Raw genomic sequence first — 72,089 nt, 5'->3', positions numbered from 1 at the left:
TCAACCAGAAATGGAAAGTTTCTGCAGTCCCTTCTGTTGACTAAACTGTCTAATTCCATCCAGCACACTAACTCTCTGTTAACACAAGCTCTGGAATGACAATACCGTTTCCTGATAATATTGTGATACACGTGTCGGCCAGATTTACAATCAGGAAAATTAGAATAGGTTTTACCCGGGTTACTTCTCTCCAAACTGTGTACCGGAAGGGACCATTGCACTTTCCACTACTCAGGGCTCCATCTACTGCTGACAGTGTTCGATTATCATCGCTAAACTTGCAAATATTACAGTTAGTGTTAACAAATTCCATTTTATTAGAATACGTAACAAATTATTCATGTACTTAAGCTTTCAGCATTTTGTGTCTTTCAGCAAATGTGGGAGAATATTAAATGTAACATCTGTTTCTATGACCAAACAAATTATAACTTGGAAATACAAGGGTACAGGGTTGAAAACCACACCATGTAAAGACAAAAACCCATGTCCTCATAAGAGATTAATTACCAAGACATTTCACAGCACAGGAAATGTTAAAAGTTCACTTGCTGTAACATAAATAGAGCTGGTGAAACAAAGGAAAAAGCTGAAAACATGTAAACGTCTAATAAAAACCAAAAGAGCTGCGGATGCTGTAAATCAGGAACAAAAACAAAGTTGCTAGAAAAGCCCAGCAGGTCTGGCAGCATCTGTGGAGGAGAAAACAGACTTAACGTTTCCAGTCCGGTGACCCTTCCTCAGAACCTCCGAAAGCCTAACGTCCAACAGTGTAATTCACGGGTCCCACAAAGCTGTCAGAATCCTGCTCCCGTACTTCTGGCCTCTTGAACATCTCTGATTTTAGTTTATCCCCACATTGGAAGTTGGATCTTCAGCTGCTGAGACCATCAGATCTGAAATTCGCTCCTTGAGTTCCTCGATTTCACTTTTCTCCTTTAAATGCTCTAAAACCTACACCAATCATCTGTATTTATAGCTTAGTGTCACTTTTTCCTTTCTAGTTCTCTTGTGAAAATGACTTGAGTCCTCATATTACAGTAAAGGTGCAATGTAAATCCAGAATTTTCCTGTTGTACGTCACAAAGTGTGGAAGAAAAAAAGTACGACTCATATCCCACTGAAAGTATGACTAGATCAGGACAGCCAACGTCCATACAAGCAATTTTTTAAAATTAAAATTTACTATGGGACATGGACATCCTGGCTGGGCCTGTATTTAACGTCTATCATCAGCTGCCTCTGAGAAGCTGTTGGTGACCTGCCCTCTTGAACTGCTGCAGTCCATGTGCTGTGGGTAGACCCACAATTCTGTTTGTAGGTTCCAGGATTTTGACTCAGTGACAGTGAAGGAATAACAACGTACTTAGCCGTAAGACAGGACTCCGTATTCGACGGATCCTTCATACTGACACTGCCTCAGAAAGAATGAAAATTAGCTGATCGTAAAAAGCCTCATAATGCCGTCTTACAAATATCTGTATTGGGGTCTCAACTATTCATAGTGCTATAGAGTCATAAAGCATGGAAACAGAACCTTCGATCCAACAAATCCATGTCAAACATAATCCCAAACTAAACTAGTACCAGCTGCCTGCTTCTGGCCCATGTCCCTCCAAATCTTTCCTATTCATTTACTTATCCAACTGTCTTTTAAATGTTGTAATTGTGCCCACATCTACCACTTCCTCAGGAAATTCATTCCACTCGCGAACACCTGTGTAAAACATTTGACCCTCCTGTCTTTTGTGTTCTAATCTTCACTGATCACAAGAAAAAAACACATCAGTTTTACAGTAGAAAAAAGATTGAAATAGCAGCTGGTATTACAATCAAACCTACGGATGGCAGATGTGGACTGAGATTCTCTTCTGGAAACATAAAAGTTTTGAACCGAGATTGGTAAAAATATGCTCAACAGACCTTCAACCAGGTCTACATAGTATACAACACAATTACATCTGCACTTTCCTCTTCCCTATCGATTCAACCAAACAAACATTGCGTTGGTGCTTTTGTCTACGGGCAGCTAAGAGTCAAGCACATTACAGTGAGTCTGGAGTCGCGTGTTGGCTATAGCGAGATAAAGACAGCAGTTGGGCAGACTTCAGCTATCTCTGAAGGGAAGAGTTGTGTAAACTGGATGACATTTCCCCGCCAATGGTCATTTCAATTCATTTTTTTAAAAATTGAATTCAAATTCCACCATCTGCCAGGGCAGGATTTGAACCTAGATATCCAGAGTGTTACTTTGGATCTTTGAATTCGTAGTCAACTATTCATAGTGCTACAGAGTCGTAAAGCATGACAGTAGGCCATCATTTTCCTAAATGCACGGAGTCATTTATTATTAAGATTTATGTCCCTGCAATGCCACTCAACCTTGCGCCCAGGAAAGGTCAAACTGGAACTCATGTGAATCGTCTTTCTGGATGTCTTTCTGAAGATTAAACCTAATTTTCTTTCTCTCTGCTCTTTCTTTTCCTCTGCAAATTCAATATCTCTTCTCCTGCGTTTTCCCCTCATTTTCCAATGTCACACTAATTCCTTAGATCCGCATCAGTCCTTAAATCTCTTCACGTTAAGGAGATAAACTGTTGGTTCTGTCTTTCACCAAGACTCCAGATGCCCCAAGACCCTCAGTGAACTGCCTGCTGCAGCAGTTATCGTGCTTCACGTAGCAAACAATTTATTTTTGAGTCACAAAGGCGAGGCAAGGAGATGTCGGACGAACAGGGCAGGCGACGAGATGAGCTCCGGCAGCCACATCCAGAATGGTAACAGACTGGCTTGAATGTGAAATTCCACCACATGCCTGATCTCAAATTGACTGGCAAAGCAGCCCGCTGGCATCTGGGAGGATGGAATTACAGGGACTGGCTCTCCTTCAAGTGTGGCTACTCACCCGATGCAGTCTGTGCCCATCGGCTGGCCCCGGCTACCCCACAGCCAATCCCAGGTGTGACAGAACGGACGAGGAGAGGGCTAGGATTCCGTGCAAGCCTGTAGTAAATAAATAGGCCATCCGTCCCATCAACCTCATACTGGTGTTTGTACGCAACAGCATCCTCCTCGCCCTTTTTACCCCATCCCGTTCGCATCTCTCATTTGCTTCCGCCCTCGAGTGTGCAGTGAGACTCCGCCTAAAACAAATCTCTGCTTTTCATTTCATGTCAAGTTCCACATTTTCCAGGTATCGTGGTCTCTCCTGCATTGCCCAGCAGATTTATTCATGCTATCTTAAATTCATTTAAATTTATTTTCTCATAAGCATCGCTGGCAAGAATGAACTGATCGTGTTTCAGACGCTGACAAACTGCAGTTCATTTCTTTTCATCATCGGTTCCTTTTACTTTTAATTAGTTTCGTTATCGTTTTCTGATCATAATACCTTCTCACTACTTATATCTCGAGCAGTCAAAAAATTTACACTGCGTACATTTTACAGCTGCTTATTTGCTCATTTTTAATCATCCCATCATTTGTTTGTATGATCCGCTCACCACCCCATTTTATTGATCTTTCTAACATCTTATTTATTAACAACTCAGATAATATGGTTTGAAAAAAGCCGTAGCAACTCAGATAATACGATTTGTAAAAAAAAGTTTCAATTTCAACAACACAGCAATAGGGGGCATTGTAAGCAGTGTTGCGCGAAAAATCACAAAGAAATGTGGAGAGGTTAATTGAATGTCAAAGCAGTGTGAAATTGTTCACAGCTTTGCAAGTGTGAGATCATCCAAAGAAATTGGCGCTTCCTAAACAATGAAAAAACTCCAACAGTAATGGTCTACACCAGCTTGGGAATCAAGAGATAACAAAGTGCGGAGCTGGATGAAGAGCAGAGGTTATCTTTTAGCACCAAAATGAAACAGCCTCATGGAATCCTGGCATTCTATTTAGAGAACTCCAGTACACTGGGTTTAGACGTCCTGCTTCAAAAACGACTGACAATCCCACACCTGCAGTACTGCGATCGGTGGAGACCCTGATTGGTTCCATCGGCCAAATCTGCCCAAGAACCTTTTCACCACCAGCTGGAGCTGGGGGAATGTTGAATTCTCGCTGCTGCTGCTTTTCAAGACACCGGCCCCTCGGAGGAGTAGACTGGCGCTGGACAGAGGATAGCGTCGACATCCAAACCGGACTCCAGGGGTTAAATTACATAGAAAGACTGGAAAGCTGTAATGCAGAAGATTGGGAGGAAATTTAATTGTGGCCATCGAAAGGGAAACGTGCCAGTGCTAGTGAAGTCGTGGAGAATTTCAGCAGGTCTGGCAACATTTTTTGTCAAAACATGTCAACGAGATCTGTTGCCGGAGATCTATAGGACATTTTAAAAATTAGTCACGTGTACGTTCTGTATTGTCAGGAAATATTAGTACAGGTGCAAGACGTTTGGAATTCCCGAAGGACAATTGACGTTATCTTTTACTTTATATCTGATATCGATAGACTTGTTTACAGAAAGTTCGAAGGAAATAAGTACGAGACGACCGTATGAAGTTTGGCCGTATGCATGATCTCATTAAATGGCAGCGATAGTAAGGTGGAGAGCTGGATGAGCACAGCAGGCCAAGCAGCATCGGAGGAGTAGGAAGGCTGACGTTTTGGGCCTAGACCCTTCTTCAGACCAAAGAAGTTGGCGCTTCCTAAACAGTGAAAAACTCCACCAGTAATGATCTAAATCAGCTTGGAACTCAAGAGCAGAGGTTATCCTTTAGCACCAAAATGAAAAGCCTACTCGAATCCTGGCATCCTATTTAGAGAACTACAGTACACGAGGTTTAGATGTCCTGCTTCAAATACGACTGACAGACCCACACCTGCAGTACTATGATCAGTGGAGACCCTGATCGGTTTCCTCGGTCAAGAAGAAGGGTTTAGGCCCAAAACGCCAGCTTTCCTGCTCCCCTGATGCTGCTTGGCCTGCTGTGTTCATCCAGCTCTGCACCTTGTTATCTCAGATTCTCCAGCATCTGCAGTTCCTATTATCTCATTAAATGGCAGAACAGGTTTTACGAGTTGATTTGCCATTTCTTGTTTCCCTGCTCCAGGAGAGGTAAGTGTACCTTTGATATTCCATTTCGAGCTCAATGGAATTTGCCACAAATAATCTCAATGAAGAGAACATTTAAGAAGTTTCTGTTATCGGCAGCAATCCTCCACCTTGGACAAAATTCTTTTCAATTTTGGAACCTCCTCTCCACCATCTTCAGCCCGGAGGTGTGGGGTGGGATGGGGGGGCATTTTTTGTCACCTTTAGAAATAAAGTGTGGTTAAAAAAAAATCAGAAGTGAAATGTTTCATCACCAAATGAAACTAACAAATGAAACAAATGAAAAAGTACAGCACAGTTTTCAACTGTAATTAATCTAAAAACAAACTTGTCATTTTTTGAACCATATCCCTTTATTCTCTCCCTATTCGTGTACTTATCCAGCTGCCTCTTAAATGACTTCAATGTGCCCACTTTCACTACCACTTCTGGTCGTGAATTCCAGGTTACTACCACTCTCTGCACGAAAAACTTCTCTCACACATCTCCCTTGAACTTTCCCCCTCCGACCTTGAACCAGTGCCCCCTTGTAATTGAAACTTCAACCTTGGGGGAATGTCTCTGACTATCCGCCCTATCTATGCCTCTCATAATTTTGTAGTCCTCTATCAGTTCTGCTCTCAGCTGCCGTCTTTCCAGTGAAAACAGTCCGAGCCTTTTTAACCTTTCCTCATAGTCAATGCCCTGGAGACCAAGCAACATCATGGTGAACCTTCTCTGTACTATCTCCAAAGCTTCCACGCCCTTCTGGTGTGTGCTGACCAAAACTGCATACAATACTCCAGATGCGGCCTAACAAGGTTTTACATAGCTGCAACTCTTGTACTTCATACCTTGAGTGATAAAGGCAAGCATACCATATGCCTTCTTAATCACCTTGGCTACCTGTGTTGCCACTTTCAGGGAACTGTGGACCTGCATGTTCAGATCCATCTGAATGTTAGTGTTCCTAAGGGTTCTGCTATTTGCGATATAATTCAAACCCAAATTTGATCTTCCCAAATCACCCTGCACTTGTCTGTATTAAACTCCCTCAGCCATTTCCATGCCCAAGTTGCCAATCTATCCTGTTGTACATTTTGAAAATTATTGGCACTATCAGCAACTCCACCATTCTTAGTGTCACCAGCAAACTTGCTTATCAGGCCACCCAAATTTTCCTCCAGATCATTTATATATACTACAAACAACAAAGGACGTAAGACTGACCCCTGTGGAACACCACTAGTTACTGGACTCCATTTTGAAAAAAACATCCTTCTATCACTAGCCTCTGTCTTCTATGACCAAGCCAGTTTTCTATCCATCTAGCCAGGCCACACTGAATCCTTTGTGATTTTTTTTGTACCAACCTGCCATGTAGCACTTCATAAAAAATCCATTAAAAAACTACATTCACAGCCCTTTCCTCATCAATTATCCTTGTTATCTCTTCAATAAATTCAATCAGGATCTTGGGACATGACCTTCCCAGCCAAAACCATACTGATTGTTATGAACTAATCCATTTTCCTCCAAATGCGCATATATCTTGTCCCTCAGTATCTTCTCCAAGAATTTACGCATCACAGAATCAAACTCCCCCACCCATAGTTTCCTGATTATCCCTGCATCCTTTATCCATCCAGTCCTAATTCTGCCTCCTGTATCTGTTTCTGCTCTCTCCTCCTTTGTCTCCTTAATTTTTTTCCCTTGCTCTGTATAACTTGCCCACTGTCACTCACAGTGTTATTTCAATGTTTTTCCAGCTCCAGCTTCTCTGACTGTTGATCCAAACACTGCAAAATCCCTGTCTCACTCTAAAAGGGACCTAAAAGACAAACTGAGGGTAGAGTCAGAAGATATAGGTGAAGTTTTAACAGTGAACTTTGAATCTGTCTTCCAGTTAAAGAAGAACTATGTAGATATCGAAACCAGTGAAGAGAACTGTGATACATTTGAATTATATTTGAGAACTAAGAGGCGTTGGGAGTTTAACAGGCAATGAATTGGATAAACTTGAAGCTGCTGTGAGAGGCAAGGGAGGAGACTTCAGGGGCACTTTCTATGTCTACTTGGTCAATCCACCTTTTGCATCTTACAAATATCAATTGGATCTCTTCCCATTCCTCCAAAGGAGAGAATAGGCCTGAACTGCTCAATCCTTTTTGAAAAGATAATCCCCTCACCTCTGGAATCAATCTCATGAATGCCTCTCAATGTTCCTCAACTAAATATGACCAAAATTGTATGCAATGTTTCAGATGTGGCCTTATAAATGCATTGTGAAATTGCATGAATGATTGCACACCAATCTCCCACTCAATCTTGTTGCTAACCTCCACTTCTCAGCAATGTCTACCTGATGTGAATCCTTACGATCCAGTACCAGTAACAAATCTCTCCAAGGTGGATGGAAGCTCCTGATCTTTGTCTGTGAATCTCACACTGGTCCGGTCCTCAGATACGATGAGCCATGGATTTTGCAGTGTTTGGATCAACAGTCAGAGAAACTGAAGCTGGAAAAAACATTGAAATATCACTGTGAGTGACAGTGGGCAATTTATAGAGACCAAGGGAAAAAAATTGAGGGGACAAAGGAAGAGAGAGCAGAAACGGATGCAGAAGAGGGAATTACAACTGGATAGAGAAAGGAGGGTCAGAATTAAGATAAATCTGGAAGCAGTAAGAGACATGATAAGTAAAGTGATTAATTGCATTGATAGGCAAGCAGAATAAAGACCATTGGAAGGAATTGGATACAGATGAATCAAGATTAAGCAGGTAAGGTGATCAGCTGATTTTAGTTGGCTGAATGAGTAGAGGAAGTTGGCTTTTGGGGCACAGTAGGTGCTTCCAGACCATTGAAACAGTAGGCCCTGGTTCAAGCCTCACTTGCTCCAGATGTGTGCAAAGCATGTCCGAACAGGTTGGGTAAAAATATGTGGAGGCAGAACTGGCAAGGAGGGCAAGAATTACGTGCAATCTGAAAGGTTGTGATTGGGTATTGAGAGAGGAGAGACAACAAGCAGGATGACCGGAGGAAAACAAAAGGTGGGTGTGAAGTGGAAAGAGAGACAGAGCAGGTTTGTGAGAGTGCAGGTGCAAAGAGGGGCAGCACGAAGAAAACTAAGGAGGTTGGAGTGTAGGATGGGAGGGGTGAGAGAAATAGAGCGTACAAGGCTGGATGTTCAAACGTTTGTGAGATTGTGAGGACGAGGGATAGTGGTAGAAGAAAGTTTGGGACAAAAATGAGGATTATGGGGCCGTGGGCAAAAGACCAGGATCAAATGATGGTGAAGTGAGAAATAATAAGGGTGACACGTAGAGTGACAGAATTGGAGGAAGAGGCAAAGGAAGAGCATGAAATCACAAAGAAGAAAGACGTGGAGGGGAAGCAAAGAGGAGTTGCAAAATGAAAAGATGCAAAGGAAGAGAGAGAGAGGAGAGGAGGGTGAGTGAGAGGGATAAAAGAAAGGGAAATTGGGTGGGAGAGACAGCAAGTTGGGGAAAAGAGAACAAGTGTGATTTGAAGAGAGGTAGGGTACTGTTTAGACATTGAGTAGGCACAAGGAAGATAGAAGTAGAACAGATCATGAGAAGGTACACAGGGCATTGAGGTGAGGTCTGCGTTGGATAGTAAAGTGAACAGAAAGTATATTGGATTAGGGAATATCCAAAGCAGATACAGGAAAGAATGAGCATATGAAAAGTCAGAGAAATGGATAGATATACGCAGGGAAAAAAAGAATCAGTCAGGGTGAAGATTGTGAAAGGGTGTTGCCGGGATAGTGGGACATAAAGTGGTGCGACTCAATAGAAAAGGCAAGAGTATGTGTGTGAAGAGGTGAGAAGATGAAAATGGATTGTAAGGAAGGAGAAAATGAGAGGTGGAGTCCTAGATTATACAACATGGAAACAGACCCTTCGTCCAACTCATCCATGTTGATCAGATATCCTAAATAAATCTAGTCCCATTTGCAAACATTTGGCCTACATGCCTCTAAAGCTTCTCATTCATATACTCATGTTTTTTTTTTAAGTTGTAATTGTGCCAGTCTCCATTGCTTCCTCTGGCAGCTCATTCTTTCAACACACTATCTTCTGCATGAAAATGTTGCCCTTCAGGCTCCTTTTAAATATTTCCCCTCTCAGCTTAAACTGATGCCCTCTAGTTTCAAACTTTACTGTCTTGGAAAAAAAGACCTTGGTTATTCACCCAATCTATGCTCCTCATGATTTTATAAACCTGTATAAGGTCAACCACAGCCACCAATGCAGCAGGAAAAATAGCCCCAGTCTATCCCTATTGCTCAAACTCTCCAACCTTACAACATTCTTGTAAATCTTTACTGATCTTATAATCTTGGTGTCTGATATCTGTTATGAACAAAGTCTTATTAGGCACAGGTGGGCAATTTTGAGTACTATTGAATATTTTAATTTCCACTGTGTTGGGATATCAAGGGTTAACAATTTTGATTTGGTCTGACTTTATATCCCTGTGTTATAACATGCAGAAAGAAGAGGGGGTCGATGGGGAGGGCAACAGCGAGGGAGGAAGAAGGTGGACTGAAATGAAAGCATTTTAGGGAAGGACAGCAAAGAAGGAATAATAAGAGATGTTATCAGTGGCCAGAAGTTGGCAAGAAGGGAGCATTGTTTTTGGAAAAGGGATACTTCATGTTTTGAAGAGCAAGTGAACTGACAATTATGATAAAGATCTTTCAACGGCTGCTTGAACATGTAGCAATTGAAGTTTAAGTGGCAGAAGAGCTGGAGTATAGGGTTTCCGTCTACACATGGAGTTCTGGTTGGCGGAAAGATTTTGATAATTGATTGATAATCTGGTAAATGGAGGCATCTTCTCTACTTACTTTAAAATCCTTAAGTTTTGTGATGTCTAGGAAAAGCAAATTTGTTTTCAAATGTGCTATCCCAGTAGCTCATAATAGTTAGATTGGAGAAGTGAATGTACTACCTCCTGCCTTTAGGATGACAAAAACAAAACTAGGACGGGAATGAGGAAGTCAAAACCTGTCTACAGAGAGGCGTAGGTTTTTGAAGTGAATAGCTAAAATCTGACCTGTTTGAATATAATGTGAGAAACTGTGAATTTATGCACTTTGGCAAGATGTGGAGATGAGTTACAAAACATTTAAATGGAGAAACGCTGAAAAATTCAACTCTACCACTGAATTTGAGTGATTATGTGCATGAATTGTAAAAAATCTAGCATACAGGTGAATATAGATCATAGGAAAGAAAACATGGAATGTTGACTTTTATCTCAAAGATAATGCAGTTTATTTTATCGATATTCATTCATGGGATGTCAAAATTTGTTGTCCATTCCAAGTTGGTTGAAGGGCAGTTAAGAGGCACATTGCTCTGGATCTGCTGTCACATGTAGGCCACAACAAGTAACGAGGGCAGATTTCTCTACCTAAAGAACATGAGTGAACAGTGAAGGTTTTAAGGACAGGTCCACAAACGTCCTTACTTGTGATATGTGGGAGTCCAACACACTAGGGCAAAGGACAAGGCTGAAACATTTACAATTATCTTCAGTGTCACTGAGTCAAAGTTATGGAGCTCATGACATCATGTTTCTACCTAAACTAAATGACATGCAGTGATTCAAGGGGGCAGTTGACAGCTTAGGTAGTTTGGAATGGGTGTTGTAGAAATTTTTATTTCAACTTAACAAATAATGAGTCTTGACTCCGGCACCCGTTCAAAGCAGTTTATTTTATGATTTGGTACTAAGGACAGTGAGTGTCGATCTTCACGGGCACTCAACTATGCTAATACAGAGTATAACAATATCCTTTTGCCATTAACTTCAGGGCAGGGTGTTCCTTGTGTTTGTCGATTCATTCATTGTAAGTTTAAAGAAAACAGCTGCTGATCAAGGTAATAGGAATGCTGTCTTACAGAAACCTTAATAGTTACTTCTTCAAATGGCCTTTGGCATGCAGCTAGCACAGGGAGTGATTTACAGTTTGATTGAAGCTCTAGATTGTCATTAGCTAGGCTGCACAGGGATATAGTGGACTTCTCTAATTGAGCCTAAAACTTTGGTATAGTGACAATATATCAAATGATCCTTCTCTAACTCCAGCTAAGAATAACACGCACATAGTGATAACAGTCTGAGTAACTACCTCCCGACTTCTGCTAAGCTCATTAAAATCCCGCATGCTAACTAATTAAACTCCTTTCTCTATGCCATCAGTTTCTCCCAAGGCTGCCTTTTCCGTCTTGGCCTAAATTCCCATCTACCCTTGCGATGTAAAATATTTCTTCCACAGTCCCCTTCTTGTTGATCTTTTCAGATCAACACTTAAAATTTTGCATCTATCTCTTGGTGAAAAGGAGGTTCATATCCCTCTGGGTAAGGACACATTTTTAAACATTTCTCTCCATCATAACTATAAAAATTCTTGATCACTGTTCTAGGGTATATTGGCATCATAGGTCGGTGTGTTCCGACCATGGGTAACAGGGTTCAAATAAATCTAGCAGCTACTGTGCAAATTACCATCGTGATAAATATTACAACATGAACCCACTATAATGCATCATGGTATCTGCTATGCCAACTGATCTCATTTAATCTGGTGACCTCCCCCTCCCTCCATTGCTTCCACGCTAATAATCCCCCAGCTTGCTTCAACCTCCTTCTGAAAATACACAAAAAAGACTGTCTGGGTAGACCCATTATATCAGCCTGCTCCTGCCCCACAGAACTCATTTCTTCCTACCTTGAATCAGTCTTCTGTCCCCTGGTCCAATCCTGCCCATGTACACCTGTAATTCCTTTGACACTTTACACCAGTTTCAAAACTTCCAGTATGCAGTTTCCAGCTGCCTCCTTTTTACTATGCACGTGCAATCCCTTTACACATCGATTCCTCAACAGGCGGGTCTTAGGGCTCTCTGCTTCTTCCTGGAGCAAAGACATGAACCAGCCGCACCCACCACCATACACCTCCACTTGGCCGAGCTCTCCCTCACGTGCAACACATTCTCTTTAACTCCTGATCATTTTCTTCAGATCAGAGGGATGGCCATGGATACCATACGAACCCCAGTTACGCCTGTCTCTTCATGAGGTACGTGGAACATTCCTTGTTACAGTCCTATTCCGGCCCCCACCCACAACAATTTCTCTGATACATGAATGATATACCACCAGTGCTGCTTCTTTCTCTCATCCAGAATTGGAAATGTTTATCAATTTTGCTTACAATTTCCACCCTGCCATCACTTTCACCTGGTCTATCTCTGACTTCTCCCTTCCCTTCGTTGACATCTCTGTTTCCACTTCTGGGGATAGACTGGCCATTAATACCCACTATATAAACAGTGACTCCCACAACTTACATGGACTATGCATCCTCATATCCTGCTTCCTGTGAAGACTACATCCCATTCTCTCAGTTCCTCCATCTCCATTGCATAAGTTCAGATAAATCTGACTTCTACAAGGGATCCTCCAAAATGTCCACTTTCTTCCTCAACCAAGGATTCACCAGCACCATAATTGACAGAGACCTCAACCAGGTCTGACCCATCTTTCACTCCTTTTCTTCCTTCCCACAACAGCGATAGGGATCCCCTTGTCCTTATTTAGCATCCCACTAGCATCCAGAAGATCATCAAACACCATTTCTGCTACCTCCAGTTAGATGCCACCACTAGACATTTATTCCCCTTCCGTCTCTTGTCGGGCTTCAACAGAGACCCTTTCCTCTGGGACAAACTGGTCCACTCTTCCTTCACTCACAACATACAGTCTCACAGCATCTTTCCCTTCAACCAGCGATGGTGCAAACCTGCCCATTTACCTCCTCCCACCTCCCTCCTCACCATTTACGAGCACATAAACATACCTTCCAGGTGAAGCAACAATTCGTAGAATCATTAAACCCCTACAGTGTGGGTACAGGTCATTCAGCCCAACTAGTCCATACCGCCCCTCAGAGCATCCCACCCAGACCCATACCCCTGTAAACCACCTAATCTACGCATCGTTGAACACTACAGGCAGATTAGAATGGCCATTCCACCTAACCTGCACATCTTTGGACTGTTGGAGGAAACCGCAGTACCCGAAGGAAACCCAGGCAGACACAGGGGCATGTGCAAGCTCCACACATGCAGTTGCCCAAGGGTGGAATTAACCCCGGGTCCTGGGCACCACACTGAACCACTGTGCCACCCATTTATTTTCACTTCCCGAAATCTAGTCTACTGCATTCGGTCTCCCCTACATTGTGGAAAGCAAGCGTACACAGGATGAAGGCTTAGCAGAACATCTATGTTCTTCTCACAAAAAAGACCCTGAAATACCTGTTGCCTGCTAAGTTAACACACTACTCTGTGTGGCCAACATCTCTGTTTCTGGATTGTTGTGGTGTTCTAGCAAAGCTGAATACAAGCTGGAAGAACAAAACCTCATTTTCCACTTGGGGACCATGCAACCCTCTGGACTCAATACTGAGTTAAATAATTTTAAGTTCTAAACTCTTCCCATTTGTTCGTCCCCTACCCCACACACCAGGCCTTATAACCACATAGCCTGCCATTACACGCTACTTATTGTTAGTCACTAAGAGTCCCAGTTAACAACTACTCACCCTCCTAGCCAGATCCTTATCAGCTCCTTTGTGCAACTGCTCTTCTCTCTCTTCAGGCTCTATCCTATCATGTATTCCCTACCCCTTCCACCTCCCTATTGCTTGCATATAAACTTTTTCCCAGCTATCATCAGTTCTGAGGAAGGGCCACCAGGCCTGAAATGTTAACTCTGATTTTCTTCTCCATAGATGCTGGCAGACCTACTGATCTTTTGCAGCAACTTCTGTTTCTGTTCCTGATTCACAATGTCCACATTTTTTTCAGTTTTTATGACAGCAAAGATCTTAGCAAAACTGGAATCAATGGCAATTAGGGGGAAAACACTCTGCTAATTGTACTAACATCTGACACAGAGGAAGCTGGTTGTGGCTGTTGGAGGTTAGTCATCTCAGCTCCAAATCACCTTTGCAGGAGTTCCTAAGGCCAGTGTCTTCAGCCCAAACATCTTCAGCTTATTCAGTGGCCTTCCATGCATCGTGAAGTCAGATGTGGGAATATTTGCCAATGGTTGCATAACGTTTAACACCATTCACGACTCCTCAGATATTGAATTAGTCCATATTGAAATGCAGCAAAATCAGGACCACATCCAGGCTTGGGCTGATAAGTGGTAACTAACCTTTATGCCATACAAATAACAACGAAGGACCATCTCTAGTAGGAGACAATCCAAACACCACCTCTTATCATTCAATTTGCTGATGACACCACCGGGGTAGGATGGATATCAAACAATGATGAGTCAGAATATAGAAAGGAGATAGAGAGCATGGTGACATGGTGCAATGAGAACAACCTCTCTCGCAACACTGGCAAAATTGAAAAAAAGACTGATCATTGACTTCAGAAAGAAAGGAGTCGAACAAGCTCCCATCCTTATTAGTGGAGCTGAGGTTGCGTGGGCTGAGACAGTCAAGTTCCTTGGAGTGACAATAACCAAAAACCTGTCCTGGACTTCCCAAGTAGTTGCAATGGTCAAGAAGGCACAACAAATCCCCTTCTTCCTTAGGTAGCTCAGGAAATTTGGCATGTCCAAAAAATCCTGCACCCACTTCTATGCAGCAGTGAAAGCATATTTATGCTTTCAGGGTGTGTCATGACCTAGCATGGTAACCACTTCATTTTGGGCTGCAAAGGGCAACAGAAGGTTGTGTGCACAGCCTAGTCCATCTCAGAAGACAACCTTTCATCCATGGGCTCCATTTACTTGGCCCATTGCCGTGGAAAGGCTGCGAACATCATCAAAGACCCATACTACACCAGTAATGCTATCCTCCAATCTAAAGTAGAAGATACAGAATCTTGAACACAAGCACCAGCAGCTTCAAGAACAGCTTCTTCCTTGTCATCATTAGACTAATGAATAGACTCTCAAACTTGAAATAATGCTGATCTTGCTAATGTTGATATTGCCTTGTGTGTGCACTGTGCGACACAACCTGTACGCTTGTATGCCTCTTCCTCAGTTTTTCACTCGGTGATCTGAATGTCCTTGCTTACTTTGATCTACCTGCACTGCCCATAAACAGAGACTTTCATAATTCTAAGGTACATGTGACAATAAATACATCAATCAACAACGTCACTAAACTCCTCATTATCAACATTCGAGGGGGTGGCTATTGAAATTCAGCTGGAATTGTCATATAAATACAAAGGCTACACAACAAGTCAGAGGCTAGAATTACTGAAGCAAGTAACTTATATCCTGACACCCCAAGGTTGGTTTACAATCTACAAGACATAAGTCAGAAGTATGATTGAATACTCCCCACTTGCCTGGATGAGTAAGGCTACAACAACGCACAAGATACTTGACACAGTCCAGGGCAAAACAAGCCACTTGCTTGGCACAAATATCTACTCCCTCCACTACCAACCCTCAGTAACAGCAATGTTTACTGTCCCCAAAATTCACGGCAGAAATTCACCAAAGATAGCACCTTCCAAACATATGAGCACTTCCATCTGGAAGGATAAGATCAGCTATTACATGGGAATACCACCAGCAACAAGTTCCCTTGCAATTCAGTAACCATCTGACTTGGAAATATATCGCTGTTTAGCCACTATAGCTGAACCAAAATCTTGGAACTCCCTCCCTAAGTCATTGCAGGACTGCGTATAGGACATGGAATGCAACGGTTCAAGAAGGCAGTTCACCGCCATCTTCCCAAAAGCAACTAAGGAGAAGCTGTAAATACTGCCCAAATCCCATGAATGAGCAAAACAAAACATGAAAAGAAAAACACACAGATTGATCATCGAGATTTTGCACGCTGTTTCACCAGTGAATTTATCATCTGCAGCGAGTTCATACTGCGATAAAATCTGCATCCTGGCCCGTTTTCTGATTCTTCAGCACATTCACCACCCCAATCTCATTCTGCTCCATTATCTCGGTCCAAAGGATTTATTTATTTCTCTTTGCGCTCCCACTCCATTCGTCCTTCATGAAAGGGATGGTTACTGTCGCAATTTCGTTACCGACATTTTCGTTTTGTTATATAGCTCCAGAGAAATCCTTCAGGGACTTAAGGTTCGATGGAAATGCAAGCATCACGCAAAAATGAAAATCAGTTACCAAAAAGTATCCATCTGCATTAAATTTAAGCAAAATAACACAGCACGTCTTTCATGATGTAGACGTCATTGGCCAGACCAGTATTTTATTTCCCATCCCTAATTGAGCGTCAGCAACATTGCTATGGGCCTGGAGTCACATGTTGGCCAGACCCAGTAAAGGTACAGATTTCCTTCCCTAAAGGACATTAGTGAAAGAAATGGGTTTTCCTGGCAATCAACAATAGTTTCACCGTCATCACAGACTCTTAATTATAGGGTATTTTTTAAAAATTGCATTCAAATTCCAAACCCTGCCATGGTCGGAATTGAACTCAGATCTCAGTACATTACCAGTGTCTCAGGGTTAATAATCTAGTGATAATATTTAACTCTTAAAGACTTCTTAAGTCATAAAATTAAAATACCGAGCAGCTTTAAATAAAATATAGGATATACTGTAATATAGAAGGCCAGTACAAAATAAAGGTTCCCGAACAGGACTCAGCAGGTTAGAAAACTTCCAAATTTTATTCTGACGTGAAGTTGGCTCGTTGACAAAGATCTCGCTCGTTTCTCAGAGTTGTACATAGGCCATTCAGAGTGAAACTGGTTTAAAATGTGAAGAAAGATTGACAGTTAAAATTGACAGTTGCATTCTCCGTGTCAACGTCTGAAGCAATCAATTTGAACTTGCCAAACCATCTCCTGTCATATGATCAATGTGTTAATTTCTAGCAGGACTGGCGTTCTTTGCGTTTCGGAGTAAAAGACTTCGAGAAATTGTCGGAACTGAATACTTTCAAGAGTTCAGCAGCATCGAAGCTGAAATCGGTTCGAGTTTGCACGTGCTGAATCCGGCATGGCTTCCAAAGAACAAGTCCAGAGTTTGACAGAGGAGGCCATTTGTCCCATCTGTCTTGATTTCTTCACTGACCCGGTAACACTTCAGTGTGCGCCCAACTTTTGTCTCTCCTGTATCACTCAGTGTTGGGAGAATAATCGACAATTTTGCCCGGAATGTCGACAGAAGATTCTGCGCAGCAGGTTCAAGGTCAATCGAGCATTAGCGAATCTGGCCGAGAAATTTCGAAAATTAAACCTGACAGAGAACGAGCAGGAGAACAAGTTTCACTGCGAGAAGCATCAGGAAGAATTGATGCTATTTTGTGAAACTGACCAGAAATTGATCTGCGTGGTGTGTCGTTGATTTGGAACACAGAGGCCGTGGCTTCCTGCCCATTAAAGAAGGTGTTGAAATCCTCAAGGTACAACGGAGAATATTTATGAATTGACAAGCTTATTGTGTTTTTCATTATTTAACATTTGCCTTCTCCGTTCTTATCGGGAAACTTCAGGTGCAGCTGAAATCGTCCTTAGAATATCTCACCGAGAAAAAAATCGACTGTCTTGGAGACGGAGAAGGTTCAGAAACGGAAGATTTCCGAAGTGAGGGTAAGGTCTCACTGTGATGATTTTCTGGGATCTTGGTTAGTTTTGTTTCCTTTATCGCGGGACATGATTTTTTTTTTCACATTTCATTTGGTCGGAACAGGCGGGCAGTCTGCAGACTCACATCATATCTGAGTTCACTAAAATGCACCAGATTCTCACAGAGAAAGAACAGCATTTACTCGGAAATCTCAGGGAAGAACAGGAGAGGATTCTAGAGCCAATGGAGAAAAATCTTCGAGAGATTCAGGAGAATTTAAATTCTATCGAGAAGATGCTCTCAAAGTTGCAGGAACAGATGGAGCAAACAGACAAATTGGTGTTTCTGAAGGTGAGGGAGTTTAGTTTGGGGGCAATTCCGTGAAACGTCCCGCGGTCATAAATTAACCTGTCATTAATGTGAAATGCGCACAGCAAATGCTAGAAGTGGATCAGCGGTAAAACTGATCTTTGCACAGTTCCGCTGAAAATTCCAATCCCACGCACCCAACACACTTCTGACAAGACCCACAAACTAGTTGAACTGGCTTGTCGTAATCTCGTTACTTCGTTTCTCGTTATTTCCCTGTGTCAAAATTAGTTTTCTTCTGGACCTGTATGAGTCACTGAGTGTGTGTCTTCCGGTCTACTCGGGTAGTTCTGTTTGTGGGAAGCACCGGACTTTTATTTATCAGTTTATTTCCTTTCCTCAATAATCCTTCCTCCTTTGCACGTTCCCGTTAAATCTAACCTGCCCCGAGTCTACTTATTTCAAAAGCCTGTTTGCATCCTCCTAAAATATGTCACTATAATGTTCACTATTTGTGATTTATATTTTTCAAGAACATATTTGTCAGTCGATGAGGTAGGTCCACCTCTGGCAAAACCCTCCATAATTTGCGATTGATCCAGCGAAGCGTAAGTCTGTATTTAAGTCCTGGCTATCGTTACAACTTCAAAGGGTCATAAACCAAGCAATAGCAACTCCGTTTGCAGTTCATAGACGACTGATTTTCTAATAAGAAGCTTACAGCAAGGTTGAAATTGAGATTTTATGTAACTGTTCCGCAATGTTGCGATCAATGGCAAAATATTACAGACGACTACGAAGTGTTTCCCAGGCCACAAGTGATCACTTGCTTGATGTATCGAGTTTGCCCAACTGCGGCCTTAAGGCTGAGCAAAAGTGTCTTGGCCGTATGCTTCTGAAGAGCTGGACATTCATTTTAAGTCGGCATTTCCTTTCAACTCATTGGCAGAAACATTTCACTTCCTACGTTTGCTCTATTGTGAAACATATTGAAAGGTTGCCGCTGCAGGGTGCCTGTCCTTCTAGAGAATTTCATACCTTAAAAGCTGACGGGTTGTTTATTTTATTAAAAAGCAAATTCTTTTTATATCGTCAGTAAATACAATAGCAAAATCTTCCATCCGTACAGAGCCTTCAATGGATTATAACCGCTTTCTTTTCGCTGAGCGTTGCTGAACAAAACGTGCATCGAGTCATGTAGTAAGTTATAAACACAGTTGGCATGTTCATGACTTAGAAAGTCTTGAATAGCCTGTATTTTTCTACAAGAGTTCTTCAAAATGCAGCACGTTTACAGGCTAGATGTTTCCCACACATGAAGGTGTGCAATGAGTTGTAGCTAATCTGTTGTCAGACAATAGGACTTTTCTTGATATTGGTGATTGATTTCTTCATATTTGCATTTCCCTTTAATTCCGTTGCAGAAACGAAGTTAACATTTCCCCTCTTACATTCGTTCTATTATAAAACATACTGAATGATTGTCCATTTCTCAGAAGTAGAATCTGACAAAGGAGACTTTTGTAACATTGACTGTTAAATGTTTACAGGCTCAGTGATGATCTTGCCACATTCTCAGTGGCAGCTGGCTCCCTGTCTATCGAAAAGTTTAATGGTCCTTTACAGTACACAACATGGAGAGAAATGATAGACCACATTTATCCCGGTAAGGATTCTATATTACTTTTTCTCGATTATAAATACCATTACAAAGAGTCTAACTGTGCTGAAGGATCATGGTTAAACCCTTACATTGTCAGCTGCTAATGTTCTGTAAGTCCTCCACTCTTATAACACATTTAGTGTATTATGAACATGGTAAATCTAGATTTTTTTCAGTATATAAAGCAAGATAATATTGGAATGACTCATTTGTTTTGCACTTAATATGTATACATGGTCACTTCTGACTTGTTGTGTAATGTGCCATTATGCATTTTGTGTTTGCTTGAAAAAAATAAGAGGCAACGGCCTGGTGGCATGACTGCTAGACTATTATTCACGCACTACTGTTCTGGGGACCTAGGCTGAAACCAACAGATGGTGGAATTTGAATTCAATTAAAATATCTGGAATTAAGAATCTACTAAAGACCATGACATCGTTGTTGATTGTTAGGAAAACATCTTTCTCAATAGTGTCTTTTAAGGAGTGACATCTGCCATCCTCCAGATATATAGCAATGTGGTTGACACTCAACTGCGCCTTGGGCAATTAGAAATGACTGTTGGCCTAGATAGCAATGCCAACATCCTGCGAATGAATAGGAAAAATAATTATGTTCAGTTGATACTTTGCAAGACTGTTGGAAACATTTCTGAATCTTGGCACAATTCCTTTGATCTTAGGAAAGAACAATGTTGACTGGGAGGTGTGAGTCAGGGTATTGATTCCCCTCTGACATTTTGCTGCAAGGTTGAAAATGACTGTTCCATTACATTTTACTCTCACTCACCCTTTATCTAGTGGGTTGACATTAGTAAATTATTTACTAGGCCAGTTTGGGTGTGCAATATGATGGGTCTTGCTGAGTAGACCAGACTTCAAAAGAATAGAATAACTAGTATGTTACATAATGAATATTGTTTTGTGTTCCTGCCTATTTTCATTTTCACCTCCTACAGTTATTGCATTCTGTGACTCTGCTCCTCCTTTCAACTCTTGAGTTTAAAATGACTTTGTCCAGGCTGAAATTCATAACATATTTCATGAAAACCTTGGCCTTTGAGGTTTGTTGTACTACTCTGAATGGTTCAGGATAGATGTTGCCTTCCTCTGAGTTGACCAATAACTGTCCTAAAGTTTTACTGTGATCTCTCAGGTTTGGTATAGCCTTTTACTCTCTACTGGAAACATCTTCTACAATGTCGGCCTTTACCTTGCTGTGACAGCAACAGGATAGCATGTGCAATTCAGAGGCCCTTAATTGAGGGAGAATGCATGTACTTGCCACAGAGGGAATACAGCAGAGGCTCAGCAGACTAATTTCTGGGATGTTGATACATTGTACCAAGAGAGATTAAGGAGATTTGGTCTGTATTCTCTCAAGCTGACAAATTGCTTGAAGACTTGAAAATGTTTGATGCAGAGAACATAATTCCCAGCTGGAAGTGTAGCAGGGGACACTATATCAGGCTAATGGGTGAGTAATTAGGACTTAGATGGGGAGGAATTCCTTCACTTGGAGGATAATGAGTATTTTGGATTGTCCACTCCAGAATTTTGTGGGATCTGATCGATTTAACAACAGAGCCTGCTAGATTTTCAGATAATACTAATAACAGTTGATCTTGAACAGACTGAATAATGGGGATGAGAGAGATAGTCATCTATTATCTAGAATGGTGAAGCTATCTCTCGAGGCTCAATCTCTGCTCCTGCTGGCCCATACACTCTACCTCTCAGCAAACCCCCTCATGTAATTTCTCTCACACTCCTTTCATGTGATCCCTTTCTACTCACCTGTCACCTTTTCTCTTCTTCCCCTCAATACAGTCCATGACCGTTTGCACGACCAGTTTTCCTTTCTTTCTCTTCATGCACCTGCTACCCTTCCTTCTTTCATTGGCCTCTAATGTTCTTAACTCTCCATCTCTTTCCCTTCATTCTCACCCAACCCTCCACCTGAACTCTCTTTCCTCCTCCCAATGCTCATAAATTATCTCTCTAGTTTTTCCTTTCAATGTCCTCCCTTCCATCTCTTTCTTCTGTTTCCCTCTATTTCTCCTTTGGTACACCCATAGCTTCTCTTGTCACCACAATTTACTGTATTGACACTTTCTTAACTTCATCTTCTTTACACTTACCCTGTGCTATTTCTTTTCTACTCAATTCTGCACACAGAAGAAGGAGGTGATGAGCTAAAGTATTATTGCTAGACTATGAATCCAAAAACTCAGCTGGGACCCGAATTCAAATTCTATCTTGGCAGATAGTGTTACTGACTTCAATCAAAAGAAATCTGGAATTGATCAGGAACTTAACTGGACATGCCATATAAACACAGTCGCTCGAAGAGCAAATCGAGGCTAGGAATATTGTGGTTATCAACTGTCCTCCTGACACGTCAAAGCTTGAGGACTATCTACAAGGCACAAGGTATGAGTGTGATCAAATACTCCTCAGTTACCCGGATGAGTGAAGCTCCAAGAGTAATGAAGAAATTTGTCACCATGCAGGACAAAACAGACTGCTTGACTGACATCACATATACAAACATCCAATCCGTCCTCCCCGATGCTCGGTAACAGCAGCGTAACATGCTAAACAATGCACTGCAGCAATTCACCCAAAATCCTTAGAAATCACTTTTCAAACCCACGACTACTTTCATGGCAGAAGGACAAGGGCAGCAGATACATGAGACAACCACTTCCTGCCACTCACGATTCTGAGTTGGAAAAATGTCACTGTTTATTGTCTGTAACTGATCATAATCATAGAATACACACGCTACAGGCATTGAGGAACAACATACAGCATGGTTAAGGAGGCGGTGTACCACCACCCTCTGAAGGGCGACTGAGGCAGCCAATAAATGCTGGTCTAGCCATCGACACCCACATGCCATGCGTGCATAAATAAAAGCTCTATTCTCCTAGCCTTCTTCACCTCCACCTCTGCCTCCATATACTCTCTCACTCTTTCTCCATCTCCAACGCTGCCCCCTCTTCCCCACTCCCCACTTCAGCATCAGCACTCTCACATTTTCAATCCCTCAAATTGAAACTTGACATGCTGAGAGCTTCCAATGTATGAACAATTAAGTGCCTCTTTCTGCTTTCGTAATTTGTCAGCTATTTGTCGGGTGGGTCATCTGACATGCAGTTTGTAAAATTGCTTAATCCATGCTAGTTGTGTATCAGCTGGAGGATGTGTCCCCCTACTGGCGTTTTGCATGATCAAGGGCACAGATAGCCATTGGCAGCCACTTTATTTCCATTGGTTCAGACACCCATGACATTCTCATCCCATGATCTCTATGAATATACAAGTCTCGCCTTTTCTCTTGGTCTTTGTTTGATCTTACCACCTGTGTGGGGAAAGAGGAGGTGTTAGAATGGAGGCCGCATTGTTGCCTTTTTTACTGCTTCTTATAGGGAGCTGTAGGACTCTGATTTGTTTGCAACTCTATGTGCATCGGACGGTTCCTATCTGGAGCCTTCAATCAGGCTAAAACCCACCATTCTTCACTTAAGAGCATGATGGAGTCAGGATATGATGAATCGTTCTGTATAATATTTAGGGCAATCTGGCCACTTCTTCAACCATGTCATGTGGTATCTGCGAAAACTGGGAGATCCCAATCTTCATGTTTCAATGAGATCACCTCACATTGTTCTAAAGTGCAAGAACATAGGCTCAATGGCATCAATTCTCACCATCAGACAAATATTCTGACCTTAGTGATCATTTTAGTGAATTTTTTGCTGTTCCATATCAAATGCACTTATGTTGTTTCTTAAAATTGGAAAGAAAAAACTGCACGCCGTATCTCACCAAATCCTAAACAATTGCTGTAAAACTTTTGCTTTTATTCCTGAACTCCAGTTCACCTGCAATAAAGGTCAATGTAGCATTTAGAGATTCCACGACCATCCCTCCTGTCTTCCTATCTGCTGCTGCTTCCTGTACTAACATACTAGTTTTCTGTTTCTTTTGCGTGCACATCCAACTCTCTTTGAACAACAAAAGATATGCAAGTTTCAACTATTGTTTTTCATGTGAATGAACAAATCAAGAAGCTTCACATTATACTCCATCTACCTCAATATAACGTGCCTGTTTCTTGAGACAGCATATGTCCTCCCCACAGCTCACCATTTTCCATAATTTTCCATCGTTAGAAAACTAAGATCCATTGGTTCAGACGCCCATGACATTCCCATCCTAAGATCTCTATAACTATATAAGTGTCACCTTTACTCCCGGTCTCTGTTTGATCTTATGACCCAGGGGCGGGGGTCGAGAAGTGTTGGAATGGAAGCTGTATTATAGCCTTTTTTGCTGCTACTGTCTCAATATCTAATTTATTAATAAAAACTGCGAATTGACGATTCCTGCAGCATTCCATTTCTTGCCTGAGAACGTGAAAATATTCCGTTTACAACCACTCTGTCACTGTTTGTGAAACAATCGTGTATCTTTTCTAATACCTTAATCCTAAATCGGGGACACTATTTCTTATTCATAAGCATTTTGTGTGGCAACTGTTTCATGTTCTTATGATGGTCATGGGTGCTATTTTTTAAATCCCCCTTTATCTATTCGGCTGGACATATCCTCAAAGAACTGTTATGAATGTATCAAATCTATTTCTATTTAGTAAAGCATTCTATTACTTTTTCTAATCATGCTGTGTGTTTTTCAGCGTATCGTTAAGACTTCTTCAATAAGAGATTCTAGCATCTTTCCAAATGCTTACGTAAAGCTAACTAGTCTACTGTTCTCTGATTACTGTACAGTTCCCTCTCTCCTTTCGTGAAAAGGGAAGGTTAAACATTGGCTAACTTTTAGTGTGGTAGGCCGTGGGATCTTTGTATTTTTAGAAAATCATAGGTAACACATTCACTGTCTCTGTAGCTATCTCACTCAGAATACTGAAGTCTAAGTTATCTTGGGCATGTTGTCCAATTTAAGTTGCTGGAGTTTTCCAAACACGTTTTCACTGCTAACGCAAAATTCCATATTTTTCTTACTCTTTTAAGTTCTCGGCTACTGTTTATTTGTGGTATCAAACGTGTGATTTCTACTGTGAATGTAGGCACAGTTATTTCTTCAATATCGCCACTATTTCCTCATTCTCTATTATAATGTACCCTAGCTCGGCTAAGAGATGGCTATGCACTTTTTCCGAAGTATTTCTTTGATATATATTTACAAATAATCTTGCAATCTATTTTTTATATTTCTGTTTGCTCTCGTATTCTATTTTCCCATGTCATCAAGCTTCGTCGTCCGTAATTGTTTGTCCTACTTGTACTCTCAATCGTCAGACCATTTTTACATAATATTGCGTGTGTCTTGCTTTAGACTAATACGAACTTCAACTTTCCAAAAGAAACACGCGTAGCTCTTTCTGGTTGAGATTTTCGTTTTCAAAGGAATGTATTCTTGTTGAACAGTGTGAATTTTTTGAAATGGTTCCCACAATTCAGTTAGTACAATAACTTTGAGTCTATTTACTCAAAAAAACGCAACCACTCATAGTTTGACAACTGGATTCAAGTGCAATTTCCTTGCTTGTGATTCGTGTAAGTACATTTGAAACTTAACATAGAATTCAATAGTATCGTGAATACTTTATCCTAATCGATAGCTTCTCAATTGCTTATTAACCTACTCTGTAAAACAATGCTACACACACTCTCGATGTACCCTCAGTTCCACAATGCATCGTCTCAAGAAACTTTCTTCACAAAATGTTAAGAACAATCACTGGCAGCACTCTTGGAAATTTGATTGCTGCAGACTATGTAGGGAGCAAAATTTCCTCATGATTACTTCATATTCCTTGTAACAAGTGGCGCGAGTTTCTGCTTTAATGCTTGGTCTGCATTGTAACTCCTGTTCGGAGGGCATTTCAGCACTGATAGCAATATTTTCTATCATCTAATATTCCTAATTTCCACCAAACTGACTCTACTTCATGACTGATAGCAGATAAGTTTTCATTAAAGGCACATGTGATCGCCACTATCAAGCCTATCCCACGCACATTCCCAATCTCCCTGGCCATTGGTGTGTTCTTTCTCTCCCTCTCTCAAATTTCAGCTCTCTCAGCAAAGCCTCATAGTCCGCAATGCTCTGACAAATATGACCACCCCTTCTCACGCACTCCCGATTTTCCTTTCTGCGTTCTTGCTCTTTATTCTTCTCCACTCTTTCTCTCTACGACCCTATTATTCTTGCCACAAACTCGATCTTCTACTAGCCGTTCTTTATCCCCATCTTACCCTTCAATGAACCAAATTCTCTCGATATTTTCACCTCCTTCCCCTTTGCGCTTTACCTTTGCCATTCACACTCTTCTTGCCCTCACTAAATTTTCCATACCATCACGTTTCCGATGTTGTTCCTCGTCCTACCCCTCACTCTTCCTTTCTGCTAGCCCTTTTTTTTCTCTCACTCTCCTTGCATTCATCTCTCTTCAGCTTTGGCATTATTCCTCGCTCAGGCCACAACTTCCACTCCCTCCTCTCCAAATCGCTGACTGTGTTATTTGAAACTTTCTGCAGCCCCAGCCTCTCTGACACTGGATCCGAACACAACGAATCCCATGCTTCTCCTTTCAGAGGACCTGACCAGTGTGAGATTCGGCGGCTCTGCACGACCACTTCCAGACACGCCTGAGCGATTTGATTTCATGCTATTTGTCTTGGGATCAGAGGGATTCACATCTGGAAGATATTACTGGGAACTGGATGTGGGGGAGAAGACTGAATGGATTGTGGGAGTGGCCCGAGAGTCTGTGGACAGGAAAGAGGAATTCAACTTGAGCCCCGAAACTGGCTATTGGACTGTGGGACTGCATCCTAGAAGCGGCTATTTTGCTGTCACCTCCCCCTCTGAGAGTGCTATCTCGCTGAGTGTGAGACCCCGAAAGATCGGTGTCTATTTGAACTATGAGAGTGGACAAGTATCCTTTTACAATGCAGACAACATGTCCCATCTCTACACTTTCTATCAAACTTTCACTGAGAGAATCATTCCCTTCTTCTACCCCGGACTGAATGACAGCGGGAAAAACTCTGCGCCACTGACAATCTGCCGATTTAAAGATCACTAATAAAACCCACTCCATAATTTCACATCGAATCTCTGTTCCTCTCAGTTGTAAACTGATCGGTCTCCGTGACAGGTGGAGAAAGAATTCCAGATACAGACCGTAAATCGGAACTGGGGACTGAAAGATCAGCGAGGGGCTGTTTAGGGCTGGGAGAAAGAAGGAGGGGGAAGAGGGAAAAAATGAAATACACGATCAAAGATCACAAAATTGGAGTCGAGTCGTCTTGTAATTGGGAGATTTGTTTTACTTTAAAATCGGGGCCATCCTTGATGTGTGAACTTTCAACCTATCCATGAAATTAACAGTTTCTATTTACTATATATTGAAGAGTTTATGTGCATGCGCTACAATGCTATTGAAATTACAGATATCGTTTCCCTTTGACCTTTTGTCTGCCTAACCTTTGTCTATCTCAGCAATAAATGAGTACACTTTAAGTGTCTCATTTACTCCAGTAGTGGAAGCCTCGAGACATGAAATTCTGTGTAATGAGAAATAGATTTTTAATTTATTTTACATATTCACAATACAATTTGAAAAATTATCTTCTATCAGTAAATCCTGAGAGTCGTTGGAATCAATGCAACTTTTTTCTGAAGTAAATGTTTTATTTCAAGACAAACATGGAAAGCACAATTTAAAAGTTGTTTTTTTGCCTATTGCTACCAAATTTGAATTCTTGGGCGCCCTTTCTCAATTTGTATTGATTATCTCCAGAGATCTCGGCTTGGATAAATGGAGTGCAATTACAGTGAAATTTTCTCTGGTGCTGAACCATCATCTGAGCTAGTCAAACGTTTTCACTTCAAGAAACCAATGCTGAATCTGCCTGATTAGATAAGGAACTTCTAAATGTATTTATATATTGACAGATTTCAAACCAAGTTGCCTGTAACTTCTCCTTTCTGTCTCCTTCCTCCATTGAATAGACAAATTATGTTCACCAGTTTCCAATTTGTTGGAACATTTCCAGAGTTAAGAGAAGTTTTTGAAATTAAACCAGAGCACCGTTCAATTTTGAAGATCTTGGAATGAATTGCTGCTGGTGTTGGACTTGAGAAAAATTATTTCTAATGAATTTCCACATCTCTTACCCTGGTGAACACATTTTAAAATATCTTCCCTCCACTTTCCCCATTGATTTACAATTTTTTCTGAGCTGTTACCTGCATCTTCCACAGAATAATTGGCATAAAATGTTGGTTAGATGCATCCACCAGTTTACAAAGCTCATGATGTGTGACCAATCCACACTTAAAGTAGTTTTCTGTTTTAACTGCTTCTACTAACGCTCATTATCTTTTTATATGTTTGCTGTTTCTAGTGTTTATAATTAACTTTATCTCGTGATCTGACTTCTTCCTTTTAATCTTTTGAACGTTTCTTTGGGCTTCTTTTCAATCTTCTCCCTTTTCTAAAATCTTCACAGAAATTGTATGCCTTTCCTTTCAATTCCAGACTGTCTTCAATTTCCTCAGTCAGATAGAAATAATGAAAAGATCCCCCAGATATTTTCTCTCTTGCATCAATAGTAGAGCATACTACCTTAGAGTTCTTCCACTGAATCTCGACTGAGCTTGTTTTAACTGAAAAATGTAACATTTCTAATTTCACTCGAACAAACTCTGTCTTCATGTGCTCATAATTGTTTTGAGTTCTGATTTTTTTAAAAATTCTTAGATCTGTTGTTCTCTGTCTCAAACTTCAAAATTCAGTTTTGCCATGATCACTGATTTTTAGTGATTTCTTCGCAATTAGGGCATAGTTCATCACTGTATCATAGTTCCCCTTTCCATTCTGATGAAGAGTCACATTGTAATTGAAATCTTAATACCATTTATCTCTCCACAGATGTTGCCAGACCTGTTGAGTTTCTTTAGCATTTGAAGTGTTTGTTTTAAATAACTCTCATGGTTGTACTGAAGGAATAGTTCGTTATAAACCCGTACCATCAATTTCCAAGTGTACTTCCAAATTATCTTGTAGTCTTGAATATTCCTGTCTCAGCCCTTTTATTTTGCAACCTGTCTCTGTAATGCAGTCAGATTACCCATAGTTATTTTTGTTTGAGCTCATGTTTTATCTCTTTCTGTAATACTGGTACAAATGTTCAGATATGAAATCTTTGGGTCTGTGTTTTTACAAGTTTTGCATCTGAGGCCGTACCTGTTAGTGTACTTTTCAGTGCGCTGATTATTATTACTATTTCAATCACCACATTCTCTCACAGCATGCACTCTTTTAATGCAGTATATCGTCCCAATCTTGATTCTTCAACCCACCATGAACGTCAAAACAAACCTCGCTATCATGCTATTTTGATGACTTGGCACAACACTGGTTCAGCATTTTTCAGACGAAGATCATTGAAATGGTACAACTTCACTACTTCTTATAACCGCACTCAATAAAAGGCTTCAGTATTTCCAAATCAGTATTTCAGCCATTCCATTTTCCAACCTTCTTTCCTTGCAACTGTTTCACTGATTTTATCGTAATCAATAATTTTCAAAATAAGTTCAGTTATTATTTGCTCATACTTTCTACATAGTTCATCATTTCCAGTTTGGTCTGTAATTAGAGACGAAATCAGAAAGACTCCTGAGTCTTTCCAGTATCTGTGGAGACAGTTAGCTTTTCAGGTCCGGTGAGCTTATGTGCACCATGAACAGAGTAATCTATCTTTCCACTAAACGTTTTTTCTAGCACCTTGAAGTTGCCATGAACTGTTGCGCCTGGCAGAGAACATAGTTTTCAGGGCCCTCAACAATTGATAGAATATCAAAAATTCTGATCCTGGACAATGCCTTTCATCTCATGTTCACAGCTTTACGGTTATATGATCTTGCTGAATCCCTTGCCACTGGAAATAAATTCTCTTTATTTTCATTGTAAAAATCTTACATAGTTTTTCACTTTCACGACGAAGTTACTCCACCTCAGAAGAAATAGCTTTTCATTCCCCTTTAGATACTGGTGTGGTATGAGAGGTTTGCAATATTATGAATTCTTCACTTCAATTTCAGAAGTATGTATATATAAGTAAAATAGCTGAAACCATATGATTATTAGACTATAAGATCTAAGCAAAGAATTAAGCCATTCAGCCTATCAAGTCTGTGCTGTGTTCGTGCTTGGCTGATATGTTTCTCAATCTCATTTTTCTGCCTTCGTCCCTTAACCTTAGATCCCCTTACTAATCAACAAACTTTGTAGCTCTGTACTAAATATACTCAGTGTCTTGGCCTGCAGCAGTTTAATCTTTGATAGTGGGCATCCTCTTAGACACAGGCAATGGTCATTTAAACACTTGTTTATTTAAGGGAAGACTGAATATATTTCTTTAAAAAGGTGCAATGGATCAATTAACTGAGTTTTCAGTTGAGATGAAATTTGCATTTGGCAGCGAAATGTACTTGTTCTGTTGCTAATGGTGTTCCTCAATCCATTTGAAAGAAGTAAGCTGACAAGCAAAGTTAAAGCAAGTGTAATAAATATTATAGTGACAGCATGAATGTCAATCTGACTTCAAGGCAGAAAACAAAGTTGAATTCAATGATTACCTTTCTGATCCAAATTAATCTTCAGAAATTAGCTTGCCTAACATTTTCAGGATAGCTGAATTTTACTATATTAATAACCTGTACTTTGGTGTAAAGGGCATAATGATGCTAATGACACAATATCTGAAGATCTGGAGGACATCCACAAGTTGACAGCATAAGCAGACATTTGGCGGATTACTTCAATACAGAAATTGCTTGCACAAGCACCGACATGAAATACGAGGAAGAGTATTCCACACGAGTTATCAAGCTTGTTCTGACATTCAGCACAGTAATGTCTTGTCTGAGGCTTAAAGTCAGTGACACCTTTTTGTAAGGACACTGAGGGCAGGAAATATGAAGGAAAGAGTGGACTTTAAAAAAAATGTACCAGAAGAGAGTGACTTGGAGTATATGCACATAAATTGTTTAAACTTTGAAAAGTGGATAGAATGTATTTGGGCTATCAAAATTGATTTAATTTGATTTTGATTTTGATTTGATTTTGGTCACGTGCGCACAAAAATACAGGAATGCAGTCAAAAGTGTATAATGTCTCTACACAATGCGTCATTTTAGGTACAAACACCTAGGCACAGAATCTTAAGAACAAGGATGAAAGAAAGAACAAAGTTAAAAGTTAAACATTGCAGTAATTATAGTACAGTGACATATTCTTAGATTTAAATAGAAAATGAAGAAATAAAGAGAGAAGACCAGATATTACAGTATTCCTTAAGCGCTCAGCCACAGTTGGAGAATAAATATGCCAAGTAGTAAGTTTTGGGGTATCAGAATAAAACATCAGCTTGATCTGTTCGGGAGTATTTTATCCACTTCTGGGACTATTGTTTTGAAGAAGGATCAGTCAAACTAAAACGTTAACTCTGATTTCTTTCCATAAATGCTATCAGACCTGTTGAGCTTTTCCAGCATTTTTAAATTGTGTCTCTGGGAATACTGCGAAGGCTTCAGGGATGATGGTGAAAAACTAAAGAGAATGATCATGGGGACAAATAATTTTAGCTAGTTAGAAAGTTCAGCTAAGCTGAGGACGTTTTTAGAGGACCTCAAAATTCATGAGCCCTCTGGACTGAACAGAATGGGAAGCATTTTTCCAATTTGATGAAGTTTCAACAGCCTGATGAAATAGTCTTGAAGTAAGTGGCAAAAAGAATCAAAATCTACATGTTCTAAACTTTATTAACAAAGAATGGACAGGATCAGAGATGTTCTGTGTGAGAGTGTGGTGGAGGCATTATATGAAGTGAAAGCATCTGCAGGGGCGAGAGGAAAGGGAAGGTGAGAGCCACCAGATGTATTCCATTTGTGGAGAATCAGTCCAGTCAACTTCCCTTTACTTACTCTGTCCACTCTGTGATTTAGTAACGTTTGGGTTTTAGACTCAATCCTGACTGAACTGTTAGCGAGTTTTGAGAAGATTTGTAGCTCAGGTTGAGTTTCTGGATGTGAGTTTGCTCGCTGAGCTGGAAGGTTAGTTTTCAGACGTTTCATCACCTTTTTTTTATTTGAAAAAATATAATTTATTCATAAGATGTACAAAAAATAAAACATATTTATACACCTACCCAGTCATGCAAGCTGCTCCAGGTTACCCAAGGGGTACGTTCACCAACTAAAGGGAAAAAAAATGAAACAAAGAAGAAAAAAAAACAAAACAAAGAAAATACCCTGGCAGTCGTCACCCCGCACAGTCCCAGTTGGCCCCCTGACCAGTTGGGGAAAGTGCCAGCTGGGCCCAGTTACCAGATAGGGCCCTTTTTTCTATTCTGGACGAGGGGTTTCATACCGTGGTCTTTCCCCACCGTGCCTTGGCGGCAGCTGCCCCAAGCTTTAGCGCATCCGGCAGCACGTAGTCCTGGACCTTGGAGTGCGCCAGTCTGCAACATTCGGTCGGGGTCAGTTCTTTCAGCTGGCAGACCAGCAAGTTGCGGGCAGACCAAAGAGCGTCTTTCACCGCATTGATGGTCCTCCAGGCGCAGTTGATGTTGGTCTCAGTGTGCATCCCCGTAAACAGCCCGTAGAGCACGGAGTCCCGCGTCACAGAGTTGCTCGGGACGAACCTCGACAAATACCACTGCATCCCCCTCCAAACGTCCTGCGCATAGGCACACTCCGGAAGGAGGTGATCGACAGTCTCCTTCCCCCCACCTCCCCCCGGCAGCCACCTCGAGGGCAGCGTGCGGTGGTGCAGAGATTTCGGGCATGCATAAAGGATCTCACTGGCAGGGCCCCTCTCACCACCAGCCAAGCAATGTCCTTGTGCTTGTTTGAAAATTCTGGTGATGAGGCAGTCTGCCAAACGACTTTGGCAGTCTGCGTGGGGAACCACACAACGGAATCCACCCTCTCCTTTTCCCGAAGGGTCTCGAGGATACTACATGCTGACCACTGCCTGACGGCCTTGTGGTCAACAGTGTTTCCTTTCAAAAATTTCTCCACGAAGGACAGGTGGTATGGAACGGTCCAACTACTCGGAGCGTTCCGCGGCAACGAGGCCAGGCCCATACTTCGCAACACCGGGGACAGGGAGAACCTCAGTAAGTAGTGACACTTGGTGTTTGCGCACTGAGGATCTACACACAGCTTGATGCAGCCGCACACAAAGGTAGCCGTCAGGGCGAGGGTGGCATTCGATACGACCTTTCAACCATTTTCCAGGTCTTTGTACATGGTGTCCCTGTGGACCCGGTCCATCCTCGACCCCCAAATGAAGTGGAAGATGGCCCAGGTGACTGCAACGGCGCAGGTCCAGGGAATAGGCCAGGCCTGCGCCACATACAACGGTACCGAAAGCCCCTCACACCTGATAACCAGGTTCTTACCCATGATGGAGAGGGACCGGAGCGTCCACCTGCCCAGCTTCCGCTTCAATTTGGTGATACGCTCCTCCCAAGTCTTAGGGCATGACCCAGCTCCACCGAACCAAACACCCAGCACCTTCAGGTAGTCTGTCCTGACGGTGAAGGGGATGAAGGAGTGGTCGCCCCAGTTCCCGAAGAACATGACCTCGCTCTTACCCCTACTGACTTTGGCACCCGAGGCCAGTTCAAACTGGCCGCAGATGTCCAACAGCCTACTCACCGACCGACGATCGGTGCAGAAGATGGCGACATTGTCCATGTACAGGGAGGTCTTGACCTGAAGGCCTCCGCTGCCTGGGATATTCACGCCCTTCAGGCTCACGTCCTTCCTGATGGATGCGGCGAAGTGCTGCACACAGCACACGAACAAGGCAGGAGAGAGCGGGCAGCCCTGCCTGACTCCAGATCTAACAGGAAAACTGTCCGATTCCCACCCGTTGATCGAGACTGCGCTAACGATGTTGGTGTAGAGCAGCCGGATCCAATTGCGGATGCCCTCCCGAACCCCAATTTGGAGAGGACATCCCTCATGTAAGCATGAGAGACCCTGTCGAAGGCCTTCTCCTGGTCCAGGCTGACGAGGCAGGTGTCCACCCGCCTGTCCTGTACGTAGGCGATCGTATCCCTGATGAGCGCGAGGCTCTCAGCGATCTTCCTGCCCGGCACAGCACAGGTTTGGTCAGGGTGAATCACCGACTCCAGGACAGACCTGACCCGGTTGGCTATGACCTTGGCCAGGATTTTGTAGTCCACGTTCAATAGTGAAATGGGACGCCAATTCTTAATTTCTTCCCTCTCCCCCTTCTTCTTGTAAATGAGGGTGATGATGCCCTTCCTCATAGACTTGCACATTTCCCCTGCCCAAAGCGCACTATCGTACACCTCCAGCAGGTCCTGGCCGACCAGGTCCCACAGAGCGGAATACAGCTCGACCGCTAAGCCGTCACTTCCGGGAGTTCTATTCCTCTACAAGGACTTGAGGGCTCTGGTCAGCTCGTCCAGGGATATCGGCCGGTCCAGCCACTCCCTCGTGCCGTCGTCTAAAACCTCCGTGATAGACGACAGGAACGACTCGGAGGCCGTGCTGTCCGTGGGCTTCGTGTCGTACAGTCTGGCATAGAAGGATCTGCTGATCTTCAAAATGTCGGGCCGAGACGACGTCACCGAGCTGTCGTCCTCCTTCAGCTGGCTAAGCACAGAGCTCTCTTTGTGCACCTTCTCAAAGAAGAAACGCGAGCACGTCTCGTCCTGCTCCACGAAGCTGACCCTGGACCGGAAGATTATCCTGAAGGCCTCCGCGGCGAAGAGCGAGGCTTGCTGCCCCCTCACCTCGTGGAGGTCCTCCGTGACATCGACCCCCATCAACTGCAGAAGGAGCAGGTTCTGCACCCTTTTCTGGAGTCGCGACAGCTTTCCCCGCCTGTCTCTCGCCTTCCGAACACCCTTGAGGACAAAGAGCCTCTTGATGTTCTCCTTCACCGTCTCTCACCAGTCGCCCGGAGACTCAAAGAGGGGTTTCATGGTTCTCCAACCGGCGTACTCCCTCTTAAGCTCCTCGACGTTCTCTGGGGTCAACAGAGTCGTGTTGAGCTTCCACGTCCCCTTGCCGGCCGGCTGGTTGTCCTGTAAGTGACAGTCGGCCAGCAGGAGGCAGTGGTCAGAGAAGAACACCGGCTCTACGCCGGTGCATCTGACCGAGAACGTCCGTGACACAAACAGGAAGTCTATCCTTGAGCGGATAGACCCGTCTGGCCGCGACCAGGTGTACCTCCACTGTGCTCCGTCTGCAGGGGTGCTGAAGACATCGAACAGCTTGGCATCCTTCACCGTGCCCATCAGGAATCTGGACGTGAAGTCCAGTTGACTCCCCCCACCCGCTGACCCCACGCCGGATCTTCCATCTGCATCGATGATGCAGTTGAAGTCTCCGCCTAGAATGACCGGCCTGGACGTATCCAGCAGGGGTTGAAGCCGCTGCAGGACGGCCAATCGCTCACTCTGTACTGCTGGGGCGTACACGTTGATCAGCCTCAGGGGAGCGTTCCTGTAGGTGACGTCAGCCACTAGGAGGCGCCCCCCCACCACCTCCTGAATTTGAGAGATGGCGAAGTCGTGCCCCCGCAGCAGAATAGCCAGGCCTGAGGAGCGACAGTCGTTACCAACCGACCAGATCGAAGGCCCACAGGTCCAGGCACCGGACCATTTCCCGTACCTGCCGAGATGCGGTTTCCCACACTCCTGCAGAAACAGGAGGTCCGCCTTGATGGTGGTCAGTTAGGCCAACGTGGACACACATCTTGCGGTGGACTTGACGCTGCGCACATTAATGCTCGCAACTCAAACCCCCATTGTGGGCAGTGACCGCAGTACCCTCCCCAAGTCCAAGGTCCAGCCCCTCCATCTGTCCCTTCATGCCCATTGCCTGGGCTAACTGCTGGACGCTCTCCGGGCTCAGGAAACCGTCCGTGCTGCCTTCCGGGTGGCATCCCCCCGTCGGGGGTGCGGAGGCAGGAGGGTCCAGCTCTGGTCAGGCTGGGGACGCGCTGTTTCCTCCTTCCCGCCTGGAAGTTCTGGGGGGCCCTCCAGTGCCCCAGCGGCACGTGACTGGGTGTCGGAGGGAGCCTCAGGACGCCTCCCGTCACCTGGAAGCGGGGTGCTGCTTTCCTTCTCCCTCGAGATCTTTAACTTCTGCTTCGGGCGGGCCCTCTCCAAATCCCCCTCATCAGAGGAGCTCTTATAGCCCCCCTGTAGCTGCCTCTTCCGGCCCCTGATGGTTGCAGTTCCTGGGCCCGTCGATGCACCTTCCTCCTCGCTTTCCGGACCGTCGTCCACTCCCCTGGGTCGCCTGTCGCCGCCTCCATTGACTCCGGGTTGTCGGGGGGGCAGCGGAGCCTGCAGGGGCGCTTTGCTGGCCTCGGGCCCATCCTGCGGCGCTGGGCCCTCCTGCACGACCTGGCCCTCCTGCACATCAGTGGGTCCTTGCTAGGTCTTGGTGCCTTCCTCTCCTTTTTTTTTAAAGTCCCTCAGCCTTTCCTCGTAAGACCTTCCTTCTGTACCAGGCAACATCCTAGTAAATCTCCTCTGCACCCTTTCCAAAGCTTCCACATCCTTCTTATAATGCGGTGACCAGAACTGTACACAATACTCCAAGTGCGGCCGCACCAGAGTTTTGTACAGCTTCACCATAACCTCTTGGTTCCGGAACTCGATCCCTCTATTAATAAAAGCTCAAAGTTTTTTTTTATTTAAAATAACTTTCTCACTAATAGCATACTAGTGACTTAATAATTGCTTCGGGATGCAGAAAGTGATATATCATGGAAGGAAATCACAAGTAAGTGATAACCAACACTCCGCTAATGTACTAGAACATAACAAATGATATGACTTTCATGACATTATTTGTTAATTACATAACACCCGCACTGTTCAGGATTAGATATAATCCTAACTATCAAAAGGCTATTAAAGTAACCTTAGCACATTTAGACGCCCAAACATTTTATAAGGCAGATACGTATTTAATTGTAAAATGACTCCCATAACTATATGAGTTTATCCCCTTTAATTTTTTTTTTGTGCAGCATTTGTGTAATACTTATATAGCTGTGCAAATCCAGAATGATGGTAATCATTTAAGCAATTTATTATATTGTAGCCTGTTGAGGGCTTGTAGCAAAATAAATTCTCTGTTTCAGCATGAACATCAGAAACAGACAATGGAAAGAATCATATAACGACAAAATGATGGAAGGACTCCGCCGGCCAAGCAGCATGACAATGCACTTAACTCGCTTAATGTGACAACATTGAAGATAACCTGGCATCACAACAGCAACCGACCTCCACCTCCCCACCTAACAAAAGGAAACAAGCCAAGCAAAGGAATATATTTACAGCAAACTCCAGCCCTCAGTTTGCATTGAGCTTCTTATCACTGATGGCTTAATAAATGTGGAGCTGGAAACGCACAGCAGGCCAGACAGCATCCAAGTAGCAGGAAAGTCAACGTTTCAGGCCAAAACCCATCATCAAGACTGCAACATTGCCTGCTCAAACCATGGGATCTCTGAGAAGTCAGACTCATCCAATCCACGTTGCCTTGCTGTTGCTACATGGAGGTTTAAAAATATCTTACTGTAGAATCTGAGGTCCTCAAACCAATAGCTGCTTTGTCATCGTAGGTTCTTTTTGAATATTGAATGTTTCAATGAGATCACCATGTATACTGCCTAACTCACAACAGTCTCTCTGCATTTCTTTAATCTCTAGTTTCCGCAGCTTCATTAAACGGTGCTTTTGAAGGTGTTTAATTCTACCTATTTCATTATCTCCCAGTTTACATATGCTCCTTCAATGTGCATGTGTGTCTTTAATTCGATGATTTAAACATGTACCCAGAGGTCCAGACAGGGCTATACCAGTCTAGTCTATTATTTTGATTTCAGATTGTAAGAACTACGATCTTCTCCTCCGGTTAAACAGATCTCTTCATTGCCTGACATGCAATGCAGTTCGATTTAGCCACTTACCCAGAGGAAACAATGGAAAGAAATCTGTTGAAACCTGGAAGGTTTCCAAAGTTTAAAGAACATTAATGTAATCGTTTAATCAGGGCTTTAACGACGCTTGAGTTCTTTCACCACGAAGATTGTAACCACCAATTTAATATGTTTACCTCGGTTAATAATATGCATCGTTTGTGTCCACGTCATGTGCTGCAAAGGAGCATCGAAGTTTCCAACAGACAGTTTGGCATCTGCATATGAGAGCACCGACTATTCCCCACTAATTCTGTAAACATTAAACAGCTGATCTTATCAAGTTGCCTTTATTTTAGACCGTTTACTAAATTTTACGAATGAACAAAATTCCCCCGATTGATGGCAAAGCGAAGATGGTCCAAATTGAATGGTAAGTTTTAAACCTATAACTGAGCAAACGATAAGCCGCAAATACAAGAGCAAAGAATGGAGGTACCCATGTCAAGAAAAGGAACTAAAGTAATATAACCGATCATGACTAAGATGCTATACAGAACAGATGATAAACATCGAACCTACATACTTGCTATTTTATAAATAAAGCGTCGGTACACAATGTGAATATGTGACACGTGAACATTCATCCCACCTGAAAATCCTATTCGTTTCTTGACTACCTTCTTGACTATCCCGAATTTTAAATGGACACTATTGGTGACTGCTCCTTCGTCTACAGAAACCGCCACGAGAATTTTCTCAAAAATCTGTGCCTGTCTACACTCTCTTTGTTTTCATTAATACCTCTTCTGAAACCTCCCTACCTCATCTGCAATAATACCCGCATTTATGGCTTGCTCTCGATTTTCCCTTTCTAAATTCTGACACACTTGTAAATCGATAAGCAATGATTTGCTTTCCGATTATAAGTGGTACCAATATAATGCAAGTTGCTGTTGTGGCCGGACCGAAGATGTTATGAACATAGCTCAGCTTTGTAATCACTTGTTTGAGGTAGACAGGTGGTACAAGTTGGCTACCGTGCGCGTCACTGTTGAAACATGCATTCTGAGTTTCTCAGAGTCAGTGAGAAGGTTACTGCATCCGACAACATAAAGGCAGTTCGTTTCATCCAATTTCAAACTCTTTCTCAAATATAATTTTGGAACTGCGGACAGGGGAGAAATCTACTAACACCATACCGACAAGTTCTGACATTCAGTTTATAAACATCAGCAAAAATTCTGAAAACAGCATATCTTACCTTTTCGTCCGATAAGGTTCCTGCTAAAATAGATAAGCCACAAATAGTGAGAATTATGGTAACGCTTTTCAGGAGGGAACAGATAGCGACAGAGATGTGTCTATTTACCTGGCTGATTTGATGTTGTATGCAGATGTAAAGAGACGTGTTTTGAAACAGAAATTAGGAGAGGCTATCAAAGGTAAATATATCAATTTCAACAGATATTGGAAGAGGACGAGGGAGAGAAACCTGTGGCATTAAGACTGCACACTTTCAAGGTAATTGGAGAAAATAGATAGGGTAGATCGAAACATTGGAAATCAAAGTAGGAATAGTACATTCATCACGTTGAGCCTGCTCTGGAATTTAAACAAATTACGTCATCGGCGATGGCCTACTCGTATTATCAAAAGACTATCAATTCAGAGAACTAGGTGATTTTCTGGGGATCGTGAATTTGTCGAGTGGCTCTCCCAATGACCCACTGAGTGGTAAATTAACCAAATGATAGTTATTTTTGAATCAGACCATAGAACTCAGCATGAGGCCCACTCACAGACACATTGACTCTCACGAACGCAGATCGAGACAAGCTCACAACAGGGAACTTAAACTAAACAGTTTGAGAGGTCCAGGAGAAATGTACATCTATAAAGCATGTTAACGATCAATGTAACTCGCTTCTTGGAGGCTACCAGTAATTCTGAAATTCTTTAAACACGGCATTCGGTAGCCAACGGCAGAACGCTCTCATAATGGATGTAAATTTCTATTTCTATGTTTTCCTATCAGTAAATGCAATGTTAATGTCACAGCTATCATTAGTTAATATACGTCACTGTCAGGTTTCACGGAACTCAACGCCAGTAAATTATCTCACCTTCAGAAACGGCATCTCGTCTTTTTGATCCAACTGTTCCTGCAAACGTGAGAGCTCCTCTTCAATAGAACTAATATTATCATGAATTTCACGAAGGTTTTTCTCCACTGCTTCCAGATTCCTTTCCTCTTCTTGCTCTCCTGATCTCAGGATCAATGGCCAAACGCTGCTCTTCTCAGTGAGAAACTGATGCAATTTAGTAAACTCGGATGTGATGTGGGTCTGTAGACTGGTCGCCGGTTCCTTCAAAGATAAAATGTGAAACATAATTAATGCCCCACGATTAAGGGGAAAAAAACTAACGCAGACGCCAGAAAAATCAGCTCTGGGAGACCTCACCTTAATTTCAGAAATCTCCCGCAAATGTTTCAGTTCCGTTTCTACAAAGGTCGATTTCTCCTTCAAGAGAGAATTTATGGAACATTTCTCAACAGTAGCTTCCTCTTTCTGCCATACCCACGTACCACCTTGCAGTCACCCAACCTCCCACCAGCGAGTCAAGTCCGATTCATGTTCCTGTCTCCTCAAATTCCCATGCCCCTCACCCACCACCACCCTCCATCCCGCGCCCCAGTGTTAGCAACCTGGATGGACATTGTTGCCAAGAGAAGGAGTTGCTGTTCTGGAGGACAACCATGCCAGAGCCGATTTGGACGTTGTCAGATCCCAGTTGGAGGAACTTAGATAAATTATATATCAATATTTCGTTGACAGTGATGAATGAGGGGGGAAATGTCGACACAGACTTCACCACTCTGCTTCTAGTTGCTATGCAATCTGAAACATCCAATTGAGGAACGCTCCCTGGAAGGAGTGAAGTGGCAGTCGAAAAATAAGAGCAAGAGCGGGTCTTTTAACCATTCAAAAGAGTGCTAACTCTCAGTTGAATGATGGCTCATTTGTACTTCAAATTCATTTATCTGCATTAGTTCCATTCCGCTAAATAACCTGGAAACGTGTTCTCCGATATCCGCACGTTGTTGGTGGAATGAATTCCGCATTTCCTTGACATTTTACAGCAAAAGAACATTTTGCGTTTTCACTGTCCAAGAACCTAGCTCGAATTTTAAAGAAAATGTTACTAGTCCAACGTGAGTGAGGAGTAGAGTTATTTTGAAACGTAAAACGTCATCTCAGTCTGTAGGGAGTGCTTTTGCGAATTACCCAGCCGTGTAGATTTTCTTTCAGTGAAATAAATGCAGGTATTTTGTCTGGTGCATCAACGTCAAGTAATTCCTTCTGTACCTCTCGGCCTGACAGAGGTAGATTTGGAGTGGCATTTTTACCCTAATGTTGTCGATTGTGAAAGATCTGGAGCATTTTGCAAAATAAGACCACAGGGAATATCTCTGCAAGGAAACAAGTCATTTTCAAAGGCCAAAAGATTGGCCTCAGTTCTCCTTTTTATTATCACTATTTTGTTACACTTCCTCAAATTATTGTTTATCCCCGCCCAATGAGTTGTACCCTGCCCGCACACCGTGCCGGTGTTCCTACTAAGATAACAAGGTGTAGCGCTGGATGAACACAGCAGGCGAAGCAGCATCACTGGAGCAAGAAAGCTGACGTTTCGGGCCTTATTCGCCTAAGCTTTCCTGCTCCGATGATGCTGCTCGGCCTGCTCTGTTCATCCACCTCTACACCTTGTTGTCTCAGATTCTCCAGCATCTGCAGTTCCGACTGTCCCTGTGGTCCTAATAAGAGGTCAGACTTTTTTTTTGTTCGGAAGGAGTACTTCACTGTTGATCATAATGGGATGCAGTTTCACGCTTTTCCCTTTCGGATTCCTGCCCCATTGTCCTACTCCCGCAACCCATGAGTTACTTTCTCTTTGATGATGGGAACTGCATTTCCCGCAACACATCCCTCACACCCCGCCCCCGCCACAACCGCCCCAAGAGGATCCCCCTCGTTCTTACATACCACCCCACCAACCTCCGGATACAACACATCATCCTCCGACACTTCCGCCATCTACAATACGACCCCACCACCCAAGACATTTTTCCATCCCCACCCTTGTCTGCCTTCCGGAGAGACCACTGTCTCCGCAACTTCCTTGTCCGCTCCACACTCCCTTCCAACCCCACCACACCCGGCACCTTCCCCTGCAACAGCAGGAAGTGCTACACTTGCCCCCACACTTCCCCCCTCACCCTCAATCCAGGCCCCAAGATGACCTTTCATATTAAGCAGAGGTTCACCTGCACATCTGCCAATGTGGTATATTGTATCCATTGTACCCGGTGTGGCTTCCTCTACATTGGGGAAACCAAGCGGAGGCTTGGGGACCGCTTTGCAGAACACCTCCGCTCGGTTCGCAATAAACAACTGCACCTCCCAGTCGCGAACCATTTTAACTTCCCCTCCCATTCCTCAGACGACATGTCCATCATGGGCTTCCTGCAGTGCCACAATGATGCCACCTGAAGGTTGTAGGAACAGCAACTCATATTCCGCTTGGGAATCCTGCAGCCCAATGGTATCAATGTGGACTTCACAAGCTTCAAAATCTCCCCTTCCCCCACTGCATCCCAAAACCAGCCCAGTTCTATCCCTCCCCCCACTGCATCACAAAACCAGCCTAGCCTGTCTCCGCTTCCCTAACCTGTTCTTCCTCTCACCCATCCCTTCCTCCCACCTCAAGCCGCACCTCCATTTCCTAAATACTACCTCATCGCACCTCCTGGACCTGTCCATCTTCCCTGGACTGACCTATCCCCTCCCTACCTCCCCACCTATACTCTCCTCTCCACCTATCTTCTTTTCTCTCCATCTTCGGTCCGCCTCCCCCTCTCTCCCTATTTATTCCAGTTCCCTCTCCCCATCCCCCTCTCTGATGAAGGGTGTAGGCCCGAAACGTCAGCTTTTGTGCTCCTATATGCTGCTGGGCCTGCTGTGTTCATCCAGCTCCACACTTAGTCACTTTCTCTTTGGCAGCTTTGCCTGGGACATGACTCCAGACATTACAAACTGCAATACATCAAACGGACATTGTCGAATGTGATCTTATGGCAATGTTAATTCTGCCTGCTGACTTGGAAGAGAGTGATCCCCTAAAACAATTCCAACGTGAGTAAGGGAGTATGAGTCCGGTGTCTTCATTGTGTTTTCATTGGAAAGACAGCGGCTGAAGTCTACAAAATTATGAGAGGCATACATATGGCGGATACTCAGAGGCAACTTCCCAGGGTTGAAGTTTCAATGACAAGGTTCAAGGTCAGAGTAGGAAAGTTTAAGGGAGAAGAGCGAGGGAAATGTTTCACCCAGAGAGTGGTAGCAGCCTGGAATGCACTACCAGAAGAGGTGGTGGGAGCGGGAATATTAAAGACTTTTAAGCGGCACCTAGATGGGAGCACAAATAGGGAGAGAATAGAGGGATACGGATATTGGTACATTTGTTTTTAGATTAATTAGGGCGTGGTGGTCGGCACAGGCTTGGAAGGCCGAAAGGCCTGTCCCTGTGCTGTACTTTTTCATCTGTTCATTTGTGAATTTGTCCTGGTTGCGAATTGCGCTTGATAAGTTGCTGTTTGAGAAAGCCTTCTGTGATGATGTGTTGGCTTCATTCCACCAGTCCTGACACTTCAAACAGTATTTGTAAACTTTCAAGCCTTGTCAGAGTTGCACGCCCTTATTGGCTGTCCGCCAAAAAAAAACAGCATCAAAGTTGCTTTTTCTCTTTGAAACATTCTGCTGCTGTAAAACGACTTCTTGGCGATTAAGTCACCTCAAATTTGAAGGAGAGCGACTACATTCCCGAATAATGGTTGCTGAATCAGTTTAATTCAACTCATTTTACCAGCGATACTGTAATCAGCCAAAATTTCGGTCTGCAGAAAACTGCAATGTTAATTGTCTCCGCCTATTTCCGTCTCCCATTTCCTTCTCAGTCCCTTCCACACAGCCACGGCCTTTTGCCTCTTATGATTTGACTACTGTTCCAGGCTGTTTTGTCTCGCTTCTCCGTGCACTATCGACTGGACATTTTAGTGAACTCGGATGTGGTGTGGTACTTTCATGAGACGTGCGGTCAGCATAATTGCGAAATCGTTGAACAGAAAGTATTCTGCGGCTCTCGCACTAAAACTGAAAGCAATTTGAACGAGGAAGTTCAGCGTGTGAAGATGGCTTCCAGACAGCAGGGCGACAGTTGGACGTCGGAGACAATTTGTTCAATTTGTCTTGATTTCTTCACCGATCCGGTAATGCTAGAGTGTGGACACAACTTCTGCCGCTACTGTATATTCCGGTGTTGGGAAAATAAAGACATAAACTTATGCCCGGAATGTCGGGAGAGAATTCTCGAAAAGAACCTGAAGGTTAATCGGGCCTTAGCGAATCTGGCCGAGAAAGCTCGACTGGTGAAGCAGAATCAGAAAGAGATAAAAACTAAACGTGACTGTGCAGAACACCGGGAAGGTCTGAAGCTGTTTTGTGAAACTGACAAAAAATTGATCTGCTTCATTTGCAGAGATTCAAGGGAACATAAATCGCATAATTTCTTGCCGATTAAAGAAGCTGTTGAAATCTATAAGGTAGATGAAGAGCGGATTTTTTTTTTAAATCGTTGATTGTCTTGCCACATCTTCAGAGGCAAAAGTGTTTATTCTGCAATTTTCTCTCCCAATCTAGAGTCAGTTGAAATCTTGTACGGATAACCTCAAAATGATGAAATCAGAGGTTTTAGAAAGGGAACTGCAACAGAAAGGGAAGATTTACGAAATTAGGGTAAGATCTCCATTTGATGATTACCTAAGATATTGATTAGCTTTGTTCCCTTTATCGCAGAGCCTTAAATTGCGTTTGACGTTTCATTTGATAGGAACAGGCAAATAGGCTGCAGACTCTTATTATGTCCGAGTTCACTAAAATGCATCAGATTCTCACGGAGAAAGAACAGCGTTTACTCAGAGAACTCAGGGAAGAGGAAAGGAGGATTCGAGAACAAATGGAGAAAAACCTTTTAGGGATTCAGGATAACTTAAAATACATTCAAGACTCCCTCACTCTGCTTCAGAAACAAATGGAGGAGGAAGACGAGCTGGAATTTCTGAAGGTGAGGGAGTACATTGTGGGTCCATTCAACAAAAGGTCGCGCAGGCACAGAATATCTGGTTTAAAAAAATGAAATTAATGCTGATTTCCAAAGAAATAATTAATTAAGGTGCAACAAAATCGAGCGGACAGCATTAGACTAATCCTATTTTTGTCATTGAACTAAATGCTTGGACCCCTCACAGAATCTCGCAATATCACGCATTAATTTGTGGCCATATCGATATTTAATGTAAATCTGTATTGTCCACGTTTATTTACCTCCCAGAACTTATATTACAATCTAATAATAATTGCACCAGAAAGGTATTGGCTAATGCAGTGTGGCACCATGTTTATTATTGAGACAAATATTGACCTCAAATCAGACTTTTAAGTTAAAATCCTCACCCGCAAAGGCACCACATTTTCTCAACCCGTTTGGAAAAAGCCCAATTTCCAAAGCTTCACTGCCTCTCCGTTTATAAAATTATTGTGCAATTTTCATCCTTCTCAATGTGTGCATTCAAGGTCTTCACACGTTCTTACATAATGAATTCTCACTTTCTATACCAGTCATCTGTACTCTTTGTGTAACTGATCCTCAAAAACATTCTATCATCCTGGCACACGTAAGCGGCCTTATTTCATACATATTGTTCTTTCTTGCTGTTTCTTTTGAAGGATGCCACTTCACCCCTCCCTGCATCAACTTTCCTCTGTCATGTGCCTGAGGATTTCCCCTATCTGTTTATGTCTTATTGACTCTTGTTGCCAACCTCTCACGGACTGCACTTTTTTTTTTCAGGAGGAGGTTTGTCGGAAAGGAAGGTAGGAATTTCTGAAATACTTGGTAGAATAATGCTTGGAAATATTTTTAGCCAAGTAATAACAACTATGCAATACTAACAGGGTTGGTGAGGAACGTCAGATCCTGTCAGTGGTAGATCTTACCTTACCCACCATAAAGTTCGATCGTCTTCTGCAGTACACAACGTGGAGAAAAATGATAGACTCCATTAACCCAGGTAAGACTCTTACTTTGTTTGTCTGATTTATAAATAAAAATAACAAAGATCAACACAGATACAATGTTTAATGGTCACTACTGCTTATGTGGAGTCACGAATTCAATGGCTTTTGCACAGAATGAGGAAGTGCTGAAATTCACATGATTTTAAACTTCAACAAAAGAAGATATCTTATGGTTAAATACCATTACAGAATGGGCACTCAGGCAGCCATGGACTTAAATACATTCTTTTGTTACGGATTTGATCACAACATGTTGGAATTGCTGCTTGGGCCAGCATTTATTGCAGGGAACTAATTACCCTTTGGAAGGTGGTAGAGAGCTTCTTTTCTGAGCCTCTGCAGTCTATACGATCTTAGTACAACCACAGGGCTGCTGGAGACTGAATTCCAAGATTTTGACCCAGTTATAATGTAGGCATTATAATAGTGTTCCAAGTATGATTGGTATCTGATTTTAAACGTTTATTAAAACATTTTTAAAAATCTAAAATACGAGCAAAATTAAGCAATTCGGACCATTGAGTTTTCTTGCCTATTCAATAATACCATGGCTGAACCTCTTCATTAATGCAATACTCCCACACTCTCCATATACCATTTTGACACGATCCAGAAGTCTACTTTTTCTGAAATATATTCAGTGACTTGGCGTCCACAGCATTATGTGGCAGTGAATTACAAAGTTCCCTCAGGGAGGAGCGAATGTAAGTTCTTCTCATCTCAGTCTGAAATGATCTATCCTGAATCCTGGGATAGTGACTCGTTGCTTTAGGTATCCAAGTGAAGGGAATCTCATCCTTGTGTTTCATCTGTTCAGAACTGCCACACTTTCACAAAATTCAATGAGTTCTCTCGTATTTTTAAAATACAGTGAATGCAGGCCCAATATCTCCACATACAATAAACATGCGAGTTTTTATGAACTCCCTCTGTGGCAAGTATTGCATGAGAAGTCCGAACCGTGGTCACACCAAAGATCAGAGATAATGGGAACTGCAGATGGTGGTGAATCCGAGATAACAAAGTGGAGAACTGGATGAACACAGCAGGCCAAGGCTGTGTTCATCCAGCTCCACACTTTGTTATCTTGCATTGCCTTTGGAACCGATTTCACAAACTAGAACTAAACCTCTACGTAGGTTCCCATTTAGTCTCTGACCAAGATTGATTTATTCACTAAATAAAAACCAAAAGAACTGCGGATGCTGTAAATCAGGAACAAAAACAAAGTTGCTGGAAAAGCTCAGCAGGTCTGGCAGCATCTGTGGAGGAGAAAACAGTTAACGTTTCGGGTCCCTTCCTCAGAATGATTTATTCACTTCTCGCTTCACAGTTTTAACCAATATTTCCACTGGTTAAATATTATATTCCACGTTTCATTGTTTTAATTTGTATTTTCTTTGTGTATTATTCTCTGTTATGAGCTAGGCCTAGCCACAAAGGCCCTGGGTCTTCTATTCCAGGGTTTGAGTTTTCTGCTGCTGTAGATAGGTGTTCAAAAAAGAATGTCGTGTCGGAGATAACAAGGTGTAGAGCTGGATGAACACAGCAGGCCAGGCAGCATCAGAGGAGCAGGAAGGCTGACGCTTCGGGCCTAGACACTTCTCGGCCCGAAACGTCAGTCTTCCTGCTCCTCTGATGCTGCTTGGCCTGCTGTGTTCATCCAGCTCTACACCTTGTTATGTCAAGTGTCAAAGGCAGGTTGTCTCCATTGCAGTACACAACTTCCATACTCAATTTTTTTGTTATTTTGTGCTTTTGCCTCTGTTCTTTTCAGTGGTTGAATCTTTGCTCCTGTGTTCCTCCAACATTAGGACTGCACTGTTCTAAATCGGAGGATGGAGGTGGGGGGAAGTAAAAGTGGACAGGAAAGGAGATGTAGAATAAACTGCAGCGAATTATCTGCTCGTTCCCTGCCATGCTGGATGTACATTTGAGATAATGGGAACTGCAGATGCTGGAGAATCCAAGATAATGAAATGTGAGGCTGGATGAACACAGCAGGCCAAGCAGCATCTCAGGAGCACAAAAGCTGACGTTTCGGGCCTAGACCCTTCATCAGAGAGGGGGATGGGGTGAGGGTTCTGGAATAAATAGGGAGAGAGGGGGAGGCGGACCGAAGATGGAGAATAAAGAAGATAGGTGGAGAGAGTATAGGTGGGGAGGTAGGGAGGGGATAGTCCAGTCCAGGGAAGACGAACAGGTCAAGGAGGTGGGATGAGGTTAGTAGGTAGGAGATGGGGGTGCGGCTTGGGGTGTGAGGAAGCGATGGCTGAGAGGAAGAACAGGTTAGGGAGGCAGAGACAGGTTGGACTGGTTTTGGGATGCAGTGGGTGGGGGGGAAGAGCTGGGCTGGTTGTGTGGTGCAGTGGGGGGAGGGGACGAACTGGGCTGGTTTAGGGATGCGGTGGGGGAAGGGGAGATTTTGAAGCTGGTGAAGTCCACATTGATACCATTAGGCTGCAGGGTTCCCAAGCGGAATATGAGTTGCTGTTCCTGCAACCTTCAGGTTACATCATTGTGGCACTGCAGGAGGCCCACGATGGACATGTCATCTAAAGAATGGGAGGGGGAGTGGAAATGGTTTGCGACTGGGAGGTGCAGTTGTTTGTTGTGAACCAAGCGGAGGTGTTCTGCAAAGCTACCTCTACATTGGGGAAACCAAGCGGAGGCTTGGGGACTGCTTTGCAGAACACCTCCGCTCAGTTCGCAACAAACAACTGCACCTCCCAGTAGCAAACCATTTCCACTCCCCCTCCCATTCTTTAGATGACATGTCCATCATGTGCCGCCTGCAGTGCCACAATGATGCAACCTGAAGGTTGCAGGAACAGCAACTCATATTCCGCTTGGAACCCTGCAGCCTAATGGTATCAATGTGGACTTCACCAGCTTCAAAAACTCCCCTTCCCCCACCGCATCCCTAAACCAGCCCAGTTCATACCCTCCCCCCACTGCACCACACAACCAGCCCAGCTCTTCCCCTCCACCCACTGCACCCCAAAACCAGTCCAACCTGCCTCTGCCTCCCTAACCTGTTCTTCCTCTCAGCCATCCCTTCCTCCCACCCCAAGCCACACCCCCATCTCCTACCTTCTAACCTCATCCCACCTCCTTGACCTGTTCGTCTTCCCTGGACTGACCTATCCCCTCCCTACCTCCCCACCTATACTCTCTCCACCTATCTTCTTTTCTCTCCATCTTCGGTCCGCCTCCCCCTCTCTCCCTATTTATTCCAGAACCCTCACCCCATCCCCCTCTCTGATGAAGGGTCTAGGCCCGAAACGTCAGCTTTTGTGTTCCTGAGATGCTGCTTGGCCTGCTGTGTTCATCCAGCCTCACATTTCATTATCCTGGATGTACATTTCCTTTGATTTCAATGTTACAAAATAGTTGTTGCCCCAAAAGTGGATCCGCAAAAGAAATTCCATATGATTTGGGCCCCGACCCTATGGTAATTACACGTCTGGTTATTCCTTAATTCAGTTCTCGCACTCAACTCCTTCGAATTCAAGGTACCTTGATCCACAGTAAACTTCAGAGCTCCGAACATTCATAAACTCCGGAGCTTTGCTCCTTCATACGGTTGACGTCTGGACAAAACTTAATTTACATCCAAATTACCTTTGGGCTTCCGGGTAATCTTATTTGATTTTCTCTCCAAGACACAAATCTAAATTAAGCGACTTCATTGATGCAGAACTACTGTGCACTCATATCTTCTTCCTGTCTTCCATGTTAGCTCATGTAGTAAATGGTTTTCTCAGGTCTTATCCAAATTATTTTCAAATCCACTGATATAAAACTGTCCATTACATATACCCAGGATAATAAAATGTGAGGCTGGATGAACACAGCAGGCCCAGCAGCATCTCAGGAGCACAAAAGCTGACGTTTCGGGCCTAGAGCCTTCATCAGATGAAGGGTCTAGGCCCGAAACGTCAGCTTTTGTGCTCCTGAGATGCTGCTGGGCCTGCTGTGTTCATCCAGCCTCACATTTTATTATCTTGGATTCTCCAGCATCTGCAGTTCCCATTATCACCATTACATATACCCAGCCGTGATCCCTATGATCGACACTTGGTTTAGAGCTAATCCTCATCAAACGGCTCTCAAACCCGAAACTATAATACCCATTCTCCAGCAGTTGGTGTTTTTGTCATCCTTTCACTAGCTCCCTCTGTAATAGAAATCAGACGAGAGAAAACTGCGGTCATGTGCCGGTTTCAGGGCTACGGGAAGGACCGATGTCTAATCTCGAGTTTCCTTTCGGAAAGGATTGATAAATTTTCCTCAGCTGGAATACGGCACTCCATGCTGGGAATTACACATTTACGAAGATAGCAAGTCATTAGAAACTGTGTGATGGAAATTTATCAGGATTATATCAAGAATGGGGTTCTTCAGTTCGATGGAGTGATTGGAGAAACAGAAATTGCTTTCCATCCGGCAGGGAATATTGAGCAGGGAAGGGTTGGAGATGCGGTTAGTGGTTGAACAGAGGAATGTGGACATTTTGAGTGAATAGACCGCAGACTTCCTTCGCGCTCGTGCCTCAAGTGACTGCAAAATACAGGAATATAAACCAAGCATTTCAGTAAGTGAACACAAGGACCAAGTTACTGACAGTGTTTCTTTGATAATCCCCCAGCTCCTGCTTCTGTGACCCTGGATCCGAATACAGCGAATCCTTGGCTCGTTCTGTCTGAGGACCGGACCAGCGTGAGACTCGGAGGAATTCGAAGGCAGCTCCCTGACACCCCGACGCGTTTTGATCAGTACGCCTGCGTCCTGGGAGCGGAGGGATTCACTTCGGGGAAGCATTATTGGGAAGTGAGGGTTGGCAATAAAACAGAGTGGCGTTTGGGAGTGGCCCAAGAATCCATCAACAGGAAAAGGGGATTCAACCTAAGATCCGACTCTGGCTGCTGGCTCGTGTGGCTGAAACCAAGGAAAGGATACGTAGCCGGTACCTCTCCCTCTGAGACCAGCCTCACTTCAGCTGCGAAACCCCGGAAAATCGGGGTTTACCTGGACTATGAGGGTGGACAGGTGTCATTTTACAATGCGGACAACATGTCCCACCTCTACACTTTCACCCACACTTTCACTGAGAGGGTCTTTCCCATCTACTTTCCGGGTCTGAACATCGACTGCAAAAACGCAGCACCTCTGATAATCTGCGGTGCCAGTGATCACTAGAAAGGCTGCCTCACATTATGTCACCATGTCCTACAGGGGTCATCGGCCTCGAGCAGAAGTCGGGCATTTGGACCAATTGTCACCTGAGTTTGCTGCATTCACAAATGTCTACAATTGGTGAGATTTATATTCTTAGTCAGCATCATGAAAGAGAGTTGTAGCAACTGCGCCAAAGATGCAGTTAATTTCAAAGCTAATTTGAAAATCTCAAAAGTATCGTCAATCAATGAGGGCGGAAACAACGGAGAATCGCAACTGAGCAAAAAAGAAACATTAATGGAGCACGATAATTAAAGTTTAAGAGTGCTAGGAAGAACTGTTAGGTTGTGAGAGAACACAAAGAGGCTTTAACGACTCAGGAAACTCATTATCTCACCCAAATAGTAGGAGCTGCCGATGCTGGAGAATCTGAGATAACACGGTGTGAAGCTGGATGAACACAGCAGGCCAAGCAGCATCAGAGGAGCAGGAAAGTTTGACGTTTCGGATCGGGACCCTTCTTCAGAAAGAAGGGTCTTCATTATGTCACCGCAGTTTTACAATATCCCATGAAAGTGAAGAGGAGAAGGGGAACCAGATAGGAATTAAATTACAACGGAGTAGATGGGATTATTGGCGATAAGTCAAAAACAAGATGTTGAAAATTAACAGAAAGCTCATACCTGTGGAGAGTTTGGGCAAAGATTCTGTAAAAACATTTTATTTTTAATATGTAGATGAATGTACTGTCCCTGGCTCTGACTCGTACAACGACCCTGTGAATGTAAATATTAAAGAGGAGTGTTCCATCGCTCAAGATTTTAAGTGTTCCTGTATGATCTTGCTGACAAATCGCTGCCCCCCACCCCCCCACCCCCCCCCCCCCCCACACACACACACAAACACGAGTGGTTACAATCTGTCAATGATGGATTTTCAACCTTAAACAGCCGGTGGCCAAAGCCAAGACAACAAGCACATCAGCCATAGAACGTCAGCGTGTTGCTGCTGATACTGAAGGATAGTTTCATCAGATTAATGACATATTTACCCTACTTTTGAGAGCAGGAAACGTTCCCTGAATATCAGGAAGATCAAAGTCCTTTACCGAATAGGTCAAACGCAGTAATATTAGAGCAGGAGAGGTGCATTCCCATACAAGGTAGAAAAATCACATTCAGATTTCCCACTGTATTGAAAGAGGAAGAAAGTAAAACAGAAATGGGAAAACGCGCATAGGACAAGTATAAATTTAGTAATATATTTATGAACCAGGTTGAAAAAGGAGGTTCTCAGGAGGTGAAAAATCAATTGAGGAAAGCTAAGACAGAAGATTAGAAAGGTCTGGTCGTTAACAAAACATAAAATGCAAAACCCATCAACAAATAAACATTAGTGCCATTTTCAGGGGATGAATCAAATTATTCATACCGACTGCCATCCTGCATTCACCATCCATCACCTTTCACTTCCTTTGCAATTCATGCGACAGCTCCGTTGGTTGAGGATGAACTTTGTAAAAGTTCTTGAAGCAAGACGCAAATAGTAAAAGAAAACCTTGCTAATGGCTTCACTTCCAATTTAACTGAGACCAGAATCTTTACTTCATTTCTCTTTCTCTTTTTCTAAAAAAAAGGTGTTAGAAATATTTGTGACCAATTGCTCGTCAGCAGAAAAGTTGCGCTGCTGTAATTCCTTTCAAACGTAGTAATGCAGTATTATCTTTCGCCTGTGAGCAACATAATAAGCAGGAAAGTCACTGGGTCCATGCGGTTCACAGCTAATTCTACCCGGCCAATTTCTCTCGACAGTAGCCTGTCAATTTGTTTCTTATCTCCTCCTCCTTTTACTACGCGAAAGTGCAGAATTAGGTTCAACCACGATCTGGAACCACATTACCCAACACAAAGCAAGCTTTACCACTAGCACTGTAGTGAAGACTATCCTGGCTCAAAGAGCTTTACAAGATAATGTGCCAGGAGGATCACGGGCATATATCAAAATGAAGTGTCAATCCGGTGAAGCTATAACACAGATTTAATTACATGGCAAACAGTTGAGAATGCATACTTTGGACAGAGTAAAGTGACCCCGTGATCAATCAATCAAATCTTAGCTTTGCAGTTCAGCATATCCAGTCGTGAAAGGTGATGGTTAAATAAACAGTTCACTGCAGGGTGATACCCACACATACGCCATTATTAATCATGAGGGAGCCTTGCCGTGAGTGCAAGTAATAAGGCTGAAGCATTTGTACCCATTTTCAACTGCACAGTCCAACTGGAAAATTCATCTCTGTTTCTGCCTGAAATCTCTAAAAAATAAGAAAAAAGGCTGAATCCACTACTGTCAATACTCAGATATTTGCCATTGATCCGAAAATTAACTGGGCACACCACATAGATTTAATATAATGTGGAAGCACATGATTCGGCTCATTGAGTCCACATCGAACCTCTAAACAGCATCCTACCCAAACCCACCCAATTGCTGTAATCTTAAATTTCCCATGGCTAGCCCATCCCTGGACACTATGGTCAATTTAACATGGCAGCTTCACCTGATCTGCACATTTTTGGACAGTGGGAGGAAAAAGCACCTGGAGAAAACCCACATAGACACGGGGAGAACGTGCAAACTCCACACAGACAGTCGCACGAGGGTAATATTGAACCTGGGTCCCCGGCGCTGCGAGGCTGCCATGCTATACACCGAGCCACCATGCCACCCTAATAAATACTGTGGTTGCGAGAAAAGTTAGAAATGATTTCTGTGGAGTTTTCTGTCACTTCAGTGCTCTTGAAACCTCTTTACCTTTTGCAAGAAACAAACCAGGAGTGTGATAAAATAGTCTCCATTTGCCTGGATGAGTGGCGATCCAACAACACTCAGAGACTCTGTACCATTCAGAACACAGTAACTTGCACAGTTTCCTTCTACTTTTGCAAAATACTGCAGATTCTCCGTCATGTTGATAAATTTAAATTTTCCCGTCCTAAGCAAATTCTTTGCACCATGAAAAAGGTCCAATCCTTTTCTAGCTCCATTAGCCCCAGATCGTATTAAGAACTTTCACTGTCTATCTGGAACTTCGGATCAACCAGGCTCCGTATTTCACTATCTCCACCGATTGTACCTGTGTTGAAAATCTTTTCCTCAACTGCCTTCACTTCCGCCAAATCATTGTTCTGGGGATTCACATCGGTCATAACAATATTTGCCCTTCTGTGGGATATTTGATACATTCTTAGTTCCATTTCCTCTCAGATCTCACTTCGTTACCAGAGCCATTTCATGCTCTTGCGCTGAACTGGAAAATGTAATCAATTCTTATGCAATGGCGATATATTTTCCAAATCGATGTGCAGAATGTGCCTCTTTTGACTGAGGATCACCCCAAATGTAATATGAATATTCTGCCAGGAAGAGTCAGAAGAGCACTTTGTAACATGATAAACTTTGCATTGAGAATGACTAAGACATGGAAAGGGTTATATGAGAGTGCAGTGGTAGCCAACTCCGTCAAGAGTTGAATAGTTACCAGAAGAAATTATTTATGCACTGCTGTGGTGAAAGGCAGGAGAATAAGTCCTGTCAGTTACAGAGAGACCACACAAACTGTTTGGCCTTATTTGAGCGGTGACAATTCGACTTCAGCCTCTTTTAGCATCTCAGCCCTTCCCAGAAACTTAATCCACAAGATTCCCATCACAAAGACAATTCGTACATGCGAGAATGAAGGAAAAATGCTATACATAGCAAGGCCCCACCTCGAGATGATATGTTGAATGGCCACATAATTGTTATTCGCTGGTATTGGTTTAGGAAGGAATGTTGGCCAAGACACGGGAAGGAACTCCCCTACTCCTCTTTACCGTGTGTTAATAAAAAGTACCCAGGAGCCTTAGTTATGTAACAGTCACTTGATGCATTACGTCTGCAGGAGGGCAGAGCTGCCACCCGTAAGAAAACCGGTGTGGTAAGAAGTGTAAAACTATAAAACTCTGGTTAGACCACACTTGGAATATTGCGTTCATTTCTAGTCACCTCGTTATAGGAAATATGTGGAAGCTTTAGAGATGGTGCACAGGAGAATTAGCAGGATGCTGCCTGTATGTAGGGCAGGTCTTATGAGGAAAAGTTGAGGGAGCCAGGGCTTTTCTCAGTGGACTGAAGAAGGATCAGAGGTGACTTGATAGAGTTGTTCAAGGTGCTGACAGACATAGATAGAGTGGATAGTCAGGGACTTTTTCTCAGGGCGGAAATGACTATTACGAGGGGGCATAATTTTAAGGTGATTGGAGGAAGGTTCTTCACACAGAGAGTGGTGGGCATGTGGAATGCGCTGCCGGCAGTGATAGTGGAGTCAGATACTTTAGAGACTTTTAAGCGACTCTTGGACAGGCACAGAGAGGATAATAAAATGTATGTTATGCAGGGTAGATTGATCTTAGGAGGATAATAGGTCAGCACAAAACCGTGGGCCGAAGGGCCTATACTACGCTGTACTGTTCTATGTTTGAAGCATGAAGAGGACCCCATCGATGTATTTACATCCATTTAATACAGTCTGTCTGGTTTATATCTCAAATTCATACATTATCCTTACCTCCGTGTCACCCCATAGTCTGGAAAATTGATTGTCGTAGTGTTGAGTTCCCTTTAAGTTTCAAAGTCCTTCCTGGTTTCTCTCCCAAATTCTCCCCTAGCTTCGTTTTCGAAGCTGGTTCCCGCTTTTAAACCACCTGTTGCAGACTACATGATAGGTAGAACAAACTGTTGTGAAAGTATTTTCCACTTGACAGATTGGGATCAAAAACAAAGTGGGAAGCGAGCACTCATCCCATTCAAAGCTGACCAAAGTCAGATGATGTGACTTTTTTTTTGGTTCTGGACCAGCGTCCTGTAGAAAGGATCCACCTGTCAGAGGACCCTGTGCATAGAATTTTTTGGGCAAACCTGACCTTGACACAAATCCCCTGCTTCAGCTTCCTCCGGAAAGAACATTCCAGGAAGAGAGGGACAATGGACTTTAACTCTGTGGTAGGTGACAGCTATAGCTCAACAGTTGACGATACCCCAGTGAGCAGAAGACCCTGCGAATCGAAGTTTTGTCCATTGGGCTACTCAACTAATGTAGCTGGTTCCTCCAGTAGGAGCTGTGCACTGTACGAACAGCCGTTTGGGTGGTTAATTCGATGGACAACTGTTCAGACTGATGTTAAACACAGGCAGAGGGGTTCAACCCGGAAACTGGATTAACACTAATCCTTCAACACACACTTGAAATAATCAAAAGTTTTGGAAATTTATTCAGCTGACATTTGTGACATCTTGCTGTGCTCATAAGCTGTGAAATAATTCACTGCATTGCAGGTTTTACACAGTAAAACTCCATTGGAGTCTTCAGCGCATTTTGAGAAACATAGGGGTCGGGAATCGAGCTCTTAAAATGCCAGAGATAATGGGAACTGCAGATGCTGGAGAATCCAAGATAACAAAGTGTGGAGCTGGATGAACACAGCAGGCAAAGCAGCATCTCAGGAGCACAAAAGCTGACGTTTTGGGCCGAGACCCTTCATCAGAGAGGGGGGTGGGGAGAGGGAACTGGAATAAATAGGAGAGAGAGGGGGAGGCGGACCGAAGATGGAGAGAAAAGAAGATAGGCAGAGAGGAGAGCATAGGTGAGGAGGTAGGGAGGGGATAGGTCAGTCCAGGGAAGACAGACAGGTCAAGGAGGTGGGATGAGGTTAGTAAGTAGGAAATGGAGTTGCGGCTTGAGGTGGGAGGAAGGGATGGGTGAGAGGAAGAACAGGTTAGGGAAGCGGAGACAGGCTGGGCTGGTTTTAGGATGCAGTGGGGGGGAGGGGAAGAACTGGGCTGGTTTTGGGATGCAGTGAGGGAAGGGGAGATTTTGAAGCTTGTGAAGTCCACATTGATACCACTGGGCTGCAGGGTTCCCAAGCAGAATATGAGTTGCTGTTCTTGCAACCTTCGGGTGGTTTCATTGTGGCACTGCAGGAGGCCCATGATGGACATGTCGTCTGAGGAATGGGAGGTGGGGTGAAAATGGTTCACGACTGGGAGGTGCAGTTGCTTGTTGCGAACCGAGCAGAGGTGTTCTGCAAAGCAGTCCCCAAGCCTCCACTTAGTTTCCCCAATGTAGAGGAAGCCACACCGGGTACAATGGATACAATATACCACATTGGCAGATGTGCAGGTGAACATCTGCTTAATATGGAAGGTCCTCTTGGGGCCTGGGATGGGGGTGAGGGAGGAGGTGTGGGGGCAAGTGTAGCACTTCCTGTGCTTGCAGGGGAAGGTGCCAGGTGTGGTGGGATTGAAGGGGAGCGTGGAGTGGACAAGGGAGTGGCGGAGAGAGTGGTCTCTTCGGAAGGCAGACAAGGGTGGGGATGGAAAAATAGCTTGGGTGGTGGGGTCGGATTGTAGATGGCGGATATGTCGGAGGATGATGTGTTGTATCTGGAGGTTGGTGGAGTGGCACGCCAACCTCAAGTACACCTGGGCCATCTCCAACACACCCCTCACCTTCCTGGACCTCTCAGTCTCCATCTCAGGTAACCAGCTAGAAACCGATGTCCATTTCAAGCCTACTGACTCCCACAGCTACCTATAATACACCTCCTCCCACCAACCCTCCTGCAAAACTTCCATCCCCTATTCCCAATTCCTTCGCCTCCGCCGCATCTGCTGCCAGGATGAGGCATTCCACTCCTGCATATCCCAGATATCCACGTTCTTCAAGGACCGCAACTTTCCCCCCGCAGTGGTCGAGAATGCCCTTGATCGCGTCTCCCGCATTTCCCGCGACACATCCCTCACACCCCGCCCCCGCCACAAACGTCCCCAGAGGATCCCCCTCGTTCTCATATTCCACCCCACCAACCTCCGGATTCAACGCATCATCCTCCGACACTTCCGCCATCTACAATCGGAGCCCACCACCCGAGCTATTTTTCCATCCCCACCCTTGTCTGGCTTCTGGACAGACCACTCTCTCCGTGACTCCCTTGTCCGCTCAACACTCCCCTCCAACCCCACCACACCCGGCAGCTTCCCCTGCAACCGCAGGAAGTGCTACACTTGCTCCCACACCTCCACCCTCACCCCCATCCCAGGCCTCAAGATGATCTTCCAAATTAAGCAGATGTTCACCTGCACATCTGCCAATGTGGTATATTGTATCCATTGTACCCAGTGTGGCTTCCTCTACATTGGGGAAACCAAGCGGAGGCTTGGGAACCGCTTTGCAGAACACCTCCGCTCGGTTCGCAATAAACAATTGCACCTCCCAGTCGCGAACCATTTTAACTGCCCCTCCTATTCCTCAGATGACATGTCTATCATGGGCCTCCTGCAGTGCCACAATGATGCCACCCGAAGGTTGCAGGAACAGCAACTCATATTCCGCTTGGGAACCCTGCAGCCCAATGGTATCAATGTGGATTTCACAAGCTTCAAAATCTCCCCTTCCCCCCACTGCATCCCAAAACCAGCCTAGTTCGTCCCCTCCACCCACTGCATCCCAAAACCAGCCTAGCCTGTCTCTGCCTCCCTAACCTGTTCATCCTCTCACCTATCCCTTCCTCCCATCTCAAGCCGCACCTCCATTTCCTACCTACTAACCTCATCCCGCCTCCTTGGCCTGTCCGTCTTCCTTGGACTGACCCATCCCCTCCCTACCTCCTCACCTATACTCTCTTCTCAACCTCTTCTTTTCTCTCCATCTTCGGTCGGCCTCCCCGTCTCTCCCTATTTATTCCAGAACCCTCACCCCATCCCCCTTTTCTGATGAAGGGTCTTGGCCCGAAACGTCAGCTTTTGTGCTCCTGAGATGCTGCTTTGCCTGCTGTGTTCATCCAGCTCCGCACTTTGTTCTGTCGAAAAATGCCGTTGTGTTTTATATAAATAAAGGCATCTTTAGCCTCACAGGTTCAATCACTCCACAGATACTTTTAGACTTGGCATGTAAAGCTAGTCCTTGACATTTATGGCAAGCTCTGCGTTAGGATGTGCGGCTGCAGTCATGAACAGTTTCTGTACGTCAGGCGAACCCAGAGCTGCTGTGCTAAACAGTGAGATTACTTTCGAGATAATTGCAAAAGGATCTCAGTCTCTGCTCAACTCCGCCCACTGCCTCCTTGTCCGTCTCCGTGTGTGTGTGTGTGTGTGTGTGTGTGCTAGAGAGAGATGCACACACCGACCTTCACTGTTCTCCCGTTCTCCAACAGCCTCGCACTCCAAAGCAGGCCAGTTTTGTATTCCCGCAGGAACTTCGAGAAGGTACGGGCTCACCTTTCGTAAAAGCTCCTTGGTTACAATCGTGACCTTCAGCAGGACGTTGCGGAGGCGTAAACCGTTCGTGCAACGATCCCATTAAAAGGGCAAGCCGTTTGAATCCGGAAGTGCCGAGCGTGAACATGGCTTCCAGACAGCAGCTCCAGAGTCTGGTCGGGGAGACAATTTGTCCAATTTGTCTTGATTTCTTCGCGGATCCGGTAATACTGGAGTGTGGACACAACTTCTGCCGCTCCTGTATCACCCAGAGTTGGGAAAAGAAGGAGATAAATTCCTGCCCGGAATGTAGGGAGGAGGTTCCGGAAAGAAACCTCAGGATCAATAGGGCCTTAGGGAAACTGGCCGAGAAAGCTCGAAAATTAAAGCCAGATCTAAAAGAGATAGAAAATGAATTTCACTGCGAGGAACATCAGGATGAACTGAAGCTGTTTTGTGAAACTGACAAGAAATTGATCTGTTACACGTGTAGAGATTCGTGGAAACACCGAGAGCACAGCTTCCTGCCGATTAAAGAAGCTGTTAAAATTTACAAGGTAAAATAAACGTTCTGTAGAAACCGAAACGATTGTTCATTTACATTTCCTGACATTACGAATTCCTTTCTTAATTCTAGGGAGAGATAAAATGTTTCTTAGACTCTCTCACAAAGAAGAAATCAGAAGTGGTAGAAAAGAAACTGAAACAGAAACAGAAGATTTTCGAAATTGGGGTGAGGAGTCGTGCTGATTTTCTGGAATTTCGGTTAGTCGTGTTCCCTTTATCGCGGGACATTATTGATGTTTCACATTTTATTTGGTAGGAACAGGCGAGCAGTCTGCAGATCCACATCACATCCGAGTTCGCTAAAATGCGCCAGATTCTCAATGAGAAAGAACAGCGTTTACTCAGAGATCTCAGGGAAGAAAAGGAAAGGATTCTAGAATCAATGGAGAAAAACCTTCGAGCCATTCAGGGGACTTTAAATAATATTGAGGAGAAAATCTCAAAATTGCAGAAACAGCTGGATCAAAAAGACGAGCTAATGTTTCTGAAGGTGAGCGAATATATTCCCGTCCGTTCAGCGAAAAGGTCACTGTCCCAAAATAAGTATTGGTAACTGTAAAGAATAAGAGACCAAATTTTTCGGGCCAACATTGTAGTTATCACTAAAGAAACGGCTTTCTGCAAAGTCCGCAGAATTCCTGGTATACCACCAAACTACCGGGAATGAGTTATTCCGTTGGAATAGGTTCAGTGCTTCCCAATTTTAATTTGCTGCTGAGAAATAGATTGCAAATCTAGTTATTGGTCTATGTTGTGAGCGTGTGAATGTTTGTCCGGGCGAGATATTATGTGTCTGTGAGCTCGAAATGTGTTTGAGATCCTGTGTCTCGCACACGTGATCAGACTTGGCAATACAAGATTGCAAAGAATCCCACAACATTTCAGTCAGTACATTGCTAACCATTGTGTCATCAGAAAATTCCCGTTTATGCAATTAATTTGAAGATTCATGCACTTAACCTCCTAGGGATCTAAGGGCCTTTAAAACTACGCAATTTTATTTGTGTTGTGTTACGTCTTATCACTCAACATTCAAAAATATAGGAACTTAGATCTCTATTTTAAATTTCACCATATGTGAGTTTATTTCGCCAGGCACTAGAGACACTTCTAACCTGTGTCATTATTATCACCACTATTTCAGGAGGAAACTTCTTGGAAGAGAAGGTAGGACCTGCTCTTTACTGAACTACGGCAAGACTTCTTTCTATTAACTCAGTATTGTTTGGATTGTTACCGGATTTTTCTCCCTGGCAACAGGCAACACTGTTCTTGATCTCAAATCACAAAACGTTGGCAGGCCTATTTAGGAGCTGTTAGTTGTGTTACAAAACTAGGTTCATCGTTCATAAGTATATAAAAGCCAAGATACTAAAATAACTATTCTGGTTAGTGATTCAAGATAACAAAGTGTGAAGCTGGATGAACACAGCAGGCCAAGCAGCATCTCAGGAGCACAAAAGCTGACGTTTCGGGCCTAGACCCCGCCCGAAACATCAGCTTTTGTGCTCCTGAGATGCTGTGTTCATCCAGCTCCACACTTTGTTATCTTGGATTCTCCATCATCTGCAGTTCCCATTATCTCTGATTAGTGATTCAACGGCATTACATTCTATATGACTGATCTAAATAGTCTATTAAATCGTAAGATACAGGCAAATATCGCCATCTGGTGCACAGAAGCGACATTTTTCCTTGCACGCTGTAGACGAAGAAAAAGTACTTCTGTTAATCAGAAACAAAAACAAAAATTGCTGGAAAATCTCCGTGGGTCTAGTGGCATCTGTAGAGAGGAATTAACACTAACGTTTCGAATCCAGCGACCCTTCCTTCAGAATAGATGATTGTAGCTAGGAAAATGTTGTTTATGCAGAAGATAAGGTGGGTGGAGGAGGTAAGGACGAAACGATACCTGGAGATCGAGCCCAAGGACAGAGAAGGACAGTTGGATGGAGTAGCTAATGATCAGCCTAATAGAGTGAATAGCTAATAACGGGGAATCTTAGTGACTAACAATCGGTTGTGTGTAATGGCAGACCATGGCCTGGTTTGTGAAGGTGGAGGAAAGGACGTGGGAGAAGGTGCCTCAAGCCCTAAACTTGTCGAACTCGACATTGAGTCCAGAAGGCTCTCAGAGTTCCGCAGATAACGAAGGGCTGTTCTTCCGGCTTGGACTGAGCTTTGCTGGAGCACTGCCGAAAGCATGAAATAAATACGTCGGCAGGAAACAAGCTGGTGTGTTGAAGTGGCAGGCAACTGGAAGCTAAGGGTCTTTTCTTAGACAGACGTAGGTGTTCTGCAAAGTCTACATTTCATTTCCCCATTGCAGAGGAGACCACTTTGTGAGCGGCGAATGCAGTAGACTAGATTGTGTGAAGTGCAGGTCAGGCACTGCCTCACCTGGATGATGTTTTTGGCCCTTGGATATTCGTGATGGATGAAGTAAATGGGCAGGTGTTAAACCTTCTGTAGTTGCAGGAGAGGAGGCTATGGGGCTCTGGGTGGTGTTTTGGGAGTGAAGAAAGAGTGGACCAGGGTCTCTTGGAGGGAATGGTCCTTGTGGAAGGCTGACAAAAGGAGGAGCGGGGAATGTGTCTGGTGCTGGAATATCACTGGAGGTACTGGAAACAGCAGCTCATGATCCTCTGGAGTGGATACTGGTGGGATGGTAAGTTAGAACAAGGGAGAGTCTATTACTACTGTGAGTGGGAAGAGAGGGGCGAGGGTTGAAGAGTTTTTATTCTGATTAATCAACCTGTCGAGAGTTGGTATCACTCACCTCTGGAACAGGTGGGACTTGAAGAGGCCTACTGGTCCAGGGGTATGGAAACTCTCACTGCGCTAAAAGAGCCGACAACATGCTATAAGCTATTGGGGTATCTGAGGACTTCTGACTTCTTTTCCAGACAAGAACACAACAAATTAGGGCAGGAGTGGATCAATCACCCTTCGAGACTGTTGCACTATTCAGTGTAACCATCGCTGATTTTCTCCTTCAATAATGTTTTTGGAATGTTTAAAAAATTGACTACTTTAGATGTACTTGATGACAGAGCATGCACAAATCTTTATAGTAGAGAATGCTGTAGATTTACAACCATGTAGGTGAAGAATCATTCCCATAGTTTGATACGTCTAAGAAATGGGTCATAGGTGTGTAGTGTGACTCCTGGCCAATCCGAGGAAGACATGCCTTGAAAAGAGGAAAGGGATTTTGGTTTATACCATACTATGATCGTGTTCTGTATTCACAAGAACAATGCCAACAATATGGTAAACCTAGAGATCTTAATGTACTGTAATTTTCCAAATCTCTTCAAAGGAAAAATATAAAACTAAGTAGACACTGAGCCACATGAACACAATACCCTGGGGAATTCCACAGACACATGGCATTTCATGATCCTGTTCTTAAATAGGGATTCCTTATTTTGCAGGTTTGTCTCCTAATTTTAGTTTCCACCACAAACAAAAACATCCTCGTGGCATCCATCAAGTCTCCTTAGGTTTTTACATGGCACGATAAGATAACCTCTGTCACCTAAACTTCCATGGAGAAAGATCTATCTGTCATACTGATTTTTCATTAGAAATACACTTCATTCACTTTATCCAAGGAATGCGCATGGTGAAGAATTGCATCTAATGTAATTATATTTCTTCAGCTATGAGATTATAACTGTGCATTGTAGTCTGGAAAAGACCAATATAACAGCTTTGTAAGTTCTTCTCAACATTTACAATAGATTCCGTTGAAATAAGTGCCAACGTTTCATTTGTAATCCTAACAACTTGTTGTTTTTGTATCCTAATCTTTTGTGATTTATGTTCCATGAAATCCAATCCATCCATAGGGTTCCGATGTCTCTATCTTCAAATACACTTTGCATTTATATTCTTCTTTTGCCCATTTAAATTAACATGCACATGCTTCATGTCCTTTTGATAGTGTGCTTCCCTATTTACCATTGCATTAACAAAACTAGTTACCACATTTTAGGTCCTTTCATTTTTGTCATTATTATGGATAGTGAATAGTGAAGCTCCAATGCTGCTTTCTGAAGGATCCTACTTGAAGTGACTTGACAATTCTAAAATGATCCAACTACCCTTTGTCTTGACAAAACTTCAACATTTCTGATTTTGTCTTTATTCTACTAGCTCTGTAGGGTTAATGATAGGTGCCTTTGCCCCAGGAATGGGGTTCAAGACTAGGGGGCATTTTTAAGGAGAGAGGAGAAAGATATAAAAAAATCAGGAGGGGACTTTTTTTTATACACAAAGTGTGGTTCTCATGTGGAACAAACTTCCTGAGGAAGTAGTGAATGAGGGTACAGTTACAACATCTAAAAGACGCTTAGATGAGTATATGAATAATAAAAGTTTGGAGGAATCTGGGCAGGATCAGGTAGGTGAGGCTAGTTTAGTTTCAGATTACTCAAGAATGGAAATCCCCATAGCAAGAAAAATATTCCATAACCTGTTAAGATAAAACATAGCTCCGAAGGAAATAAACTTTAAACCCACATAGAGTCATAGAGTCATGCAGCGTGGAAAAAGATCCTTTGGTCCAACCAGTCCATGCCAAACATAATCAGTCAGCATAAGATTTCCTTCTCAAACCTAGCTACCTTTTGTTCAGTTACAGGAACAACCTGGGTATTTAAATTTCTATCTATTTAAATTCCTATTTTTGTTGACAAAACTGCCAAAAAATATGAACTTGATAACTTCATTCAATTTGAAATGTTTAGTAATGAATTAAAATGAAATTATAAAATAACAGTTTAATGCTTACAGGGTTAGTGAGGAGCGCCAGATACTCGCTCTGCAAGATGATGCATTATCAACCCTGTTGTTTGGGAAGTTTCATGGTCCTTTACAGTACAGAATGTGGAGAGAAATGATTCCTACCATTGATCCAGGTACAACTGTTCTACTTCCTTCATTACAAAGCTGTACAACCAAGAGAAGAAAGAGAAACGCAGGCACTATTTAAGATAGTTTGATAATCCTGAGAAGTCCCCTAACTTTCTATCATACTTTCTGGTTTAACTGGTCTGGAGTTCTTGAAACAACAAAATCATTTCTCTTGCCTCCAGTAGAGTTTGATAACTTTAAAAACAAGTGTTTGGAATTCCCTGAACTCAAAGGACCACCATGACTTTAAGATGCAAAATCTTTATTGCAGTAGGCCTGCTGAAATTAACATTAACCCAATCCGACTGTAACACTGAAGGTCAAAAATGATAAGCCCTTTCATTTGTGTGATGGCCAAATACAATACAGCAAATAGACTTCACTACTTGCACTCTGAAGAATTATATTTTCTAACAGACTCAGTTCAACAACATTCACAGCTTCCAAGGTGATTACTTCTCTCCACTTTCAAATCACAGTATATACCTTTACTGTCAAACAGACAAAGGTAGTATCAGGAGTAGCAGCTCCCCACACATACCGATGAAACCATGGATGATCTGCTTTAGGCTTCAACTCTTTTTTGGTGCCAGCCCCTCAGAGCCCCCAAGTCACCAACATTTCAAAAACATATCTAACTTCTCCCTAATTACATGAAGTGATCTGGCCTCCAGAGCTCCCTTGGGTAAATAATTATACAGTTACTACCCACTGAGTGAAGAAATTCCTTCATATCTCATTTTTACATGAGTAACATTGCATTTTTTTCTCTTCAAGTTATCATCCAATAGCCTCTTGAAAACATCAGTTAAACCTGTCCACATTTTCAATCAATATGTTCAATTTCCTAAGTACTCACTGAGTGATAGACGTTTTTCTTACTGCACACTTGCTTCTTTTACACATCACTTTAAATCTGTGCCCTCTTATTTGGCTTTTTTTCTTACAAGCATTAACAGCCTATCCCTATCTAATCTATTCAGGCAAATCATAATTTTGAAAACCTTTGCCAAGTCTCCCAGGCTTCTTCTCTTCAAGGGAAACAGTCTAATCTTCTTCAATCTATCCTCATAACTTCTGTTTTTTGGATTAAATGACTGCAAAAAAAATTGTAATATTGCAAACCTTCAGTGCGGATATTTTGTCAGTTTGATTCAGAAAGTGACCTGAATGCTGGAAGTGGAGCTGTTCAGTCCAATCAGGTAAAATCCAATTTGAAGATGTGATGGCAATTTCCTGAAGATACTCAATCAATATTACCTATTTCCCACATCTACGTATTCTGGATCCAGAAAAAGCATGAAATTTGGTTAATTGCTTCACCAAAATCAGTACTCTGTTTATTCTTCCATCATTACTGAACTGTGTAGAGGTTACTGTGCTAAGGGAATGGCTTCTTCAGTTTGAATATTTTCTAGTCAACATCTGTTTTGCACACTTTGTCTTGCTGTGTAATTTCATTGATTCTTTTTATTGAGTAAGGCTACCAGACCAGAAGGCAAATCTTTGACTTCATTCGAACTTATAAATATTATAGCACAGCGGGAGGTTATATAATTCTTGCCAATTTTCTGAAGCTATCTGGTCAAACATGTTTCTCAATGGCCTTGCCAATTCATTTCCCTCAAATGCCCTCCTGTCCTGTCTTTTCTGAACAACTTGTAATTTCTGCTGTACACAGCTAGTTTTTCATTCCAGGCCTTCTTTTAATTGAATCTCAGTTTCACCATTTTTCATGCCGAGATTCAACCCCATGTCCGCTGGTGTTCTGTGTTGCTAATCCAGTGACACTACCACTACAGTACAACCACCCCTTCAACGTCAGAAATCAGTTTGGCTGGAGTTAAGGACTATGAAAGGAGCAATTACAACCATAGACTGCTAATTCTTAGAGGAACTAATCTGTAAGGAAATTAGATTTGTAAACCTCATTGAATGATCACCTGTGTACAGACTGGGTTAATGAGCAAGGGTGCAGAAAAGATTTACAAGGATGTTCCTGGCATTGGAGGGTTTGAGCTATAGGTAGAAGCTGAATAGAATGGGGCTATTTTCTCTGGAGTGTCAGGGGCTGAGAGATGACCTTAGAGGTTTTAAAAATCATGAGGGGAATGGACAAAGTGAATAGCCAAAGTCTTTTTTTCACAGGGTAGGGGAATACAAAATTAAAAAGCATAAGATTAAGCAGAGAAGGGTAAGATTTAAAAGGGACCTAAGAAGGAACTTTCCATGCAGCCGGTGTTGCGTGCATGGAATGAACTGCCAGAGGAAGTGGTGGAGGCTGGTACAATTACAACATTTAATAGGCATCTGGGTGTGTATATGAATAGGAAGCATTTAGAGGGATATAGGCCAAACACTGGCAAATGGAATTAGATGAATTTAGGATATCTGGTTGGCATGGACAAGTTGGACCAAAGGATCAGTTTCCATGCTGTACAATTCTATAACTGAAGCTTCTCATTTCTGGAACCATTCTTGTGGGGCACATTTTAGAGTTGTAACTGTATGTAATACACTTCAGATGAGGCCTAACTAATATTTTGTACAAAATGAGCATTGCGACCTTGCTCTTGTATTCTATGCCCTCGCCATTAAAGCTAAGAATATTGCATGCTTCAGTAACTGCTTCCTCCACCTTTTCAGACCAATTTCAATTATCTATGCACATATACACCAAAATCTCTTGCTTCTTATAACCTTTTAGAATTTTCCCCCAATTTTATTGTTCTTCAATGTTGTTCCAACCAAAGTACATCACCTCATTGGTTACCTATCCACTCACTCCACCAACTTGACCATGCCACTTTCAAGTTTCAGTCTGTTGTCTTCAGTTTATAATTCTTCCAGGTTTGGCGTCCTCTGCCTAAGGTCAGAAGGTGAACTGCACTAGCCATATAAACACAATAGCTATGAGAGCAGTTCAGAGATGAGGAACTTTGTACTGTTAAAGAATCACAGAACTGTTAGAGTTCAGAGGCCATTCATTGAGTAGTAACCGCTTCCTCCATCCCCAAAGCCTGTTCACCACCCACAATGAATATGTCAAGCATAGCTTGGAATAATCCCCACTTGCCTGGCAGACAGAAGGTCCAAAATATTCAAGCAGCTTGTTATAATGTTGTGGTTGGTTAGCTCGCCGAGTTGGTTTGATGTTGTGTAGACGTTTCGTTACCCTGCTGGGTAACATCAGCAGTGCAGCCTCTGATGAAGCACTGGTGTGTTTCCTCACCTGGTTTTTAAACTCTGGAATCCGTCGAGCTGGAACAACAAATCAGCTCGGCGAGCCAACCAACCACAACACCAACAACCAGAGCTACAAATCTACTCCAAAACCTCAGAGCTTAATACTCTAAAACAAGCTGGTAAATTAGTACTCCATCAAACACCTGCAACATTCATTCTCTTCAGCACATCACTCAAAGGTATCACCACAGGAGTTCCTCAGCTTTGGCCCTTTGCCTACGGCCAAGGCCCAACCATGCTTCAATACTATTTCCTCTACCATAAAGGTCAGGAGTGGGTTGTTAGATTGTGATTGCACAATATTCAGTGTCATTCAAAATTCCTTTGGTTTTGAAGCAGTCAATATCTATACACTGGTCTATCTCCTAACTTGAACAGATAAGTAACACTCAAGTGCCTGGCAACATCCACATCAAAGAGACAACCAGTGATGGTTGGATTGCTTATCAATAACAACACAGCAGCATCCTTAGTCAATAAGCTGGAGCTTACTATCGACAAATAACTGAAAGGAACACAAAACCACAAAAGTAGGTCACAGGCTGGAAATTCTTTGGTGCATAAAACAGTTTGTGCCTTTTCAAAAGCTTGTACTCTACTTACAATGCACAACAAGATCAGGAATGGTCAAACATTCTCCACTTGCTTGAGCAAGTGCAGCTCCACAAAATTCTAGAAGACTAAATCCATCTTTGAATATTTACTGTCTTCAGCACTGATTTCTATGGGCAGACATTTGTAGAATCAATCACCAACTGCATTTTTATTACTCTGTCCCCCAGCTCCAGCCTGTCTAACTCTGGATCCAAGTACAGCACATCCCCAACTCATCCTGTCTGAGGACCGGACCAGTGTGAAACATGGAGAGAAACGTCAGTCAGTCCCTGACTCACCAGAGAGATTCAATTCCTGGGCCTGTGTCCTGGGAACGGAAGGATTCACATCTGGGAGACACTATTGGGAAGTCGATGTTGCAAACAAGACTCAATGGAGTCTGGGAGTAGTCAGAGAATCTGCTGAGAGAAAGGGGAAAATTGACCTTAAACCTGAAGTGGGATACTGGATTGTCTGGCTCGAGTCTGGAAGCTTCTTTTCGGCACTAACTGCACCTTCCTTAACCCGTCTTCCACAAAGTGAGAATTTTCAGACAATTGGAGTTTTCCTGGACTATGAGGGCGGACAGGTGTCATTTTACAATGCGGAGAACATGTCCCATCTCTACACTTTCACCCACGCTTTCACTGAGAGGATCTTTCCCATCTTCTTTCCTGGATTGAATGCTGGTGGTAGCAACTCTGCACCACTGAAAATTTGTGGTGTTAAATTCAGTAATATATCCATCCTATAACATCACCATTCCCTGGTCTCCTGCCAGCTCTAAACTGATGAGGGTCAGTCTCAGTCACAGGTGGCGAGAGAAGGCAGGTTAACATTCTGAAAATAAACCCTGTCTCAGAACTGGGAACTGAAAGATAAGAAAGGAGCTTTATAGGGCTGGGAGAGAAAATAAGTGGCGAGAAGTAACCAAATAGGTTCAACTGTAGTGAGGAAATCACTGGGTAAAATGAGTTATGAACTGCAGGCAAACGAAGACAAATCAGCTGGAGAAATTCAACAGATCTGGCATCAAAGTCACTGGCTTCAAAAACTCAACTGTTTTTCTCTCCATAAATGCTACCAAATCGACTGAGTTTCTCCAACTATTTCTGTTTTTTTTCTTTCAGATTTCCAGCACCTGCAATGCTTTGTATTATGTATGAACTGCAGGAGGCCAGCCCCTTACTGTCTTTAATGTTGATTGATTGGCGGCAGTGGCACTACATGACGGTGTTGGAGATGAATCAGTCAGTGGTTCTCAGACTGGGCTCAGTGGAGTCTTTCCAGGGGAACACCAAACCATTTCACTGCAGGGTCAGTGGAGTATTTCTAGGGGGACACCAAAAAACAAAATCACCAAAGAAAGTAGAAGGACAAGGGGGAAAGGAAGATAGGCAGGAAACTAAGTGTTAAGAATTGTATAAATTGTCAAACTTGACTGATCACTTTTCATTAGAAGCTGTCAAGTTTTCCACTCAGAGTTGCCCATTTACCACCTCTGGCGAACAGCCAAATTCTTGACCTCCTGCCAGGGTTGGGTGTTTTTGATCTGATTTGATTTATTGTTGTCACATGTACCCAAGCGCACCAAAATGCTTTGTTTAGCAAATAGTACAGGAAGATCATAAAATACAAGGACATGCAGATTAAGGGATGCTGAGGCAGAGTATTATGGCACACAAAAGGTCAGCATAAGATTTGAACTTAGAGATTTCCTGTCAACATTCTAATAACAGCAGGGAAGAAGCTGTTCTTGAACCTGATGGTGCATGTGTTCAAATTTCTCTATCGTCTGCCTGACGAAATTGGTTGAAAGAGAGCTTTCACCAGGGATTCTTGAATCTACATTCATAAGGGTGGTGGGAGATCAGCTGCTGCTGTGATACTGGGATATATTCAATTCTACTCAGGCAGTGGGAGATTGCCATCCTCATGCTGCCTTAAATGCAAAGTAGTTCCTAGATTTTTCATTCGTGTTTAAAATCGGGTTGGTTTTTGACTTGTAATAGCAGCTGTGCTGTCACTCCAACTTGGTCGAGACTCTCAGCATTCTGCACAATGTGCATTCTTTGCATGATTATAAGCACAAATTGGACTGGGTTTACATGGGTCTGGATGTATTGATGAGATGTCAATGTCAAATGGGTATTAATACTCTAAAAATTAACAGGAAGGAAACTCATGTTTTTATGGCAGTTTATATAATACATACAAATATAGGAAACAATCTTTAGGCTGTTTAAGTGTTGAAATTGCTGGGAATACAAAACTGTCATCTTGTCTGATTTGAATGTGATGTGTGAGCAGATCAGGTGTAAATGTAAATAATCAATAATCTCAACTACATTGAAATAGTTCAGTTGTTATACATTACGCTTCTAATAGAATCGTTGATTAATTTCTCTCTGATTTTGTCTGGACTGTCTCATCATGACATGCATCAGTGAAATATTCTGTTAATCATTCCTGTGAAATTACTTGCTTTGTTACAAGTAATATTGATGTTTTATTTACGTATATCCTTTAAATCATGGTTATTATACAGAGAATTGATAGTTATTTTTACAGTTTATGATTCTTAATATATTTTTAAAGGTGCATTTAATGAAAATAATCCTGGAATAGAAATGAATCTTTTTCAATAAAACACTGCATGAAAAATCCACCAAACAGAACCTCAACATGTTGTTTGCTTATTTGCAAATAAGCAAGGAAATGTATCATCTTTACCTAGTCTGGCCTACATATGACTCAAGAGTCAACCACATTACTGTCGGCCTAAACTGCCCTCTGGGCAATTAGGGATGGGCAATAAATGCTGGCCTAGCCAGTGATGCCCAAATCCCATGAATGATTAAAACATTTAACCAGACTTTGGATCCTTGCAAAATCCATTCCAATTTATCCAGAAAAGCTGAAGTATATTCAAGTGTAGGATGGAGTACCATAGACCATAAGATATAGAGGCAGAATTTGGTAATTCCATCTATCAAGTCTGCTCCATCATTTGATTATGTCTGATATATTGATCAACCCTATTCTGTTGCCTTCTCCCTGTAACCCTTGATCCTCTTATTACATCAAGAACTTATCTATTTCAATCTTAAATACACTCAATGACTTGGCTTCCCTAACCCTCTACAGTAATGAGCTCCACAGATTAACCACCAATTGGCTGAAGAAATTCCTCCTCATCTCAATTCTGAAATGTCATCCCTTCACTCTGAGGCAGTGTCTTCAGATCACAGACTCTCCTAATTATGAAAACATCTTCTCCACATGCACTCTATCTAGGCCTCTCAGGCCTGTACATTACAATCAGATCGCCCCTCAACCTTCTAAATGCCATCAAGACCAGATCTGGAGCCCTTAATCACTCTTTGTACAACAAACCCT

The 72,089-nt window shown here is 43.1% G+C and overlaps 2 protein-coding genes and 1 pseudogene across 2 annotated transcripts; all 3 read left to right on the top strand.

Annotated features, from left to right (window-relative positions):
* Window positions 1-17,111: 17,111 nt before the first annotated feature.
* On the top strand, window positions 17,112-26,778 carry LOC125446322 (nuclear factor 7, brain-like; annotated as a pseudogene).
* Window positions 26,779-43,717: 16,939 nt separating this feature from the next.
* LOC125446532 (zinc-binding protein A33-like) lies at window positions 43,718-51,879 on the top strand. Its single transcript, XM_048520168.2, has 6 exons — window positions 43,718-44,353; window positions 44,451-44,546; window positions 44,641-44,874; window positions 45,661-45,683; window positions 45,765-45,880; window positions 50,539-51,879. Exons 1-6 carry the CDS (start codon window positions 43,943-43,945, stop codon window positions 51,087-51,089), a joined length of 1,431 nt encoding a protein of 476 aa, XP_048376125.1. The 5' UTR covers window positions 43,718-43,942; the 3' UTR covers window positions 51,090-51,879.
* A 7,265-nt stretch (window positions 51,880-59,144) lies between these two features.
* Window positions 59,145-71,235, top strand: LOC125446529 (zinc-binding protein A33-like). Its single transcript, XM_048520164.2, has 6 exons — window positions 59,145-59,920; window positions 60,001-60,096; window positions 60,187-60,420; window positions 61,075-61,097; window positions 64,731-64,855; window positions 68,879-71,235. The coding sequence occupies exons 1-6, from the start codon at window positions 59,510-59,512 to the stop codon at window positions 69,442-69,444; spliced, it is 1,455 nt and encodes a 484-aa protein (XP_048376121.1). The 5' UTR covers window positions 59,145-59,509; the 3' UTR covers window positions 69,445-71,235.
* The last annotated feature ends 854 nt before the right edge of the window (window positions 71,236-72,089 follow it).

Source organism: Stegostoma tigrinum, chromosome 34, assembly GCF_030684315.1.
Source record: "Stegostoma tigrinum isolate sSteTig4 chromosome 34, sSteTig4.hap1, whole genome shotgun sequence".
Classification (NCBI taxonomy): domain Eukaryota; kingdom Metazoa; phylum Chordata; class Chondrichthyes; order Orectolobiformes; family Stegostomatidae; genus Stegostoma; species Stegostoma tigrinum.
Note: the sequence above shows the minus strand (reverse complement) of the source record. Positions and strands in the feature narration are given on the sequence as shown.

What these genes read in the sequence shown, in the direction of transcription:
- LOC125446532 (XM_048520168.2), top strand. Translation starts at nt 43,943, where the DNA reads ATGGCTTCCAGACAGCAGGGCGACAGTTGGACGTCGGAGACAATTTGT. An exon ending in ACGAGCTGGAATTTCTGAAG is followed by an intron (nt 44,875 to 45,660) that starts GTGAGGGAGTAC and finishes TTTTTTTTTCAG; the next exon opens with GAGGAGGTTTGTCGGAAAGG. An exon ending in GAGGTTTGTCGGAAAGGAAG is followed by an intron (nt 45,684 to 45,764) that starts GTAGGAATTTCT and finishes CAATACTAACAG; the next exon opens with GGTTGGTGAGGAACGTCAGA.
- LOC125446529 (XM_048520164.2), top strand. Translation starts at nt 59,510, where the DNA reads ATGGCTTCCAGACAGCAGCTCCAGAGTCTGGTCGGGGAGACAATTTGT. An exon ending in AAGCTGTTAAAATTTACAAG is followed by an intron (nt 59,921 to 60,000) that starts GTAAAATAAACG and finishes TCTTAATTCTAG; the next exon opens with GGAGAGATAAAATGTTTCTT. An exon ending in AGAAGATTTTCGAAATTGGG is followed by an intron (nt 60,097 to 60,186) that starts GTGAGGAGTCGT and finishes TTTATTTGGTAG; the next exon opens with GAACAGGCGAGCAGTCTGCA.